This window comes from Sceloporus undulatus, chromosome 2 (assembly GCF_019175285.1).
Source record: "Sceloporus undulatus isolate JIND9_A2432 ecotype Alabama chromosome 2, SceUnd_v1.1, whole genome shotgun sequence".
Taxonomy (NCBI): domain Eukaryota; kingdom Metazoa; phylum Chordata; class Lepidosauria; order Squamata; family Phrynosomatidae; genus Sceloporus; species Sceloporus undulatus.
The window spans coordinates 291,086,852-291,158,940 of record NC_056523.1 but is presented as its reverse complement, the minus strand read 5'-3'; the positions used below and the strand labels follow the sequence as shown (position 1 = coordinate 291,158,940).

At 41.7% G+C, this 72,089-nt stretch overlaps 1 protein-coding gene, 1 long non-coding RNA gene and 1 other non-coding gene across 5 annotated transcripts; 2 read left to right on the top strand and 1 right to left on the bottom strand.

The window, feature by feature from the left end:
- The first annotated feature begins 27,646 nt into the window (after positions 1 to 27,646).
- LOC121920763 lies at positions 27,647 to 31,652 on the top strand. The gene is made up of 2 exons (XR_006101761.1): positions 27,647 to 27,869; positions 31,205 to 31,652. It is a non-coding gene; the product is annotated as an uncharacterized LOC121920763 (long non-coding RNA).
- On the top strand, positions 30,921 to 31,052 carry LOC121924587. The gene has a single exon (XR_006102690.1). It is a non-coding gene; the product is annotated as a small nucleolar RNA SNORA47 (small nucleolar RNA).
- A 1,675-nt stretch (positions 31,653 to 33,327) lies between the features above and the next one.
- AGGF1 (angiogenic factor with G-patch and FHA domains 1) lies at positions 33,328 to 64,482 on the bottom strand. Of its 3 annotated transcripts, none has more exons than XM_042451553.1 (14): positions 64,089 to 64,482; positions 63,632 to 63,734; positions 62,734 to 62,924; positions 61,908 to 62,045; positions 60,467 to 60,655; positions 52,433 to 52,502; positions 45,576 to 45,687; positions 44,711 to 44,762; positions 44,471 to 44,572; positions 44,096 to 44,258; positions 41,814 to 41,896; positions 39,708 to 39,835; positions 37,837 to 37,936; positions 33,328 to 34,911 (listed from the first exon to the last, which is right to left on the bottom strand). In XM_042451553.1, exons 1-14 carry the CDS (start codon positions 64,233 to 64,235, stop codon positions 34,711 to 34,713), a joined length of 1,779 nt encoding a protein of 592 aa, XP_042307487.1. In that variant the 5' UTR covers positions 64,236 to 64,482; the 3' UTR covers positions 33,328 to 34,710. The 3 variants fall into 3 exon arrangements, with proteins under 3 accessions (XP_042307487.1, XP_042307486.1, XP_042307488.1); XM_042451552.1 differs by lacking the exon at positions 52,433 to 52,502 and adding an exon at positions 47,552 to 47,894; XM_042451554.1 differs by lacking the exons at positions 33,328 to 34,911; positions 37,837 to 37,936; positions 39,708 to 39,835; positions 52,433 to 52,502 and adding exons at positions 39,842 to 40,050; positions 47,552 to 47,894.
- Between the last annotated feature and the right edge of the window lie 7,607 nt (positions 64,483 to 72,089).

Sequence of the window (72,089 nt, the reverse complement as noted above, 5' to 3'; positions counted from 1 at the left end):
TGTGGAGGGGCTGGGGCTTTATCTCTGAGCTATTTTTTATTGTGCAGAAATGAACTAGACCAGACATCCTAACCACAAAGGAGGACAAGGCACCACAATAATGGAGGGCATTCTCCAGAATAATGTGGGGTCATGACCAAAGATATGCTCAAAGCATGAATACCAATTTATTCCATATGGTTAAGTTGTTGTTGTTGTTGTGTGCCTTCAAGTTGTTTCCAACTTATAGCAACCCTAATATGAACCTCTCATGGGGTTTTCTTGGCAAGATTTGTTCAGAGGAGGTTTGCCATTGCCTTCCTCTGAGGCTGAGAAAGTGTGACTTACCCAAGGTCACCCAATGGATTTTGTAACTGAGCGGGGAATTGAATCCTGGTCTCCAACAGTCAAACCATTATGCCACACTGGCTCTGAAGACAAACACTTAAAATGTACAGTACTTTACTACCAACAAACCCCTCAACTGAATCTACTTTAAAACTATGGCGGGTTACAGACGGGCAAAAAGGGATGTACTCATGACGTCATGAAGGTAGAGCCTTCAGACGGGCTTTACCTGAATGCCGCCATGAACACGCCCCCCGCACGCCCCAAGCGGGAAGAAGTGGCATTAAAAAGGTGCTGCTTTTTTCCGCTTCTTTTTGATTTGCGGCGTACCTGCGCAGCTCCGTCTGTAAGCCCCTGCACCGATACGTCAGAATTGCTACGCCGCAAATATAAGTTGCCGGTTTAAAAGCTCCGTGTCAGCTGCGTCGTATAATGGGTCGGGTTCCCGGGACATGCGTGGTTTGCAGTCAAGCTTTAATTGCAACGTCCGCTGCCATGCAGCTGTGGAAGCTGCGGCACAGCTGCGGCGCATTTTAAGCGTCGTAACCCTAACCCTAGAGCCACTTGTGCGCATGCGTTGCTAGAATCGCGGGAAGTTGTAAATTTTGCCGGCGGATGTTTTGGTTGTAGAAAGTGATAAGGGAAAGTTTGGAATTTAAAGTGACCCCCTACACACATTCCTGCGCCATTCTCACCTGGGAAAGGGCACAGTTCGGCTGCTCCTGGCACAGCTGTGTGGCGGCTCCCCTTTGCCACCAGGCAGGATGGCACAGCCATCCACCAGCACCCCGAAAAAAGGCAGGGGGACGTCTTGGTCTCATACTGAGACGGCTGACCTCATAGCTATATGGTCCCAGAAACTGGAGTAACTGCAGAAACTGGAGCAGTCCTACCTGAATGCTGACACATATCGAGAAGGGGAAGAAGCCATGAGAGCTGCTGCACCGGCATACCAGAATTGCTACGCCGCTAATTTAAGTTGCCCATTTAAAAGCTCCGTCGCATAGTGAGCTGGGGTCTTGGAACATGCGCAGTTTGCAGTCAGGCTTTAATTGTAACGTCCGCTGCCATGCAGCTGTGGAAGCTGCGGCACAGCTGCGGCGCATTTTAAGCCTCCTAACCCTAACCCTAACCCTAACCCTAGAGCAACATGTACGCATGCGCTGCTTGGAAAGTTTGGACTTTAAAGTGCACCCCTACACACATTCCTCTGCCATTTTCACCTAACAATAAAAAACGCTAAAACTGTAAATATTGACATATGTACAAAGGAGGTGAGGGGAGATGGCAGCAGAGACAGCTGTGGCTGCGCATTGCAGATTCAGCAGGAGCACGGGGACCAAAGGAGAGGAGGCATCTATGATGCTGCTGACACTGGCAAAGTGCAAGAGGACAAGGATGCCAACACCAGCTGATCACCAGCTGGCAGGAGACCACCATTGTTTTAAAGGGGCTTGGGCACTTTAAATGTGCCCATAGGCTTTCTGCCGCCGCTGCTTAGCGCTGTGCAGCTGCGCATTCGCCAGCCGGCAAAGAAAAAAAAAAAAGAGACCCCGGAGCTTGAATGTGCCCAAGACCTTTTGATGCCCTCTAAACTTGCCCCCAAAGGCAAAGGGCAACTAGAGAGGGCCTGGGATCAAGGGGCAGGGAGCACTGACAAGGCACTAGGTCCCATGATGTCCCATAAAGACATCATTTCGCCTCCCAGGGCATGTGTTCCCTCCCAGCCCTATCTACTCTATTCTACCCTTCCTGTTCTCTCCTCCCACCATGCCTGGCTCACTGGTCCCCAAACCAGCAATGTCCAAACTCTGTCCTTCCAGACGTTTGGACTTCATCTCCCAGAATCCACAGCCACCTTGCCCTGTGGTCTGGGATTCTGGGAGATGAAGTCCAAACGCCTGGAAGGACAGAGTTTGGACATTGCTACCTCACAGCACTCCTGCCTAAGCTGTCCCATTCACACTCACAGCCACACCCCCGCAGTTGCGCATAATTAACCACACAAATTTTTTTTAAAAATAAAGTTTTTTATTAACAACAATAACAACAATAAAAATCTTATTTACAACTATTTACAAAGGGAAGGGGGAGGGTGAAGGGGGGATGGCAGAGGGGGCAGGGGAGGGAAGCAGCTTCAGGGAGGGGGAGGAGGCGGTGGGGCGGGCAGCCGGCGGAGGAGTTCCTGGAGGGTCTCTTCCATGGAGGACACTCTCTCCGCCAGCTTGTCCACCTTGTCCTCTAAGGCTGCGAACCTCCTCTCCGTCCGGTTCTCTGTGGGGGGAAAGAAAGAGGATGGTTAGAATCAGCCTGTGCAGACCATCACCCACTCCCACAGGCAGGGTTTCTGGGTGCCCCCACTCCCTTCCTTGGGTTCACCTCTACACTTACCTTGCTGCCGGGCTTGGAGGACACGATCCAGGGCACTGGCATTGAGGGCCAAGTGCCCTGGGTCCCCTGGCAGGCGGCGGCTCAGCCCAGGCTCCTCTTCCTGCGAGACGGCGGCAGCAGCAAGGACATGAAGCCCTGCAAAAGGGGAAGGAAAGGCCCAAGTTACCATGCTGGCATGGCAGATGAGGGCACAAGTGTTGTGGGGGCTGCAGGCAGGCAACCCCCACCCCTCACCCTCTGGCTGCGGAGGGGCCACAGCAGCTGGTCTTGGCTGTGGCCCACCCTCGGGGACATCCTCGTCCCCCGAGGATGGTGGAGAGGGCGACCTGGCAGGGTGCCCTCCCTCCCTCCGCCTCGGCCGCACGCCTGCAGAAGGGAAGAGGAGGGATGGCATTGGCACCATGCAGGAAGGAGGGGAGGGCAAGGGAAGGGTCAAGGAGGGTAGGACAGGGCATGGCAAGAGCTCTGCCTTACCTGGAGGACGGCGATCTTCTGGTCTGGGCCGATCTCCCCTGATCCACAGGTCCTTCAGCCGCGAGAAGAATGGTGGCGGGCGCTTTTTCAAAATCCTCCAGGGTTTCAAAGAATGCTGCCTTGAGAGTTTTAAACTTCACTCTACATTGGTGCAGCGTTCTTTGAAACCCTAAAGCACAGAATGAACTCAGGCTTGCTAGAGAGGTTAAGAACAATAAAAAGGGCTTTTTTGGATATGTCCGCAGCAAAAGGAAGAAGAAGGAAACGGTAGGGCCACTGCGTGGAGAAGATGGCAAAATGCTAACAGAAGACAGAGAAAAGGCAGAATTACTCAACACCTTCTTTGCCTCAGTCTTCTCAGAAAAGGCAAAGGGTGCTCAACCTGAGGATAATGGAGGACAGGATAGGGGCATTTCAGTACAGAATAAGTAAAGAGATAGTAGAGGAACACCTTATTAATCTAAATGAATTTAAGTCTCCGGGACCAGATGAACTCCATCCAAGGGTATTAAAAGAACTGACAAATGTAATATCGGAGCCATTGGCAATAATCTTTGAAAACTCCTGGAAAACAGGAGAGATCCCAGCAGACTGGCGGAGGGCAAACGTTGTCCCCATCTTCAAAAAGGGGAAAAAAGAGGATCCCAACAATTATCGTCCAGTTAGTCTGACATCAGTACTAGGAAAGATTCTGGAGCAGATCATTAAACAGAGAGTCTGTGAACATCTAGAAAGCAATGCCATAATCACAAAAAGTCAACATGGGTTTCAGAGAAACAAGTCATGCCAGACAAACCTGATCTCTTTCTTTGATAAAATTACCAGCTTGGTAGATGAAGGGAATGCTGTGGATATAGTATATCTTGATTTCAGTAAGGCCTTTGACAAAGTTCCCCATGACATTCTTGCAAACAAGCTTGTAAAATGTGGGCTAGACAAAGGAACTGTTAAATGGATCTGTAATTGGTTGACCGGCCGAAGCCAAAGGGTGCTCAACAATGGCTCCTTTTCATCCTGGAGAAAAGTGACCAGTGGGGTCCCACAGGGCTCTGTCCTGGGCCCAGTGCTATTCAACATCTTTATCAATGACCTGGATGACAGAATTGGGAGCATACTTATCAAATTTGCAGATGACACCAAATTAGGGGGAATAGCTAATACCCCAGAGGACAGGATCAAGATTCAAAATGACCTGAATAGACTAGAAAGCTGGGCCAAAGCTAACAAAATGAAATTCAACACGGAGAAATGTAAGGTATTGCACTTAGGGCGGAAAAATAAAATGCACAGATATAGGATGGGTGACACCTGGCTGAATGAAACTACGTGTGAAAGGGATCTAGGAGTCCAAGTAGACCACAAGTTGAACATGAGTCAACAGTGTGATGCGGCAGCTAAAAAGGCCAATGCTATTTTAGGCTGCATCAATAGAAGTATAGTGTCTAGATCAAGAGAAGTAATAGTGCCACTGTATTCTGCTCTGGTCAGGCCCCACCTAGAATATTGTGTCCAGTTCTGGGCGCCACAATTCAGAAAGGACATTGAGAAACTGGAGCGTGTCCAAAGGAGGGCGACTAAAATGGTGAAAGGTTTGGAAACCATGCCCTATGAGGAACGACTTAGGGAGCTGGGGATGTTTAGCCTGGAGAAAAGAAGGTTAAGAGGTGATATGATCGCCCTGTTTAAATATTTGAAGGGATGTCATATTGAAGAGGGAGCAAGCTTGTTTTCTGCTGCTCCAGAGAACAGGACCCGGAACAATGGATGCAAGCTGCAGGAAAAGAGATTCCACCTGAACATTAGGAGGAACTTCCTGACAGTTAGGGCTGTTCGACAATGGAATGCACTCCTTCGGAGGGTGATAGAGTCTCCTTCCTTGGAGGTCTTCAAGCAGAGGCTGGATGGCCATCTGTTGGGGATGCTTTGATTTGGATTTCCTGCATGGCAGGGGGTTGGACTGGATGGCCCTAGTGGTCTCTTCCAACTCTACGATTCTATGATTCTATGAGATGCCTTGAGAAAATGCCCCCCGGTTGGGCTTGTTGGTGCTAGCCATCACCCTTCTCGCAGCTGCCTGTGGCATCAGGGAGTCCAGGAGGATCCCGACCTCCTCATCGGTCCAGTAGGCGATTCGGACCGGGACCCTCCTGCGTGGCTCTGCCATGTTGATCGCCGTCCTGGGGTCTTTCACAGTTGCGCACGGGTATATATGGGCACCTGCGGCTCTGGGCCGTTAGGCCATGGTGGTCCTAGGCCAATGAAAGCTTTCAGAGGGGCAGTTTGAATCTTTCCCCCAATAGATGTCCTCTGGGTGCCCCATTGATACATTCAAATGGGCCATTAGGAAAGCTTGAATTTGAGGGGGATTGATACATTGTCAAAGGGGCAATTGGCAGTTGGAGCTGATGTATCTTTTTGCCCCAGGAAAACAGACGCCAGGAGACCTTTTGTGTGTGTGTGTTTGTGTGTGTTCCCCTCAGGCACGTGGCAAAACATGCCCACAGCACAGATCAGGAATGATAGGCAGACTCAAACTGTGGATAATGGGATACATTTATTCATGTGCTTATGCTATTACAGAACAATGCACTCTGACATCACAGATGATGGCACAGGAGCCATCCTTCAGATTCTCCTTGTCAGGAAAAAATCTGCCAGGGCATTCCTCACAGTCTCCCCTGCTTTCTTCTTCTCTTTCTCTTCAAGGGGGTCATGAGCCACTTCCGAATGGGGTAGGCACAGTCAGCCAGTATCAGGGGCCCGATCTGCTGGCCTGTGATGTTGATGCTGGGGTTCCCTGGCACATAGATGCTAGCCTCCATGGCCTCGTAGATGAGAGAAAGTTTAAAGGGGCTTGGGCCCTTTAAATGCGCACAGAGGCTTTCTGCCGCTGCTTAGCGATGGCAAAAGAAAAAAAAGCCGCGGTTTGGGCCGCCCGTGCGGAAGCTGCCTCTCTTTTTGCGGCGTCCTCCGAGGCGGCGGTTTGGAAACTCCGGGTCCGAAACGGACCCAGGTGAGGCGTCTTCACTGCCCCCCGTGTGGAAGCTCCAACACCTGAAGCACGCCCCCGGGGCGGGCCGTCTGGAGGCTCCGCATTCAGCTGAATACACCTCCAAGACGTCTTCTCCTGCCCGTCTGTAACCCGCCTATGTAAATAATCCGTGATCATTATTTTTATTTTCTTAGTATTCAGATGTCTGTGTGTCTTCTCCTTTAACAGTCATTCCAAATCTTTGCTATTTTCTGTTGGTAATATGGCTTCATCTGCCTATCTTAAGTTGTTAATGTTCCTTCTGACAGTTTTCACCCTTTCTTCTTTTGAGTCTAATCTTGTCTTCCATCTGATATTTTGTACATATAAATTAAGCATATTTTGTACATATAAATTCCAATAACCTTACAACGTCTTGCTTCAACTCTCTTCTAGCTTCTTTTGGCCTCTAACCACACTCCAAATCTCCAACTCATTCTCTTGGTCACTGTCTTGACTGGTTCTTGCTGCAAACTGTGCCATTTCTGACTACCTGGCACTCGACTTTCCACTATCTGACCATCACTTAATCTCCTTTGCTCTCACTTATACTCCACCTCCTCATCACACTGTTCAACGCTATTTTCGTGATCTTCAATCTGTTGACACTAACCATCTTAGTCAGACTCTGGATTCATCTCTCTCTTCCCTAAATCTTGGGGATTCTGCTGACTCAGCAATGTCTTTATTTAACTCCACTCTTTCCTTGACTCTTGACCGCTTTGCCCCTGTCTCTGTACGCACTTCTTCCTCTAAGACTAGGCCTCAGCCCTGGCTTACCCCCCTCATTAAGTTTCTCCGGTCCTGCTCCAGAGCGGCCGAACGTCTTTGGAGAAAGTCCAAACAGTGGGCTGATTTTATCCATTACAAATTTGTTCTTTCGTCCTTCTCCCGTGCCCTGTCTATGGCAAAACAGAATTATTACAAATCATTGATCTCCGCCAATGAGAGGCACCCACAGCGTTTATTCTCCACCTTCAACACTTTGCTTAAACCTCCCTCTCCTGCTGTCTCTTCATCATTCTCTCCTAATGACTTTGCTAACTATTTCATCTCTAAGATTACCACTATTCGCTCTGAGATAGTCCCTCCTGATTCTTCTTCTGCTCACAATCTTCTATCGCCCTCGCTTAAAAAATTTTCTGGGTTTCCTCCTGCTTCTTTGGATGAACTCTCTACACTTCTGAACTCTTGCAAACCTGCAAGCTGTTCCCTTGATCCAATTCCTACCCATCTTCTAATTTCTATAGCTCTCTCTTTTCTGCCCTCGCTTCTCCATATCTTCAATATCTCTCAATAATAATAATAATTATTATTATTATTATTATTATTATTATTTCTATACCGCCCGGTGGCAAAGCCAATCTGGGTGGTGAACAACATAAAAATTTACAGAATAAAATATACATAAATATTTATACTCCCTTCCCCCCCTTAAAAAATATTAAACACTTAAATGTATTAAAATGGGACTATAACAATGTATAATTATACTATCTCTCTACAGGCTTCTTCCCGTCGGACTTCAAACATGCTCTCATTTCCCCAATTCTGAAAAAACCTTCTCTCGACCCCTCCCCCCTCCTCTTTGTCTAGCTATCATCTGATTTCTCTTCTTCCCTTTCTTTCTAAAGTTTTGGAACGGGTTGTTTATTCTCGCTGTCTTGAGTTTTTTGAAGCCAACTCCATCCTCAATCCCTTTCAGTCTGGTTTCCGCCCATGGCATTCTACAGAGATAGCTCTCACTAAGATCTCGAATGACCTTTTACGGGCCAAGACTAATGGCCTTTACTCTGTTCTCATCCTTCATGATTTGTCTGCAGCCTTTGACACTGTTGATCATTCTCTTCTAGTTGATATACTTTCTGATCTTGGGTTCTCAGACTCCGTTCTCGACTGGTTTAGATCTTATTTGTCAGACAGATCTTTTGCAGTGGTTGCAGGTGGTCAGACTTCATCTTCTGTTCCCTTATCTGTTGGAGTTCCCCAGGGCTCTGTTCTGGGTCCCCTTCTGTTTTCTCGCTACACACTGTCCTTAGGTAAACTCATTAGCTCTTTTGGTTTTTCCTACCAGCTGTATGACGATGACACCCAGTTGTATCTTTCCACCCCTGACCTTTCTCCAAGGCTTGAACAGCAAGTTTCGTCTTGTCTCACAGCTGTCTCCCAGTGGATGCGTCATCGGCGTTTGAAGCTCAACATGTCCAAGACAGAGCTTCTTGTCTTTCCTCCTAAGCCTACCCTTCAACACTCCTTTTTCTGTCTCTGTGGACAACATTTCTGTTCAACCAGTCCAGCAAGCCCGCAGTCTTGGTTTTATCTTTGATTCTTCTCTGTCGTGCATCCCTCAGATCCAGACCACAGCCTAGGCTTGTAGATTCTTTTTGTACAACATTGCCAAAATCCGACCATATCTCTCCACCTCTACTGCCAAGATCCTGGTCCATGCCCTAGTGGTCTCACGACTGGATTGTACTGTAACATCCTCCTGGCTGGGCTTCCTCTTTCTCACCTCCGTCCTTTAATCTCTGTCCAGCATTCAGCTGCACTCATTATCACATCCACCCACTGCTCTGACCACATCTCTCCTGTGTTGGCATCCCTTCACTGGCTCCCCCTTCCTTTCAGCATTCAGTATAAACTCCTGCTGTCAACATTTAAAGCCCTCCATGGGCTGGCCCCTCCTTATTTATCAGACCTTATTTCTCCTCACCTTCCCACTCAGGCCCTCTGCTCTGGTAGTCAAGGTCTGCTGTCACAGCCCAGGATTTCCTCTGCCCCATCTCAGATTCGCCCCTTTTCACTTGCTGCCCCTCACGCCTGGAACCTTCTTCCCCCGCGAGCAAGAGCCATCACTTCTTTAACCAGCTTCAAAACGGAGTTGAATACCATCCTGTTCAGGGAAGCGTTCCCAGGCATTGCATAATTGTCACTTGCTATTTCATGTTCTTTTGTTGCCTGTTTTATTGAATCATTTCCTGTATTGCTATGTATTTTATATGTATTATCCTACTATAGAGGCCCCTTCCCCTCCACCACTCCCTTCTCCTCTTGTGTTGTGTCTATTTAGATTGTAAGCCTGAGGGCAGGGAACCGTCCAATTAAAATGACTGTATGTACAGCGCTGCACAAATTTACAGTGCTTTATAAATAAAGGTTAATAATAATAATAATAATAATAATAATAAGCAGCAGCAGACTGGGCAGTAAAATAGACCCTTGTCTGTCCTCCTTGACAGTTGAAAACCATCACCCAGAACAAAAAAGAAGCACAATCAAAACACTGGTAGACCAAGCAAAACGCATCTGCGAACCCCACTTCTTGGAAGATGAACTGAAGCACTTGGACCAGGCTCTACAGGCCAATGGTTATTCCAGCTCAGACATCAGAAAGGCTGCCAGGCCCAGGAAAACCCAGAAAAGTGAAGACAAGCAGCCACCCAAAGGGAAGGTATTTTTACCATACATCAAAGGAGTCACAGACAGAATAGGCAAAGTGGTGAGGAAGCACAACCTTCAAATGGTTTACAAACCGACGAAAAAAATCCAGCAAATGCTTCACTCAGTCAAGGACCAGAGAGACCCTCTCACAGCCGCAGGAGTTTACTGCATACAAGTCTACATAGGGACCACCAAATGCAGCGTGTAAACCAGAATCAAGGAACACGAGAGGCACTGCAGACTGGGCCAGCCAGAAAAATCAGCAGTAGCAGAACATGTCACAAACCATCCTGGGCATAAAATACTGTTTGAAAACACTGAAGTTCTGGACCATGCCAACCACTACCATGTCAGGATGCACAGGGAAGCCATTGAAATCCACAAACACCTGGACAATTTCAACAGAAAAGAGGAAACCCTTAAAGTAAACAAGGTTTGGCTACCAGTCCTGAAAGACAGCAAGACAAAGACTCAACAAATGCAAATTAGAAATCTCCCAGCAGACAATGAGCACTGTCAAGCAGACATCAATTCTCTTTTGCAGACCCTCCACCCTGAGGCCTGCCATTAGCAACAAAAACAATATACATGCAAATTCACTCCTGCCTTTCCAGGTCACACATTATATATACCCAAGTCCTTTCCGGGAAAACATTCTCTGAAGATGCCAGCCACAGATGCTGGCGAAATGTCAGGAAGAAACTTTTCTGGAACATGGCCACATAGCCCGAAAAACCCACAAAAAACTAAGAATAATTTGCTGTTACTCCAACTTCTATTTCTAGTGTGTGCGCGCACACACACACACACACACACACAGAGACGTAATGGCGGGGTACAGACCGCCGCCGCCAGTAGGTCCGCGGGGGAGCCGGAGCCTTCAGACGGCCCAACTCCCGCGCGGACCGAAAAAGAAGCTCCAAAATGGAGCTTCTTTTTCCGTCGCGTTTGCAACGTAGCGAGGCGCCAGGGGCGCGCTCGCTACGTCAGAAGCAGCGCGACGCGTACGGACGCTCAGCGTCTGATACGCAAAGATGGCGCCGGCCATGTAGAAGGGCTGGCGCCATCTTGTACGGACGGAGTCCGTACTAGGCCCAGGGGCGTCTATAAGAGACGCCCCTTTTTTAAAATGGGACGTCCGGAGGACGTCCCAAATGGCGGTGCAGAAAGCACCAATGTTTTAATTATCTTTAGGTTTTGTCTTCAAATGATGCCTGGTTATAATCCAAGATTAGACAAAAGAGTCTAATATTGAGAAATATTACAGTGATGGAATTTGCGAGAGCTCTACTTGGATACTTTACTTCTGTGTGAGAAATGCACCTTCATTCATCATGAACTCCTAATAAAAATCTGGTATTCCCTTTCAAAATTTATAACAAATTTTAGTGCTACATGCCACATTTTTTATATGTTGAATACAAAACCCATCATCCTTTATGACTGACCATGCTGTCTGGGGGGATGGGATTTTCAGGCTGACAACACTTGAGGACCAAAAACTGAGAAAGGCTGTTTAGTGTATTCCTAAATGCTGAAAAATATTTAATCTGTGTTTTAAAATTCAGAGACAGTGAGAGAGAAGAACTGGAGTAGCTGTGAGTTGGACGAAGACAAAGTGCAGGGTCTGTGTATCTTCCTGGGATGTGAAAGCAGGAAATAGTATCTGCTATCTTCTTTAGAATACTTGTCTGTTTCCACATACTCTGCCGGCATACTTGCAAATAAAGCAAATAGGGCAAAAGTTGCAGAGGTGCTATAAGTATCCTTTTCTCCTTCGATACCATTGACCACGGTATCCTTCTGGAGCACCTGAGAGAGTTAGGTATCGGAGGCACTGCATTGAAGTGGCCCTGATCCTACTTCTCGGGTAGATTCCAGATGGTGATGCTGGGGGACAGCTGCTCTTGTAAAAGAGAGCTGACAACTGGCATCCCCCAGGGTGCCATCCTGTCCCCCATGCTGTTTAACATTTACACGAAGCCACTGGGAGAGATCATCCAGAAACAGTATGCTGATGACCCCCAAATCCATTTCTCTATGTCTCTGACTGTTGCAGTAACTAAGGAAGGCATCTCTCATCTGAACGCCTGTCTCGAGGGAAAACAAACTGAAGTTGAATCCAGAGAAAAAGGAGGTACTTGTGATAGGTACCCCAGGCCCAGGGAAGGAGATTTGTCAACCAGTCCTGGACGGGGTCACACTTCCCCTAAAGGATGAAGTTTGCAGTCTGGGAGTGCTCCTGGACTCGTCTCTACAGTTGACATCTTATGTGGAGGCGACGGCCAGGAGCCCCTGGTACCAACTTCGGTTGATACGTCAGCTGTGTCCCTACCTGGCCCAGAAGGAGCTTGAAACAGTGGTATATGCACTGGTAACCTCTAGCTTAGATTTCTGTAGTGCGCTCTGCAAGGGGTTAACTTTGTACCAAGTTCGGAAGCTTCAATTAATCCAAAATGCAGCAGCCAGACTGATCACAAGAACACCCAGATCAGATCATATTACACCAGTACTAAGATCTTTACATTGGCTGCCTATCAGCTTCCGGGTGCAATACAAAGTGTTGGTCATTACTTTTAAAGCCCTACATGGCTTGGGCCTGAGTTACTTAAGGGAATGTCTCTCCCTACACAATCCGCCCCGCACTCTCAGAACATCAGGGAAGAGCTTACTAGAATACTCAAAAACAAGATTAATAACAACTTCCTATAAGGCATTCATGGCCACAGCTCCCAATTTATGGAACAATCTGCTGGAAGAGATCCATCTTATTACCACCTTAGATACGTTCAAGAAAGCACTTAAGACGGATCTCTTCCGGCAGGCCTACCCACCCAATTCCTATGAATAATTTTAGAATGATCCCTACTCTTGACAAAAACAGAATGGTAAACAGAAGGCAAATCAGTTTTTTATTAATGATGTAATAATTGTCATAATTTTATTGAATGATTGTATTTGTATTGTTGTTTTAACTGCTGTAATCCTGCCTCGATCTGAAGGGAGAGGTGGGAAATATAAATTAATTATTATTATTATTATTATTATTATTATTATTATTATTATTATTGAAAGGAAACAACTTGGGGAGTTTTGAGGGCATACAACAGTAGTTTCTACAAGTGTTTTGCATATGATGAGATAAGTCTGAATACAAACAGTGGGAGAGAGCCATCAACTGATGGATTTACATGGGCGAAAGCCCAACATTGTGCAGTAAACAAAGTCCGTAGCAAGAGAAGCATAAAACAGTGTCTTTGTTGTTTTTAAGAGGCTTTATTGATTGGTAGTTTTGCAGTCTGAAGCTGCAACTGGAGCACGTGGGTTGGACTGGGGAGATAAATTGACAGAAGCAAAATAATAGCAACCACAGGAGCAACAACAATAATAGGTTGAATTTACTGTCTTTGTATGACTGGGAAGGGCTTTGTGGTTGTGAAAACGGAGGTACTGTATCAACATTTCACCAATCCCTCTCCCTACTGTTATCTCATACTGCTCTAGAAGGTCCACCAGCTCTTGGAAAGAGCAGGGTTGCGGGGTGAAATGGGAAGATTCATTGAACATGGGTTTCCCTCATGAAAACCACTTTCCTCAAGCTGCTATTGCATGCAGATTATTATTACCATGAACATTAATTCTAATAACAATCTTCAGCATTATTGTTATTGCAGCACACACACAGACAGGTTTGGTGAAGTACCTTATCACCTGACTAGTGTTATTGCTGGGCATTTTCTTTTCAACAATTGACAAATCTTAATTGGCTCAACATACAGACAGATGCCCGTCTGGGTAATTCTCATACATAAAGAATATAATGCAACCTGAAATTTTGAGCAATTAAAAAAAATCAACACTGAATCCAACACTTGAAACTCTTTGATCCCATTCCTTACTTGTCACTTCAATGGAATTACATGGCAAATTAAAAAGCATTAAGATTAATATAATTACCATCAGAATTCTGGACCTGAAGGTGTTTTATTAACTTCTCCTTGCCAATCTAGTGAATCACTGGTCCCTTTGGCTTCTTTTCCTGCTTTCCTGCAGCAGCTGCTTGTGGCTACTCCCATTCACTTTAAATGGGTTTGTTGTGATGTCACACTGCAAGCAAAATTACACAAATGATGTAAATGTTTCGTTTCAAGTCAAAGGGGTTCTGCTTCTACCTCTGCCTCTGCTCTGAAGGTGATTTATGGTCAAGTTGGTATGAACAATGTGATCCAGCTCAAGGAGCGGAACTTCGTCTCAGGTAACAGAATAGAAACTTTGATTATATGTTTCTACCTTTAGGGTTTGGTATCTCTATTCCTCCTCCTACCGACCTTCCAGTGCTTGCCTCCACTTACTGACCTACTGGCTCTCAGAGTCCTTCCTATTTATGCCAAAGCTATGTAGAAGACCCAGTGTCCTTTCATGCGATCACTGTTTCCTAGTGATTCACATCCACACAACAACTGTTTTATTAAGCAACAATACAGGCCAGTTCCACATTACTGTCTGCAAGCAAGCAAAATTTACAGATTCGCCCATTCAGCCCACAGGGCTCTGAGTGACTGCCTTTTTAAAGTCTTTGTTGGAATGCGTTCATCCTTGGTTTGTAGTGCTTTTTCCCCCTAGCAGGTTCCTCTTCTGTAGGTGTATCTGTACTGCATGGTTGCATCAGTTTTATGCTATGTTAACTATGTTGTAATTCAATTCTAAAACGGGTAGGCAACCTTTTTGAGCCGGGGGCCGGGTTGCTGTCCCTCACACAACTGGGGGGCCGAAGCCAAAAAATAAATAATTAAAATTTTAAAACAATTAAATAAATAATTAAACCAGGACAAATGGAGGACAACATTTTCAAATGGTGGACACTTTTTTTAAAAAGTGGAGGAAACACAAAAAAATTACTGATTTTTTAAAAAATGTTAATATAAATGCATGTTTCTGAGGCGTCTATAGACAATTGCCCCCCTTGCCCCTGCGCACGAGAGGCCAAAAGCCCCGGCGGCACTCAGCGGCAGGACCAGGCTGGGGCCGGTCCCAAGGCCTCACCGGGCCGCATCCGGCCCGCGGGCCACAGGTTGCCTACCCCTGGTGTATATATATATACACACACACACACCACACACACAACACACACAAAGATGTGTGTGCAAGCATATACATGCAGCATTACACTTTCAGCTGCTCCACAGTTTGTGTGTGTATATATATTGTGTGTGTGTGTGTGTGTGTGTATGTTATATATATACACACACACACGCACGCACACACACAAAGATGTATGTGCAAGCATATACATGCAGCATTACACTTTCAGCTGCTCCACAGTTTGTGTGTGTGTGTGTGTTTATATATATATATATAATATGCGTGAGTGTGCATATGTATGTGTATACACACACACACACACCACCAGAACAGCTGTGTATGTACACATATAAATACGGCTTCACACTTTGGCAGTAACACTATAAGTGTGTGTGTGTGTGTATACATATATATAACACACACACCACACATATATATAACACTCAAGCAGACAGCTGTGTGTGTACACATATAATAAGGCATCACACTTTGGCTGTGGCACAGTGTGTTTTTGTATATGTGTGTGTGTGTGTGTGTATATATATTATTAACCTTTATTTATAAAGCGCTGTAAATTTACACAGCGCTGTACATACAGTCTTTTAATTGGACGGTTCCTGCCCCAGGCTTACAATCTAAAGACACAACAACACAAAAACTATATATATATATATATAACACTCTCTCATACAGACAATGTGTGTGTACACATAAAAAAGGCATCACATTTTTGGCTGTACACTGTGTGTGTGTGTGTGTGTGTGTATGTATTTATGTGTGTGCATATATATATATACATACACACACACACATATACAAATGGTGCATACTCCTTTCGTAAGTGGCTAAAGGCAGCAAATCTCCGATATATTGCCTAAACAGTGACCTTATTCTTCACCCCCGGAAGTTAAAAATGTTGCGCCCCGTTCAGAGCCCCACAGAGCATGCACAAAGCTGCCAATGCGCATTGGTGAACACACATTGTATTGGGCTGGTGTGGTGATCCAATCTGCACTGGCCTCGCTTTGCGTGAATACGCACTGGCCGATGCACAAGACCTTGATCCGGAAGGCCGCCCAGGTGTGGATGAACGATGCAATATGACGCGAATACGAATCGGCAAAGCGTATTCAGAGAGCGCGAGTGTGGATGAACGATGCGATATGACGCGAATACGAATCGGCCAATGCGAACTGACGCTCAAAAAGCCCCCGTGTGTTAAGGTCCAAAGACTCCTTTAAAGTCCAGATTGAAACCTGAAGTGGATGCACTAGCACATTGGCCTACGTCTATGTTGCCATTGTGCTCTTTGCCTGATCTCTCCCTTAACCCTGCCTGCTGCTTTATGCCCTACCCAGCATGTCTTTAGGGTGTTATTTTGCTCTTCCTTTTTTTTCTGTGCAAATCAAAGCTCTGTTGCAACAAAGTGTTTAAAAGGAAGGAAGGAAGGAAGGAAGGAAGGAAGGAAGGAAGGGGAAAAAATTAAGTAATTAGGGCACTTCGGAATAGCAAGGGGGAGGGGGCAGAGAGGAGGAGGGAACATTGACATCACTGGCAGTTGCATGACAGCCTTGGGAGTGACATTTCACACCTAAGGATTTGTGCAATTGTAGGCTCTTTCACAGGTTTCCCCTATTAATGAAAAGGGACAGGTCAGGGGCTGCACAGCTATGGGTCAGAGGCGACAGTGTGCAATGACTATGGCCAAAGCTGCTTGATGAGTTTCAGCACTATAGTTTAAAAAGCCACATATAGTAATGTCTCTAAACTGTAGAGCTCTCTAGCAGAGAATACTAAGCCCTTCTCCAAATGACAGATGATAATAATAATAATAATAATAATAATAATATATTTCTATTCTGCCTTTCCCATAGGGTCATCAATCTGCTCTAACTGTACAGTGTGGGTGCCACCCAAGACTCAAATCTGCTTGACTGAACATACAGGATCTGTTACTTGAAACCTCTGTCCTATCACCATTACTGTTCTTGCAACTATCTCTAGGAAGGGGAAGAGCAACAGAGCTTTTGAAGCTAGAAAAAACAACAACAACAAATGGAAGCAAATAAGAAACAATTTTTGACCATGGAGCAATGTTAGGCAGTCAGAATTTTTGGCCATGGAACAATGTTAGGCAGTCAGAAGATTCTGTAAACTAAAGATGAGATCATCTGAGGAGTGCCAGTTGGTGACAGAATGGTCTGGCAGCAGGTGTAGATGTAAATGGGCCAACAAGCAGCATCCATGTGCAACTCCAGTAAAAAAAAAAAAAAAAAAAAGACAAGACAATAAAGCTGGATAAAGTGGTGTTAGTTCCAGGGGTTTGTTTGGGGTTTGCAAATAGCAGCCGCCCCCTGACATCTCACAAACTTCTTGTGAGACAGAAGGGATTCAAAAAGAGTTTTTGAAATTGCATGAAAGTCTGTTGCCTGTTGGGACAGGGATCACACACACACACGCACACGATTTTGTGGAAGTCCTTTGGATCCTTACCCAAATATCTTAAATATGGACGTGGTGAAAGAAAATCAGCCTATTACCATTGGCTTCACACATTCAAAAATGTCTCCGGGAGCTGGGAATAAAAAAAAAGCCTTACAAGTTGGGTTGCCCTTTTCCAGAATTCTGAAATCCAAAATATTCCAAAATCCAAAACTTTTTTCATGAGTGGCTGAGATAGTGACACTTTCTTTCTTTGAATTGCAATGTTTTATTAACCACATTAAAACATAAAAGGTACAACACTCATAAGAAGAATTTTACAAATAATAGATTAATATTATTTAATATGTTCTTTTTCATGAGTGGCTGAGATAGTGAAACTTTGCTTTCTGGTAGTTCGGGTTTTGTAATGGTCATTGTGCCACAAATAGATAAACTTGATCATAGTTCAGCGTACACAACTTTTGTTTCATGCTCAAAATTATTTAAAATATTATGTATAAAATTACCTTTGGGCTATATGTGTATAAGGTGTTTATAAAACACAAATTGATGTTTTGCTAAGACTTGAGTTCCACCTCCAAGAAATTTCATTAAGTATATGCAGATATTTCAAAATCTGGGGAAAAAATTGAAATCCAAAACATTCCTGATCCCAAGCATAAGGGAGATTCAACTTGTAGTATTTTGTTGTTTTCTTTGTCATTCCTAACATTCATCATACAAAGGGGAACGTGGAGCAAGGGTGCCACTTACTCACAGTGTGGAACATCTATTATTTACAAAACAGAACAGGGGGTTCTTGTGCATATGAATAACCAAGATGCTGCAGAGTGGTGGGTGACAAAATAGTCAAGATAGTTTATTTTATGTTGTTATGTTATTTGCTTGTTTGTTCTACCTTCCTCCTAGAACTGGAGCCCAGAACAGAGATCAGGTTCAAGAAAGAGGAACATGAAAGCAGAAGCATGGTGAGAAAACTGGCCTAAGAGAGAACCTATGCAGCACTTGCTTAATTGGATTCCCCTAACATTGCAGCACGGGTGCCCTCTAGCGGTCGAGGTGTCTCAATGGAAGTAGTCCCCCTACAATATGGATCAGAATCAGGAATTTGTGACATGAGTTAAAACTGAACTTATCACTCCATCACCATATGTACAAGTTTTGTATTTCTATTACTGTTCACACTGACAAACTGCCTATTTATTGGTATGTTTCATCTGTGCTTGACGAGGTAGACCCAGTCTACAAAGCTTATGCTTACAAACTTCTTTCAGGACTTTATTGCACAGTTTAAAAATCCAAATTACCGCTGCTGAATTTAGTTCAAATTTGGGTTACATCCAGAATTTATCACATGCCTTTTTAGCTGCTGCTGCCGCCACCAAATAAGTACATCCCAGGTAATATCCAGCTAGAATCCGAGTTCAGCCAGCCAATTTGTAAAGCCAGGAAGCTTCCAGCTATGAAAAGAAATTTTAGCCGGATGTTACCTGGGATGCACCCGCCCAGTGGCGCCTGCAGCAAAAACATGTGCGATAAAATCTGGACGTATCCCGAATTCAAATTGAATTTGGCAGCAGTAATTCGGATTTTTAAACTGTGTGCTAAAGTCCTCAGTCTCAAACGTGCAACAAGATCCCTTTATAGCAATAGCATTTACATGTCTATACCACTTATCAGTGAACTCAGCACTTTCTAAGCAGTTTACAATCTGTAAGCCAATTGCCCCCAACAAGCTGGGTACTTATTTTATCGACTTATGAAAGGATGGAAGGCTAAGCCAACCTTGGAGCCTTGGGATCGAATTCACAAATTTGCGGCTGCAGTACCAGTATTTTAATCACTGTGCCACCAGGGTTCCCTCTGCATGCTAGTACAGACTAACATGGCTATTTCTTTGAATACAAGGCGGGTTACAGACCGTCATTAGGGATGTCCTGAGGACGTCCCAGTTTGAAAAAGGGGCGTCTCTTCCAGACGCCCCTAACCCTATCACGGACAGAGTCCGTGACAAATGGCGGCAGCCGTTCCACACGGCCGCTGCCATATTGATGTAGCAGACGCTGTGTGTCTGCACGTCGTGCCCCAGAAGTGATGCCGCGAGTGCGCGACTAGCACCTCGCGGCGTCTCTTCCGGGACCCAGGAAGGAGTGCAATTTCCGCACTCCTTCCTCGGAGCGTCTGGGAGCCGTGCAGTTTGGCCGCTGCAAGCGGAGGCGGAGCCAGACCGCCGCAATCCGGCGGTCTGTAACACGCCTAAATTAGGATCAGTAAAATTCATTTGAAAAGTGGTGCTGGAGAAGAATTCTGTTGATACCACTGACTGTCAAAAAACAACAACTAATAAATGGGTCAGAGAGAAAATCAAACCTGACCTCTTATTAGAAACAAAGATGACTAAACTGAGGCTGTTGTACTTTGGACATATCATGATATGACACAACTCATAGGAGCTGACAGTAATGCTTGGTAAAATAAAAGGTACTAGCAAAAGAGGGAGACAGCACTACAAGGTGGATTGATCCAGTCAGGCAAGCCAAGGCGCTGAGTTTGTAAGACCTGAGCAGTGCAGCTGACAACCTGGGATCTTAGAAGTCTCTTATTTATAAGGTCACCAAAAGTTGAAATCAACTTGACAGCACATAACAGCAAAAACTCCAGGAAGGTAAGAATCCAGACAAAACTATTTATTTAGAAAATAATACAAACTCCAGGGAGGTAATAATTCAAACTTAAGTATAGTAAAATGTGTTATAGTCTTTTTCATCCTTCTCCCATTGGACAAAAAAATTAAAGAGTGTAACTCCATTTGTGTCGACACAGAAAGAATCCTTAATCTCAAAAGAATTTACTCCCATTGGGCATAGGATTGCAACATAAATATTTGCATTTTACCCAGCCAGTGAGTTCATGACTAAACACAGATTTGCCGAGATCTACAAGCCAATTTGCATTTTAATTACAGTTTATGCAAATTATGTTTGTTGCATGTTGCCAGTTTTGTAGTGAAGCCAGAGCTCAGAACGCTGAAATGCAGGCAATCTTTCGATAGCCAGAAACACTGGCATCCTGGACTGTCCTTCTCAGCCTTCTCTATTCCTGCAGAATTTAGCTGCATTCCTCATTGTAATTTGGGCATTCTGGAATGATTCCTATTGTATTGGAAAATATTTGGAGCATGGCTTAGTCATGGATCAGCAGTCATTATCCATTTGCTTTACAAAAAGCCTGCTCTTGGATGAGAAGAAAAAAGCGAGATATGGTCCAGCACATTTATCCAAATATTTGGACTTTCCTTGCCATTGTACCACTGGGGACATAATGCTGAGCCCTACATTTCAAAATGTATTGTCCCATCAATGGTTGCAGCTGCACCACCCCCACCCCCTTTACTACTGTACAGAAGTCCATCCTTATCCTTGTTTTCACTTTTCATGGTTTCAATTTCCCATAGTCAGCCATGGTCCAAAAATATTACTGGTATAAGGTTCAGTACTATTCATGGTTTCAGGCATCCACTACGGGTAATTTTCCTGAATCATCTGCACAGCTGGGAAAACCCAGTAACTATGCTGCTTGGGCTATTCCAGAAGGTGCAGTCTGAAAAGTAATTTTTTTCAAGCTCTGCTTAACTGTATGTTTACAGACCCAAATTTGTCTTTCACACAAAAGAGCCAAGATCTTCACCAATATGTACTGTATCATAAATATACACCTATGTATGGGTATAAAAGATGGACAGTAAAGAAAATTAACGGGGAAAATAAGTTTGTTTGAAATGTGGTGCAGGAGGAGAGTTCTACCATCGACTGCCAGAAAGGCAAATCAGCATGTCTTAGATACATTGAGAAGCAGTGGTTCTCAAATCGTGGTCTTCCAAATGTTGGGGACTTCAAGTCCCAGAATTCTCGATCATTGGCCATACTGACCATCCCTTGGGGGAGTTGAAGTCTAAAGCATCTGGAGGACTAGAATTATGGGATCAACTGTCCTAGATCAAATTAAGCCAAAATTACTAAACTGAGGCCTTGGACATATCACAAGACAATATAACTTATTGGAAAAGTTGATAATGCTCAGTAAAGCTGAAGGCAGTAGGAAAAGAGGAAGACCACAGTATGTACAGATTTGACTCAGTAAAGAAAGCCACATCTCTTGAGTTTGCAAGTCGTGGACTGTTGGCAAGGTCTCTTGTACACAGAGTCACCATGACCACATAACAATGGCAAGTATATACCAGCAGCATATCAATATTGGATCTCACAGTTTGTAACTATTACACAGTGAATGCCATGGCCTTGAGCTATTTCACTGCGCACCCACAAAGTGAAAAGAGAGGGAGATGCTCTGTGTGTGCTTGCAAAAGGACTGGCTTCAATGGAATTATATTTACACAGTCTCAGAAAATGGGTAGCTACTGTACCTGCACCATCTGTTGGCAGATAATACTGATGTAATACAAGTGTATCCATGACAAATGCAATTGCCAACTAATATCTCTAAATCCGATGCATTGGTAGCATAGATTTTTGGCCCTGCTCAATTTCTGCAAGTGATCTATGATGCAGTTATGATATACATGTGAATTAGGCTGACCACATTTAAAAAACAGGAGCTTTTCTTTTTCCTGCTTAGGCTGTCTCAGTTTAATCTAACATTGCAGGTACATGGAATAATATACATGTTTACTATTCTTGCTATTTTCTCCAGGAGAAACATGGCAGTGTGGAGCAGTTAGCAATGCTCAGTGGGGGGGAAAGTGAAAATCAAGAGCATGGAGAGACGTGAAATTGGAAAGGAATTGGAAAACATGATCAGAGAGGCTAAATTAGAAAAAATATCGTCTTTTAAAAAAATTCAATTTCATAGCAAGTTGTCTTTAGTTTCGCAGAACGCACCAAAGTGTAGTGGAAAATAGGGAGTCTGAATCAATCTGGACACAAGTACTACCTAGTGTGGAAGTTGCTGAAGTTGGACTAATGTATTTAATTACAAAATGCTAAGGAATTGGTGTGCGTTCTCTAAACTATTTGGCTGTATCAAGGACGGAAGTGAGATCGCAAAACAACAGGAACAGTCTAGAGAAAAGAAAATTTATTTGCATATCTTGCCCATGATATCAATGAAGAAGCAAAGAATGCACTCCACAACTGGATATGCATGAAGTAGCTTACAAAAATTGAAACTCTTGATCTTTGTTGATATATGTTCGCAAACCCTCCACAAACAGTGCGAGTCTCTTATGTAGTGCTGCAAAACTATTTTATTCTGAAACACAAAGTAGGTTGTATAAGAAAAAAAATCATTTCCAAAATCCATAATGGGGCAATACTACTGGAAATAACACAATAATTAGGATTTACAACTTGAAACCTTTGACAAACTGTGGTCTTCCATCCTGTTACCATCTTGATTCTTAGGTCCAAAACACACTGCAGAAATAACCCAGTTTACTTTAACTACCCTGACTCAATGCTAGGGAATTCTGGGAACTGTAGTTTTGTGGGTCATTTAGCCTTTTCTGTCAGAGAGTTCTGGTGCCACAATAAACAACAATTCCCAGGATTCCCTAGCACTGAGCCAGGGCAGTTAAAGCGGTCTCAAACCGGATTATTTCTGCAGTGTGTTTTGGACTTTAGCTTTTCTTTCTCCTCCCTCCAGCCTGTAGTTTGTTTTTATTTTATTTATTTAATATCCCAATGCCCGATTTTTATGTACAGTACTTCAGACAGAATCACTCAAGGCAGTGCCATCACAAAACTACAAAACCATAAGCACCTATGCAGAAAATGTTATGAATACACAGCAGAGAAGTAGCAGATAAAAATAACCAAAAGCCATGGCAAAAAAGGAGGGATGGGAGCAGTCAGCGGAAGAAAACTAGGGACAGAGATGGTTTGCAAGTGTGCTTCCTTTGAACAGCACTCCAAAGTATTCTACACTATCAGTTATACGTGGATTTTTGTTTACTGTGCTAGTTGCCAGGTTTCCGCAGCTTTTATTAGTAAAGGTACATGTTGGCATCTCAACCCATGGCAACCCTATAATGAGACATTGCCAATATTTTCTATCCTTCACTGCTCTGATTAGTTTCTGCAAATTTATATTCATGACCTCCTAAAAGAGTCCATCCATCTAGCATGCGGTCTTCCTCTCTTTCTGCTTCCCTCCACCTTTCCTGGCATTATGGTTTTCTCCAATGAGCCGGGCCTTCTCATGATGTGGCAAAAGTATGAAGGCCTTAGTCTAGTCATCTTGGCTTCCAGAAAGATTTCTGGTTTGATCTGTTCTAGCACCCATTTGTTGGATTTCTTGGCAGTCCTCAGCAGTCTTCTCCAGCACCACATTTCAAATGAATTGATTGTCTCCTTATCTGCTTTCTTAACTGTCCAGCTCTCACATCCATACATGGTAACAGGGAATACAATGGCTTATACAATTCTAATGTTTGTGCTCAGTTGTATATCTTTACATTTTAGGAATTTTTCCAGTTCATTCTTAGTCTTCTTATGATTTCTTGACTGCAGTCCCTGCTCCAATCAATGTTTGATCCTATTTGTTTGCGCATTGTCTAGGCTGAATTTGTGTAAATTCTCCATGGTCATTATCTTTGGCCGAACAGACCAGCATAAAAAGCTGGCTTCCACCTGACTTGAGGGTGTGACATGCAGACAATGTATGCCCCCAAGACTCCTGGAAGCTCGCTTCAAGCTGCCTGGCCGGTTACATGTTGGCCAGCTTCTGGGCACTCCAGCAGAGTGGCGTTTATTCATTGTACACTGCTGGAGCACTAATAATAATAATAATAATAATAATAATAATAATAATAATAATATTTATTTGTATACCGTCCTCTGGCAAACCAATCCGGGCAGTTAACAACAGTAAAATATAAAATATGACAATTAAAAACACTTTATCCCTCCCCCCCTTAAGACAGTATTAAACAGTATAACATATTAAAACACAATATCAATGCATAAAACAACAATTAAAAACTAAAAACCCTGATATCCCTCTGTTGATCCTCAACCATCACTAAGATGGGGCCACGGGAGGAATGAGGGAATCAGGGAACCTGGGCCGGGATGGTTAATCTGGAAAGGCCTGCCGGAAGAGATCCGTCTTGACCGCTTTTTTAAAGCTGTCTAATGATGTTATCTGACGGATCTCATTCGGCAGGTCATTCCAGAGTTTGGGGGCGACAGCAGAGAACGCCTTCTGGGAGGTCGCCGCAAGCCTAGATTTTAGAGGCTGTAGTAAGTTCCTCCCAGAGGACCGGAGAGCGCGGGGAGGATTGTATGGGAGGAGGCGGTCCCTGAGATAGCTTGGACCCAAGCCATTTAGGGCTTTAAAGGTGATAACCAACACCTTGTACTGGGCCCAGAAGCTGATAGGCAGCCAGTGGAGGGACCTCAAAACTGGAGTAATGTGGTCCCTCCTAGATGTTCCTGAGACAAGCCTGGCTGCCATGTTTTGAACCAGCTGTAATTTCCGAGTCAAGCACAGGGGTAGCCCCATGTAGAGTGCATTACAGAAGTCAAGGCGTGAGGTTACCAGCGCGTGCACAACCGTCTCGAGATCCCTTACTTCCAGAAAAGGGCACAGCTGGCATCCTTTAAAGTTGCCTTCCCACCACAGTGGGGCAGAAAAGCTGACTTTTTGCCAGTGCTAAAAGGAGCGGCTGTTTGTCACTCCTTTTCTGGCTAGCAAAAAGGTGGATTAGGTCGCGGTGTGTGGTTGCCAGACTTGCTATGTCACAATGGCATCGCGACGTGCAGACGCCAAGCGTCCATTGCGTCAAAATGGCAGCAACCATCTGTACAGGGCACCGCCATTTTGACGTATGGAATACATGCTAGGGTTGCGGTGCGTCTGTAAGTGACGCCCTGAGGCAACCCTAGCACGTATTCCTTCCATGCTAAAAGGCCCATCTGTACTGGGCCTTAGAAATTTCCATGATTCTAATACAGCATGTGGATGTAGATGTTGAAGTAAGAATTGCTGAGCCCCCAAATAAGCTGTTTCTTTAAACAAGCAAAGAAACTAACTGCACTTCTGTAATTTGTACATATAGTTGTCAACAGAAGGTGACTATTAAATCATGACAATTATGCCAGACGTTTAACGTCCTACCGCTAAAGACTGAAGCAGCTGACACATGTTTCCAGGACAAGACCCAAATGATTCATGGTCTTTAAGCATGACAGAATAAAATGTCCTTCCTCAGTTAATTGCTATGATGTAGACAATGCAAATGAAGGGTTGTTGGACGGAGAAGGCAAGATTAAATTTGTCTTAAATGAAAAGAAAAGCTTGCAATTATATTCTTTAGAATATGAAACAAAAACAGACACTTTAGTGTGCCCATGCATATAAAACAAGGAAATTGCAGTCTCTTTGCTTCCACACTGTAACTGTCAGTCTATGGGAACGCAGACTTTCTTGCTGGAACTTCCCTTCCAGAGATAACATTGGTAAAGTAAAATATATTTTTAAAAGCTAGGGATCCATGGAGTCTAAAGGGGTATACTGTATTTCCTGATGAGTTGATATAGATGTAAAGCCTTAAAATATTATGCATTTTGGGAAAAGAAAATATTTAGCCTAGGAAATGTGTCAAAGGGTGATGCTGATTGTCATATTGGACAATTGCAAAAGTCCCTGTTTTTCTCTATGTGTATTGATGGTGGTTGAATTCTATGTCAGTGGGGTGATGAATCTGTTCTGGAGTCCAGTCTGAACATCCAAGATGATGAACTAATTTTGGTGGCAGAGTTCAGCTTCATTAAAGGTCAGGTTAAAACCCAGAGGAGATCCATCTCTGGACTGACATGGAAGCCACCAACCACCACTATGGAGTTTATCACATGGGATGGATCCCGTGCAGAAACTTGATTTAAAGTGAAAACAACCCCACAAAAGCGCCTTGTTTTTCATACAATGTTTGGGGTTAACCCGAACAGAAATTAGAAATGATCTGTAAAAGCGTAGAGTTTTTCAGACGTTGGCATTAATGAGAAATAATGCTACATTAATCCGAATGCAAAGTCGACAAAACCCATTCCTTTTTACCTTCGGGAACTTCCTGAAACCAAAAAGGAATGTGTTTTGTCAACTTTGCGTCCGGATTAATGTTGTGTTATTTCTCATTGATGCCAACATGTCTGAAAAACAACCTGCAAAAGCAGATTTTAAAATCCCATTTGTGCATGGGATTTACCAAGTTGCCTCCAAGATGCCTCTGTGTCATAAAGTTCTTTGTGTCTACACTTTGCTTGTGACCTCCAGTTGTTTAGATGTCTATGTGTAAGTGGCTTCAAGGCACCTGTCGACTTATGGCAACCCCATGAATCTCATAGGGTTTTCTTAGGCAAGAAATACTCAGAGGTGAATTTGCCAGATTCTTCATCTCAAATACATCCTACTACAGTAGCATCTGGTATTTGTTGGTGGTCTCCTATACAAATACTAACTTGGGCTGACCTTGCTTAGCTTCCAAGATCAGACAGGATCTGGTGCCTTTAAGGTATTGATTGTTTGGAGGCCTTGCAACTTTTCTGTATACATTTAATTTAAATATTTAATTATTATTTTAAAACACTTTTGTAATCCATTTTTTTACTTCTGCCTTTTAAAATGATTGTAACATGCCTTAAATCCCATTGTGGGAGAAAGGTGAGATATAAATCCCTAAAATAAATAAAAATAAATAAAATATATCAAAACCAACATACAAATATTATACGTAACCATCCATATATGAGGTTGAGAGACTTTTCATTATCGAGAAGGTATACAGACACGTACCCTCCAACATTTAGATGAAAAGCTAGGACACATTTCCCAAGCAACCTCAGAGTGTGGTCAAGAGGGCAAAAGTTATGAATGAGAAAGAACAGACAAGCGAAGGGAGGCTGCACCAGCTTGCTTTTGCCTGGGCTTCCTGGGAAGGGCAAGGCTCTGTCTTCTCCTCTCATCTCCATCCTTAAATGATGCAAACTACTTTTCCACTTTCAGTTTGAGACTGCTTTAACTGCCCTGGCTCAGTGCTAGGGAATCCTGGGAACTGTAGTTTATTGTGGTCCAGAGAGCTCTCTGACAGAAAAGGCTAAATGACTCACAAAACTACACTTCCCAGAATTCCAAAGCTTTGAGCCAGGGCAGTTAAAGCAGTCTCAAACTGGATTATATCTGCAGTGTGTTTTGGACCATAGATGAGGACCAAGAGAGGAGGAAAGAGAAACTGATGCATTTTTAAAAAGCATCTGAAAAAGTAGGGCCTTTTTTTTTTTTTTTTGCCCAGGCCTGCCTCTGCACTGCAGAAATAATGCTGCTTTTTAAATATTATTATTATTATTATTATTATTATTATTATTATTATTATTATTATTTCTGCAGTGTGGATGCAGCCCAACTGACCTCTTATTGCTGCCTAGAAGAGCAAACCAAAACCAGGCACTGTTTCTTTAAGGAAAAGCATGTGATCATAGCTTGCATTTGGAGGAAGACAAAATGGCTCTGGATGGTTTTTGAGTCTTGCCTGCAAAGGCCCGACTTTGCTGGAAAGAAAATGAATCCTTCCAAAAAACAAACAAATGCTGCTTTTAGGTGAGGAGGAAACCCACAGTGGAAGGAGAAGTTGTTTGCAAGTACATAGCAAAGTATAGCAAGCAAGGTAAGGCTGCAAAAGGGGGAAGAGGAGAGAGGGTGAGGGCTTTGTGTGTTTTTGTTAAACTCCAAACCAGAGTTTTATTGGTTTAAAACTATGGTTTAAACTAGTTTTGGGTGTTTTCTGTTTGTTTATTTGTTTGTTTGTATTGCATTAATGTGTAAGACTACAGCCCTATAGGGCCAAATTAAGCAGCAAAATGAAATTTAAAAAGTAGCCAGTGAAGTAGCCAAGTGAAGTCCAGATGTTATGGCCACTAGGTTTAAATATGGTTGTTTTTAAAAAGTGCTCTTTTCAAGCAAGTGGTTGTGGTTGAGGTTGTGTTAGTTGCAGGGTTTGTTTCTGAATGGCATTTCTTGCCCTACAAACGACTGTAAAGTGATTTTAAAAAGAAGCAACAGGGGACGACTGGCCAGGAGCTGTTAAAAAGTGAACAGGTCTCCATTCAAACAGCCTTTGTGGTTCCAGAAAATAGAAATAATAACCACATGCACACAGATTAGTAACAATAGCCAGACATATACATGCATACATCAATAATAATAGCAGGACATATCTTTCTTTCTTTCTAATCTAATCTGTTCTAATCTAAAATAATCTAATCTATTTGATCTATGTTACCTAATTTATCTTTGTATGATTGTGTGTGTGTGTTTATTTATGTGTTTGGCTATTATTACCATATATATGTGTGTGTGTATAGTATTATATTATGTATATAATATAATATAATTTAATATATGTATGTCTGTGTCTATAGATGGATGGATGAATAATATATGCCTGGCTATTATTACTATATATGTGTATGTGTAAAAAAAATCAATTAATAAAACCAGAAGTGTTTTTTTAAAGTCATTTTAAAAAACCAACCTGGCTTAAACCAGGCAACCCTCCAACGTAGTATTAAGTGTGGCTACTTGGACTGCATCTGCACTTCAGAAATAATGCAGTCTTGGACACCACTTTAGCTGCCACAGCTCAATGCAATGGAATTCAGGGATTTGTAGTTTGTTGTGGCATCAGAATGCTCTGAGAGAAGGCTAAATGTCTCACAAAACCATAATCCCCAGAATTCCATAGCACTGAGCCAGTGCAGTTAAAGTGGTGTCAAACTGGAATATTTCTGCAGTGCAGATGCAGCCTTAGAAGTGTTGTTGTTGTTGTTACTGCACTCAATGGGACTTGTTCCCCCAGAAGCACATATTGCAGTGTCGCAAAAACCCATGAGTCAGATTTGCAGATAGAAATCAAATCCTGGGTTTTTTGGAGGTTTTTTTTTTTTTTTAAACTGTACTTAATTCCTTAATAGTATTGACCCAAGAGCTCATAGGCCTCTGCAGAATGTCTCTGACCATGGACAAAGTTCACTCTAGAATAGAGCAGAGCTATTGCATGTTAGAGTAACTGCTTCAGTTTGAACCCATTATTGTCACTTTAGTGGTTACTGGAGAAAGAAGCGGCATGATATTGGAGCTCTATCAAAGGCCTAATTAGTGTATTTGAACATGGAGGGTTTGGACTGTATTTGTAAATGCTGGTCAAAGAAAGAATTATTTTTATTCACGTATGATTCATACCAAGCCAGCCTTCCTGCTACTGCTCAGGTTTGTTTTTAAACCCATGGGAGCTTTCTAAAATGCCATTTCCCCACCTGTGTTCTGTGGCCCTTCCACACTATACAGATATAACTATGGTGGTTCAATTGCTTTTAATTAACTTTTATATTTAAAAAGTGTTAATAGCCCCATTGAGCCCCTTTATTGGGAGAAAGATGGTATGGTGTTAATAATGTTGTTGTGTGCTTTCAGGTCCTTTCAGACTTATTGTGACCCTAAGGCAAAACTATCATGAGGTGTTCTGGGCAAGATTTGTTCAGAGCGGGTTTGCCTTTGCCATCCTGAGGCTGAGAGCGTGTGACTTGCCCAAGGTCACCCAGTGGGTTTCTGCGGCCAAGTGAGGATTCAAACCCTGGTCTCCAGTGTCCAAGGCTCTCTGGCAAAGAATTCTAGAAGTCCGTCCCCACAACAGGCAACTTGGAAGGCATATACACACATACAAATTCCTGCACATTCCAGGATTTGCAGGCCTCATGGAATAATAGTCTCCATTCCAGGTTTGTTCAACTGTACATGTGGTGCATCTACACTAAAGAATGCAGTTCGACACTACTTTAAGTGCTATAGCTAGAATCTACAAAGCTTTTAGCCTTGACCCCCAGAGTGCTGGTGCCTTACAAAACTACAAATCCCAGGATGAGCCCAGCTTCTTTGTAATTTGTCTAAAGAAGTGGTTAGGAAATTGGTTTAATGTTGGGAGGAGGAATGGGGGGACTCCTTGCCATTTTAGTGGTACAGTATTAAGTTACCAGGTATCAATATAATTCAGGGCTTTATTGCAAAGAAGCCAGCAGATACGGTAGATTGTTTCTGGATTTGTAATTTAAGGTGTCAAGTATAAGTTAGAGCTGTTCTTTTCATGGAGGCAACTGAACTCATCTATAGCAACTAAGGAAGTCTTAGCAATATAGGAAGGAGTCTTACACTGTGAGTTCATGCAGTATTGTCAATACTGAGCGTCTGTATTTCCATCTGGAAATGCCAAGTTAATGAATCGTGGGCTTTTCTGAGTCTTTCAGTTGTGTTTGTAGTTGTTTTGTATTGTGTTTTTATGCAGTTTTACTGGGATTCCACTGCAGGGAAAGGTGAGCTATAATTCCAGTAAATTAAAATCTTTTTACCCAGTTCCTTGATTATGGCTGTCACCATAAATACTCACAAAAATCTTAATTACATATATGTAAATATTGTTATAGAGAGTGGTTTGAGTGTTGGACTAGGACCAGGGTTTGAATCTCCGCTTGGCCATGAAAACCCACTGGATGACCTTGGGTAAGTCACACACTCACAGCCTCAGAGGAAGGCAAAGATAAATCCCTAACAAATTCTGTGAAGAAAACCTCCATGGTAGGTTCACTTTAGGGTTGTCATAAATCAGAAATTACTTGACACAACAAACACCGTTATATGCATCTTTTCTTCAGTCTCAAGTGTCACATGGAGGACTGAGAAAATAAGGCAGTTGAATGTACTGCATTTATTGGTTATAACCTCCAAAATCAAAGTGGTGCAAAAGCAAATCATGTTCCTTTGACCATGTAGGAATATGGCTGCTGGTTGCATACATGCTTTTCCAAATCTATTGACATAAGAGTCAATAGGTTTCTAAGAATTCTTAATTATTTAAAGGCATTGCTTTTGCAGAATTGCTTCTGCATAAGAAGAAATGGGCTATTTCTATTTCTAGTCAGATATTTTTTTAAAAAATATTTCTTTCAGCAGGTGACTAAGACATATGTGAAGTTGGACCCAAGAGCCTTGCATCAGTGAAATTCTCACGTCATGTGTACAAAAGAAAGACATGGGAACACCATCTTGTTAAAAAAAATGCTATGCTAGCATGCCTTTAGAAGGAGCAGAGATTTTCTAAGATATATGTATCTCTATTTTCTAGAAGAACTATTAACAGTTAAGTCAGTATAGCAAATAAATAAAATTCTGCTATCTCTAATAAGCCACCCTAAATATTTGGTACGTTTAGGGTAAACATCTGTGTGTATGCTTTCATTCTACTTTATACTTACAATGCTAACTTTAAAAATGTTTTATGTATGCATGACACTTTGTTTTGAGAGCTGTATTTCCAGATTTTCATCATGAAACTGTGTAGTCTGAACCTTACCTGAAATGTTACAGAATGATCACAACTATAATAAAATTATGAAAAACATTCTTGATTGCAGGCACTTTCAATAATGTTGTGTTTAAAGTGAAAGTTAATATTTATAAGCTGACTGCAACCGAAACACTGGAGTTCTGGGCTGGTAACAATTAGACTAAAAGCTATGGTTGGCTCAGCTCTTATTTAAGGCTTCCCCACTTTTTGACACCTCACTTTCCAACACCTTTCTCTTTCAACACTTGCAAATTACAGGCAGATTCCATTAATTGTACAGGGTTTCCATTCTTTTATCAGTTCTTGCTTATGGTACTCACTTGGGACCAATTCCAATTTATATAGTGTATTAATTTAGCTTTTGCAGACATTCAAAAGTGATATATAGTGTGTTACTTACATTTCCAGTGGCCAAAATGCATTTGTAAGCTAAAAAACGTGGGTTCCACTTTTCAACCAATTCCACTGACAGTCCTCCGGTCCTTAAACAGTCGAATTAGCAAGGGCTTCCTGTACTATGAATTGTAGTTCACTTCATATGAAGTGTCATACATAAAGTGTAATCTGCTTTAATATGCGGTCCAGTAATTTCGAGGTGGTGATTCTTCCAGTTGTAAAAAAATAATGATGTGACAACAGCTTGATCCAAGTGGACTTATTCCTTGAATTCCTGACTTGGGAAAGGTCAGTGGCAGGAATTGTCAGAGCCAAGCAATCTGCAAATGCTGGCTTTAACAATCTCCTGTGTCACAGAAAAAAGCAGTTGTCCATGTCAGCCCTCCCTGGAGTTGGTTAGCATTCCCAAAGCCCGGCATTCAAGGAATAAAGGGCACACTGCTGCATGAAATATGGTAAACCACTTAGCTGTTAAGAAACAACCAGAGGGTTGTTTAAGCAATAACTGGTGCTTGAGATATTTCTGAACAGCTAAATGTAAGTTGTTAGGGCAGAGTGGAAAACTGCAGCACTTCAGCCTTCAATTGACTACAAATTAGATTTAAACATGTTTAGGATTAGGGTTGAATAATAGTCTTCTCCCAGGTGTAAATAAAAACAATAGAATGTGAGATCCAGGAGCACTTCATTTAAACATTTAAAGGAATGGGAAGTGAGTGCTCTTTTCGCATCTCTCAATCTCTTCATACTCTGCAGACCACCATTTTTCTGGCCAGAAAAGAGAGAACTGACATTTTTTAAATAGACTGCAGAGTTCTTTTCCGTGGTATTTAACATGAAGTCCCAATTTTCCTAGAAGTGCTGCTAGTTTCCTACCTCTGCTTTAACTCAATAAGGTGGTACATATGACTGCCCCTCACATCATCTATTAGCCCACCGCTCTGTTCTCGTTATATTTTTTTATTGTGTTTTTAATAGATATTTTAATTGTAACATGTTTAATCCTGTTTTAAGGGAGAGAATTTGGGAATGTGGATATTTTAATATGTTGTAAGCCGCTTTGGTTGTCTCATCACTGAAAAGCGGGATAAAAATAAGATTTATTTATTTATTTATTTAAAGAAGAGGAAAAGAAATCCTAGCAGTAATTAGGTTTAAGCAATTTAGCATCTTTAAATAAGCAAACTTGTAACTTTATCCTTTTAGAAACTATCATAATTTTAACAAATCAGATGGGTCTACTCACAAAGACTTGCTAACAGATTATTAAAATGAAGCATGAGGTAAACCACTTCTACCCTGGAAATGCATGAATGTACACACACACGGTAAGTTGAAAGCATTATTTTATTGATGTTTCAATAAATAAGTATTGTGTTCTGAAACAGAAAGAAAAACAATATTGGGCTAAACTCCATTGCCAGCAATGGATTAAGAACAGGCCCCAGAAAGTAATAATGCTGGTCAGCAGAAAAGTTCAAGCCACTCCACTGATTTCAAAAAGATCTTCTGCCACATGACTTGAAGGTACAGGTAACAGTCTGCTTCCTACAGCTAGTCTATACGCTGTCTAGGATGCTAACGGCATTGCTCTCATGGCCTCACTTTTTGTACACTTACACAGGGAAGTGATGATAGAAGAATACGTTGCTGGCATTCCATTTCCTTCTTGAATGCCCAAATTATGGAGCTATCACCAGGGACAGGAAGTACAGAAAGGAGTAGCTTGGTAAATTCCAAGCCACATTCTGCTACAATATGGTCTTGTCAGTCGAAAAACAAGTGGCAGCCTCCTTACACCCTTTTCTTTTCACCATCTGTATTAGCATACATAAACCACCAGGGTAGCCAATAGGATCCTGGACTATAAGCATAATGCAGTAGAGAACTTAGGAAGGACTGCTTCTAAATGCATAACTGAATGCTTCTACCTCAGAATTCTCTGCATATAAGAAAGTCAGCAGATATTGAAAAGATCAGGCTACAGTTGTGCTTGCATGTTAGGTTTTCGAAGAGAACTCTTGAGTACAGGAAGCACATTATCCTGCATGTGGCTTCTGCAACAGTGCAACTCTAGGGCTGTACTTTCAACCCTGAATGTTTAGAACAGTTTTGGTTATCACAGCAGTTTCAAAATATGCTGCCTTGGTGAACTAAAACCTTTATACAGAACATCCAGATTCTTCACAGAAGAAAACAGCATCTTTCCAGAAAACTTTTTTGTACATTATTTTTTCACCCCAAAGAATGATGATACGGTTAAAACAGGATGTTTGGTGAACTTCTAGAAAGTCTAGTAATTTCATATTGTAGGAAGTTAAGTGGCTCACTGCTGAATCTTTCTTGCTAAAGATACCAAATTTGAACATATAGAAGGCATTCTTTTTGCATCAGTTCACAAAATCTATGAAGAGTCTAAAAACAGACTAAAATATTCTCTATTTAAGTGAGCAAATAACATCTCTCCTAAATTTCCCAGTTGTTCCACAATGTTAATCTTAAATCCCTTTAACCAAATTCTGCACCATTTTAATTCATGAATATCTTATGCTTAGAAGTAAAACAAAAACAGTAAATAAACCAATTAAATTTCAGATAAGCTTCCTATACAGTGTAAGAAAACTACTACAAGTTATCCAACTTACACTTTAGCAAAAACAGAAAAAAACAACAATAACCCTGTCTTAACTTTTTAAACAAGGTAATAAACTGAACTTCATTCTGCAGTTTCTCTAACCCAAGTCTGATCCTTTGGTACATTCTTCTGGGATTTAGAGTCTTGGAAATTTTCTGCAAATCTTTCTCTTGCTTTTTCCCAATTCCTTTTGTTCTTGGTGTTGGTGGTCTGAACTTCTTCAGTAGAGACAGGAATACTTGATCCTAGGCCTGCATGTTTTTTATGCAGCTGAAGCTTGATCTGTCAAATATTGAATTTTTATAAATATATGTTCAGTAAGTAAGTATGCATTGAATAAACCTAAGATCATGTCAGGTCTGAGAGAGATGAACATATGGAAAAACCTGAGAACTACTTTGCTATTGGTAATATATTTGTTACTAATTTTACCCTGCCATTTTGGTTTGGGGAACTGAAGGCAGCTGGTAGCAAAGTAATGCAAAACAATGCAATTCTAAATTATTTTTTAAAGCTCAAAATGTTACATGAAGATATATATTAACCAAAAAAAACACCTATGTATCAGGCAATGCTATTTCTTTGTACTGTAGTTCTAAATGTCCACTTAAGACTGGACATATCAAATATCCTTTCATTTTTAACAGTTAAGTATGTAGGAAAGGCCTGAACTTAATGGGCCACTGTCAAATCTCAGTCATGTGAGCCATAACTGGTGAGAACAGCTTTAACCTTCTTTACTAATGTGCCCTGTTTGTGGCTTGCTCTCCCCTTTGAAGTCTAATTGGCATAGAAGGGGTAGGCAACCTTTTTGAGCCGGGGGCCGGGTTGCTATCCCTCAGACAACTGGGGGGCCGAAGCCAAAAAAAAAATAAATAAATAATTTATAAAAAATTAATTAAATAAATAAACTGGGACAAATGTAGGACAAAAAATTCAAATGGAGGACACTTTTTTTTTTACAAAATGAATGACACGCAAAAATTTTTGCTGATTTTTTAAAAAAAGTTAATATAAATGCATGTTTCGGAGGCTTCTATAGACAATTGCCCCCGCCGCCTGCCCCCCCTTGCCCGCCTCCTCCTGATAGGCCAAAGGCCCCACGCCCTCACGCGAGAGGCCAAAGGCTCCAGCGGCAATCGGCGGCAGGACCGGGCGGGGGCCGGTCCCAAGGCCTTGCCGGGCCGCATCCGGCCCGCGGGCCGCAGGTTGCCTACCCCTGGCATAGACATTGTTTTCATTCTGGTGCCAGGTGAAATCAAGTCTTTTTATTCAAGCTTTGAGGTTTAATTGCTTTTTTACAACGTGTAAAGGATTGCAAGCTGTTAACCTTTCAAACTGCTTTAACCTGTTAAACTGTCCAACATATTTTAGTCCATTTAAATGATTTTTTTTTCAACTTCTGAATTGCACTAAATGATTTAATTTTTTCTTGTTTACTACCATGACATCTCATGATACACAGTAGGATGTAAAAAAAGGAGCCCTGGTGGAGCAGTGGTTAAATGCCTGTACAGCAGCCATTCACTCAAAACCACAAGGTTGCGATTTCAAGACCAGCAAAAGGGCCCAAGCTCGACTCAGGCTTGCATCCTTCCGAGGTCGCTAAAATGAGTACCCAGACTGTTGGGGACAAATTAGCTTACTTGCTGTCCACCGCTATGATCTTTGGAATAGCGGTATATAAATAAAACAAATTATTATTAATTATTAAATAATTTAACAAAATAAATAGTACATCTAGTTCAAACAGCTGCCTCAGCTTACCCATACCATACATGACAAATGCTTCCCCAACCTCTTTTAGGTTTCCAGTAATTTTCCTAGATGGCTTAGTCCACTGCTGAACAGCTGGGAAGACCTTTCATATGTACTTTCCTGTAAGTTACACTAGCTGTAAATCTTACAACTCAATCAGTGAGTAGTAAATCTAATGACAGCGAATGTTTAGTGATTTGCTTTACCAATTCAAAGAAGTTTAGTAGGTTAGACTCAGAAATACAGTTTTAAACAGTATTTGTCTTAGAACTATTGAGAAAGCAGAATAAATCCATTATTCAAATTTTAAGCCTTGATCTGCCTAAATTGTAATCATGAGTGCTGTCCACCTGAGTTGAAATAAAGCTGCTTCTCTCAGGTCTCCAATTCCCAATGCAATCATTTATTAGCCTGTTAAGTATAAAAAGCTAAACCTACTGGAATAAGTAGCAACAATCCTTGGACACTGGAAGGATTCACAGCAGGCTAGACTGCCCCCTTTCTTATCTCATTCTACTGTCAGATAAATCCCTATTTATTCTTATAGGCTTTTGGTAACTAATTCCCTGCTGTGGAATGGGATTTTATTGTAGATGTTGCTCTCCCAACCCCATCCCAACCCACCCCCATTATGTTTAAAATACTTTTAAACTGTTTTAATTCATTGCTTTAATTTAATATGACCACTTATTTGTGTTTAAATTGTTCAAAGTTTTTAAATTATTCATTTTTACTATCTACTGGCTCTAGCTGTACAGATTTCATTTTATTCATAATGAAAGTTGCCTTAAGTCATTCACTTGGAGGAAGGTAGGATGTAAAATAATTAATCTACTTCGTGTTTTCAACAAGGTAGATGTCACAATCTATGATTCTAGTTGTTGCAATAAAACCAGAGCTGAAACTGATTAGTTTTCCTCAGTCTGCATGAAATAAACTATAATGTGTTCAAAACAGGAAGTAAGTGCTTCACTTCCTCTTCATAGCTATGCTAGAGAAGAACCCAAGGTTCTTTTACACAGTGTAAGGTATGTAATGTTATATCTGAAATAGCTAGTGGCCTTTTGTTTTCTTACATCCATCAGTTCTACTGAACACTTCATACAATTAATAAAACAGGTTTGTCAATCAACTCTTTTACATTCAGTAAAACAAATTTTCTAAAAGGCCACAAAAGGTAGCATAAAACATTGTTCTAACAGTACAAGGCAGAATTGGTACAAGAAGTCCCAGTAAATTCAGTGATAGTTACTTAGGCACAGAAAAGCAGTCTAAACATACTCTAAAGTGATATCTCCACCTCTTTCTATATGTGTTTGTATGAGTGTGAGTGTGTGCACACACATGTGTGCACCTTATATGTCTTTTCAAAATAAATTGTGATTTCAGTGGGACTTGCTCTGAGTACAGGACAATTTCTGTGGAATTGGTATACTGAAAAAGACCTACCGGATCCTTTATTCCGCCACCATTCTTTCCAAGCCCTTCTCCTTTCTTCCATCCCATCTTCTCCAACATCTTATGACCTCTGTTGCTATCATTAATTTCACTTAGAAACAAAATTAAGAACAGTGTATTATTCATCAAAAATGGGGCAAAAGTGTTTCTCAAACAACCCCAATAAGTAAACTAGATCATTATTTCTCAGCATGTTATCCATGTTTGTTGTGTACCTTCTTAACTAGGGAAATACAACAACTTCAACATTTAAGGAGCTATAGAGTATTCACCTGGAAAAGATTTTATCATTCTATTAATCAAGTTTAATTTGCACTAGAGGGCCCCATTTACAACAAAATCCACAAAACAGTGATGTCTTTATTGAGCCAATTAAAACCACAAGATACTTCATGCAAACTTCTGAAGCTTCACTGGCTTCGTCATCAGGTAAAGAGGTGAAAAACAATACAAGAGATGAAAAGTGACAATATTAGAATCACAGACCTATATTTTGTCTCAGATGTTAGGTCTGTTGTCAGGTAAGATGGTCTAAAGCAGTAGTTCCCAACCCTGGTCCTCCAGATGTTTTGGCCTTCACCACACATAATTCCCGACTTGTTGGCCCAGGCTTCTGGAGGACCAAACGTTGAGAACTATTGGTCAAGGGGTATCAATGCAGGCAGAGGCCAGACTCTATTTAGTCATGTGCCATGAGCAAAGGGCAGTAAAAGTCAAAGGTGGGATACAGAGTGCCCAAAAAGGACGGTCTGCTGCCGCCTCCATTTCCGCCGGCGGGAAGCCTCAGCTGCCAAACGGCAAGGCTTCCTGGCGGCAGAAAAAGAATCTGCAAAAAGTGGGTTCTTTTTGCATCGTGCTTGCGACACCCGAGTGTGCAAATGGCACACTCATGATGTCGCCAGTGAGATGGGACATGTGGACGCTATACGTTCGTCACATCAAAATGGCGGCACCCGTGTGTACAGGGCGCTGCCATTTTGACGCCCCTGTCATGTGCTAGGGATGAGGCTGGTATGGACGCTGCGTCCTCGGCCAACCCCTAGCACGTGATGGGGGCGGCGCAAAGACCCGTTTAAATTGGGCTAAAATTTCAACTCCCTTAGCAACTGAAAAATAATGTCCCTTGAGAGCCAGGTGTGAACCTAACTGCCAATTTCTTAGGAAATTCTCAATCCCAAAATGGAGGCTACAAACCAAATCAGCAAGGCATACTGGAGTGGGATCTTGTAGCACCTTTGAAGCTAACTGAGAATGTAGCTGGTAGCATAAGCTTTCGTAGATGTAAGTATACAAAAACGTATGTTACCAATTTTCTTCTCTCAGTCTCAAAGGTGCTGTAAGATTCACTTGCATACTGATCCAGACTAATACGGCTATGTCTTTGGAGTCTACTACTGCAATGGATAGGCAACTGTCAACTTTTATTTCATAACACAAGCAATTAAACTGGTGTAACTACAGCTCTTAGCACTACAGCCCTCCCTTCCTTTTCTGTCCCGGACCCCCCACGTAAGGGAAAAAACGCGGATGCTCAAGTCCCATTCAAATGAATGGGGCTTGTGCCCAGGGTGGCGTGCGCCATTGTTTCCTTTTGGTGGCACCTCCCTTCCTTCCGGCGTGGCTTCCAGCATATGCTGGAAGCTGTATAAAACACGTCCGCATATAATGCGAGTGCACTGTATTAAGCTGCTTTGCACACTACTGATACCTGTTGATCTCTTTTCATTATTACCTAAAGATTTTTTCCTGTATTTTAGGATCATTTGATTTGTGCTTTGGAAAACTGTATATACGCTTAGTGAATTGCCATGACGTGTAAATGTGTAAGAATAACACCCATAATAGAAAACATGATGACTTACACATGTACAGAGGCTGGAGCATCATCTCTGTGAAAATTTCCTTCACTTCCAACTGTCTCGCGGCGCTTTTCTGCTCTGTCTTTGTAATTTGGATTTTTCAGAACTTTATCATTTTCATATTCTGTGTTCTTTTCAAATACAAATCATCCTCATGTTTGTATGTGTATGTATATATTCCCACAGAAAACATTCAGCAACACAAGCATGCACTTTTAGAGACTGTAAACTAATTCACTGGAAATGGTGCCATATTTTGACTGTAATTGCAGAAATGTCAGTTTTCTTAAAACCTTAAGCCTATGAAAAGGGGCAGGGAAGACAATGGGAGCTTGGAATACCTTCCCTATGGGGAAAAGTTAATGGTGAGTAAAAGATGATTAATGGAGAAGGAGACATGGTAGGTTTATAAAACATGTATCAGTTTTTCCATACCAGGCATGTTATATTGTTATGAATCCACCACCAATTGAAAAAAGCATGTTTTTCACATAGTGCATAATTAATCTACAGGCTGCATGGGGTACACTAGGCATGGAGACAACCTCCTACTTTAGATGACTTTACAAAGGGTGGAGATCTAGCACCTTCTGTTTAACCATTATCCTGCCTTACCATCTTTGACACAAAACCCACTATGAGATACTGATACTGTGGCAGATCACACAATGGTATTAGCTAAAGAAAATCATAAGGGAGCTTTACATTGGTAGTATGGACAACTTTACTGTTCTTTGTTCAACGTTAAAGATGGGAAAGCAAGGTAAGTAACTGACTTGTGATTCACAGCCAGAAAATGCTGAGAGACGAACCACTTTGTTCAGTATCAAGAAATGTATGACTTTGTCAAAAATAGAGATTAATATTTTTTATCGTTTGCTGCTAACTCTTAAAGATGGTGTTATACAATTTCAGCCTACCTGAAGCAAAGCCCAGAGCAATGTCCTGTGATTGTGTGACATACAGTAGTCTGCATTCAGAATATAAATTAATCTTTACTTAAAGCTCACATCTTTTCAAAGACCAAAATTCTGCTCCAGTTGCTTTACTGTTTACCCATGTACCAAGTTAACTCCTGGTAGAGAAGGGAATGAAGCTCAGAGAAACTTTGGAGTAACATTCCATTCTCCCAGTAAATAGAGAGAGGAATTGAAAAGAATCCTATGGCAGGGTAAGTTTCAGACTACTGAGGGGGTGGGGATGAGATAAGAAAGTGGTGATAACGCTACTGACAAGTCAATCAAGTCTGAGGATTCAGGGCTATGGAATGGATTTAAATGAGCTCCCACTTTCCACTTTATGTGGAACCCAAGAACTGCTCTGAGACAAGTGGATTAGATAAATTCATGAAAAGCAAGTCTATCAATGGCTTTGAGTAATGATGGTTTTAAGAAACTCTCAGATTCCCATAGCCTTATCTAAAAAACACAAAGTAAGGATAAAGAGGAGAAATAAAATTTATTTGAGGTCATATGGAAACCATTTATCAGTTAATGTGTATGACCAATAGCAGATTTAAATCACCATCAGGTGAGGTTTTAGATAAATGACTAATGAAAGACATGATTAATGTTAATGAAAATAAATAATTAAATAGAGGTAATTTTTAAGATGATTGACAGGGAAGTGTCTTGTACAGGTTTATGATTAGAGGAGGAAGGGTGAATGAAATTTAAGGAAGCATAGATTATGATTTGTTACTGTATTATTATACTGTATATATTATAATTTTAATAAAATAATAATGATAATAAACTTCCAGATTCAGAGGTTACTTTTTTAAAACCAGAGTATCTGTGGCTGACAAAAGCAACACAGGAAACAATTGCCATATTTTATTCTCATTTGTAATGCTTGTAACTGACACCAAGGGCAAAATACAGTGCAACTACAGTACTAAATAATAATGATAATGAAGATGATGATGATGATGATGATGATGATAATAATAATAATAATATATTTATATTTTATTATTAATTTAGTTCATTGCTATGCCATCTTTCTCCCAGAAAGACACCCAAGGCAACTCACAAATAAAAATATTTCAAAAAAGAAGTCATCAAATCTACTTATGTATAAACGATTTTTTTAAAAAAAGAAACTTACCTGTAAGCCATATTTAACACGTATTTGTTTTAATTCTTTTCTTCTAACTAATTCCTTTTCTTCCTTTGTCAGTGAAAGGCCAACTAAAAGAATACAAAATTAAAATGTCCATCCACAGAACAAAGAAACAGGCAGCTGGCTATCCAGGAACTAAAATACAAACATCTAACCATTCTATGACCAAATTGTAGCTTGGTTGGAACATTCACTACTGGAATGGGAGACCAATAACAAATACCAGGTACTGTTAGGTTATATTTCAGAGAAAGGAACTGGCAAAACTGCCTCTAAGCATTCCTTGCCTAAGAAAACCCTTTGAAATCCATGGGGTTGCCATAACCCTAGTTGAAGGTACATACACAAACAAGAAAGATACTGCCTGAGTGGGGATTCTGGAGTTTTACTATAGTCCAACACACTTTACTTTGCTTTATGTTTATTTAGGCCTGAACAAACGCTAAATAAAGTGGCTTCCAGCTGCTTTGGGGGTGTGGTATTCAAATGACACATGCCCCCAAAATGGCCAGAAACTGCTCCTGTGCCACCAGGAGTCCACTGCTACAAAAAAGGAGAGGAAAAAATCCAGCTCCTGGCAGCCCACTTTGGAAGAAGGCCATGCAGTCGCTGCGGTCCTAGCACGATTGCAGCCAGAAGCTGCTCCTATGGGGCTGTCTACTTTGCTCTTCAGTGAATTATTTATATTACTATGGGCCCGTACAGACAGGCCAAAATAAAGCTGCTTTGGGTCACTCTGGAGGTATGCAATTTAAATGATGCATGCGTCCTAAGAGGTCAGAGGCTGTGCCAAAGCTGTGATCCAGTCCTCAGTACTGGAGTGTGGCTTTGGCGTGGCTTCTGGTCTCTTAGGACGCATGCATCATTTAAGCAGCATACCTCCAAAGTGACCTGAAGCAGCTTTATTTTAGCCTGTCTGTATGGGCCCTAAGATACCTTATTAAGCACACAGCAGTATTACACAATGCTTTCATTGCGCTCCAGTGATTCCGCTCCTACCTCTCCGGGAGGTTCTAGATGGTGCAGCTGGGAGACGTGTGCTCCGATAAGAGGGCCCTCACAACTGGGGTCCCTCAAGGAGCCATTCTGTCTCCCATGCTATTTAACATTTACATGAAACCGCTGGGAGAGATCATCTGGAGACATGGGGCGCGGGGTTATCAGTACGCTGATGACACCCAAATAGTCTTCTCTATGTCTCCGACTGATGCAGTGACTGAGGATGGCGTCTCTCCTCTCGTGGCCTGTTTGGAGTCGGTAATGGGCTGGATGAGGGAAAACCGACTCAGTCTGAATCCAGAGAAAACGGAGGTACTTGTGATAGGTTCCCCTGGTCCAGGAATGGCGGTGTTTCCACCTGTCCTGAACGGGATCACGCTTCCTGTGAAGGACTCCGTGCGCAGTCTGGGGGTGCTTCTTGATTCGTCGCTTCACCTTACAGCTCAGGTGAATGCGACGATCAAGAGCACCTGTTATCAGCTTCGGCTTATTCACCAGCTGCGCCCATACCTGGCCCAGAGAGACCTTGAAACGGTGGTACACGCTCTGGTAACCTCTCGATTGGATTTCTGCAATGCGCTCTACATGGGGCAACCCTTATACCATACCCAGAAGCTACAGATGGTACAGAATATGGCAGCCAGACTGGTCACTGGTACTTCCAGGGCCAGCCATATTACACCTATACTTAAAGATCTGCATTGGCTGCCCATCCACTTCCGGGCACAGTACAAGGTGTTGGTGATAACCTATAAAGCCCTATATGGCTTGGGCCCAGGATACCTGAAGGACCGCCTCTCTCCATACATTCCGCCCCGCACCCTCAGAACCTCTGGGCAGCAACTACTGAGGGTCCCAGGGGCTAGACTAACCTCCACAACGAGGAGGTCATATTCCATCGTTGCCCCGGCCCTCTGGAATACGCTGCCCATAGAGCTCCGCTTGGCCACCTCCCTGATCCAGTTTAAGAAGGAGCTAAAAACCTCCTTATTTCAATCTGCATTCCCCAAATAAAGTTCCAGCTGGTCTTCCTCCCCGACGACAATGTTGATTGGCTGACGGTGTTTTAATTTTGTTTTTAATATACATGTATTGTATTTTTTGTATTATGGTGTTTTTGTATTGTTATTGATAATATGTTGTTCACCGCCCTGATCAATGGAAGGGCGGTATACAAATAAAATTTTTATTATTTATTTATTTATTATTTATTGTGATTTTTTGGAGATTGCCAATGAGATTTTTATAACCAACAAATTATCACTTACTCGATTTGTTTTTCTTATCAAGGCGAAGATGGGCTCTCACTTGCCCTGGCTCACATCCATCACAGGTTTCACTACCAGGGTGTATGTGAAAGGATAATACAGTTTCCCCAATCTTCACTTCATCACCGTGTTCCAGAACCTGGGGCTCACTTTTTGTTTTAGGCTACAGCAAAAAAGAAAGAGTAAAAAAGCAAGGCTACTGGAAGTAAGTGCTCATATAAAGACTATGGGACTATTGCTTCAAAATAGGAAGATCAAGGGGTATGGAATATCATAAACCAAGCAGTAAAATTACCACAAGGACACAGAGGAATGTTCAAACTATAAAGTGGGCAACCACAGAAGAGTCAACAATACTTTTAACTTTATGCTCACCTGCAGAATTTGATTTCCATTAACCACAGTACCATTCTGACTCCCTTGATCCACAAGAACATAACTCTGCAATTCATGATCAAAATATATTTCTGCGTGAAACTAACAGAAAACAAAAATGCTTAGTCATAAACTGTTTCTTTAAGAATATATGATGTTTAAAATGCAGAAATACAATCATTTTTGGTATTTCTTTAATAATTTTTAAATTAGACAGGATTCTAACAAGAATTAAATTACCTTACTAACACCCACTTCTGGTATCTGGAGTGTGTGTTCCATACTTTTCTCTCTGTAAAAAGAAACAATTAAGAAAGAGGAGGAAATGTATCATGTAGGGACTGCCTTGAATAATCAACAGTGCAATTCCAAGAATGGAGTTAGAACTCTTATGAAGAGGACAGGAATCTCTGGTAAATAATCTTTCCAAGCTTCAAATCCTTCCCAAAATAAAAATTACAAAGAGCATTGCTGGAATGCTGTATGTAGTTTTAGTATGAAAGGTAATGATGGCTTTGTATAAAAACTTACTGCTGAATGGTCTACTGCAATTATATAAAACACTATTTACTGTACTGTACTGTTTTCAAAGAAAACATAGGGTGTTATATCCAGATAGTGAACTGATCCCTATGCCATATTCCAACACAATCAACAAGGTCCTCCAGCCCTTAGCGTGGTATCTTGCATGGACTAGGGATAGGTTGGAAACATGGGGGGGGAGCCCTTTCCAGCTTCCTTTTGCTGATGCACTTCTAGATAAACCCATATACTTTTGTTTTTGTCTAGCATTACCTACCTACCATTCAAACAAAATCTCATCCCACCACACAATAATTTGTTGAACAGGTCAGCACCTACTCCTCCTATACAGCTACAAGAATCAGAAAAATGGACAAATACTTTTTAATTTTAATGGGGGAACATGTTAAATGAAAAGTAACCAAACCACTGAATTTATTATAACCAATACATATGTCGTGTGTACTAGACATTAGAATCTTGGGCATTTGAAATAAAATGAAAAAAACAGGAAGCAAAAAGTTAATCATCACCCACTACCCAGTATCAGTTCTGTTTTCTCTTGTACACTTGCTTGCATTACCTTCCAATTGTGGCAGGTTTGACAGCTGTGATGATATACAGAGATCCCATCTGCAGTACAGGTGATCTAACTACAATCACTCTAATACAAGGTGGCCAGATTTTGTCTGCATCTAAATTAAAAAAAACCAAAAGCAAAATAAAGATTCTTGTGTGAAACTTTTAATGTTTAAGCTAGCAATGTCACTAAATCAGTTAAAATCATGTCTCACCCAACTGGGAGCCTTCCAGATGTTTTAGACTACAGCTTCCATCATGCCTAGCTGCTGCTCTTGATGGTTGGAACGAATGGCACTGTAGTCTAAAACATGGGCCAAAATCCTGTTGGCTCTTCTAGCAGAGCTTTGAGCTAGTAGAGGTAGCAACAAGATTGGAAAGGCTGGGGGCTCAGTGGTGGCAAGAAAAAGTGAGAAAAATATTGTCATCAGTCAAGAGAGGAGGCAGCTGCTTGCTGTGATGTTTAGTTCTAAATGTTTGCCTTTGGTAGAGTTTCATGAAACTGAAGCACTCTGGGAGACATGACATGAACAATCATACATGCTAAGTGACAGCTATTTGTCCAAACCATCCCTCCTGGACTAATTTAGTTCCAAGGTCCCTTCCCAGAAGTCACACATTCAGATACAGGTGGCTCATAGCTGACTGACATCATCCCATGTCACCACAGCTTCCCTGTGCAAGTACAGAGAAAATGTAACCACTAGAATAATGGAACAGTAAGGAAGCACAATATACCAACAGGATTCCAACCAAGGAGAGCACAAGACTGAGGAAAGCAGAGTTAAAGCAGATGGTCCAATGTACCATGAATTGTACAAGCATATCCATTTGAAAAACTTTGACAGGCATATTTCCAAAAGTTTGTACATCAAGCAACCCAACTAACTGACCAGCTGAACTATGCTGCTGGACTAGAGAAAAACATCTTGGTTTCTGAATTAAATATGTAAAAAAGCAGATAAAATCATTAATTAACAATTGTTTCTGGTAGCAACCAAGGCCAACAGATAGAATTTTCACTACTTCTCAAAGCAGAAAGAAAATCAGTGCTGAATTCTCCAAGTGATGCAGTGACACTATTGTGAGAGTAGGTGTACAAACACTTGAAAAAAGCTGCTACACCTGAGAAGACAGAGCTTTTGTGAGGAATGCTATGGATTATTTTCAGAATCTAGAAAATCTGAAAATTCTACTAAAAGACAGCATCTAGAAACATGGAAGAGGTAGACGTTTCATATTACCTACCACTGTAGGTAACATGGTCCTTGCTAACAAGCAATATGCCTCCTAACACTGGTTACAGAAAGTGGGGCAGGTTTACAAAAAGAAGAGGGTACTGTTGTCATATCCCCAAGGATATCTGAGTGGCCATTGTAGGAACAGAAAGCTGGCTTAAATGGTCTTCTTGTGTGACCTAGGATGGCTATGCTTATGTTCTTATGAACAATAGTTAATGGCACTAACACTAGGATGAACCACCTTTAGGAATTCTATATTCAAAAAAGCAGGTAGCAGAAGAAACATTGTATTGTTCACAGTGTGAACAAAAGAGCACCTGTATTTTTCTTAGCAGCAAGTACAGTATGAAAGTAACATTTTTTAAAAGCCTATTTCAGAAGGCTTGGCATCAAAACATCATAATTAATTATCTATGAAGATGTGTGTTTTATACATGACACATAATAAAAATGGTAGGTCTCTGTGCCATGTGCAGAACATAGAAAACAAACTTTTCTACTAACAAGTCATCCTCTGAAAATTCAGCTAAACAGAAACATAAAAAAATCTTTATTTGACAGTTTTTTTACAATGGTATAATCCACATTTAGTTCAATACACTGGAAAGACTGCATTGGGCAAGTTTTGCAATTTCAGTGAAGACAATGATTTTGACAGCTATAGCAAACTTGTAGATTTCAATTTTTCTTCCCCAAACTGCAATTACTTAAAAATACTTGTAAAAACCAATTAATTCACCTTCGCTGTCAGTATCTTCTGAATGTATAGTGTCTTTGCTTGATACTTCATCTTCACTGCTATACTCTTCCTGTTCAGAGTCTGTAATTTCACCTTCTTCTGGTTCACTCTCTGTTTCTGTTTTACTGTCATCTGTAATAGCAGTACATTGTGTGTTCTTAAGATATAAATTTGTACTATTTGGAGTACTTGATTCTTTGACTGTTTGGGTGTTTCTTGTATCAGTGTCCACTTTCGCTTTTTTCACATTTGGATATTCTTCCTCTTCAAGAGAACATATTTCATCTGTGGTAGAAAGGCAACTCAGATTGTTGGAAGATTTTTGTTCATCTGTGTTCAAGTCCTGAAGAAGATTTATAAAGAATGAAACTTGAGGAACATTGAAAGAAAAAGTGACTGGATTTTGTAAACCACTGAAGACAAATATGTGAATAAGCTGGTATATTCAGATACCTCTTGTAGTTGAAGGAAATAGTAGTATCAACTGATATGTGATCATCAGTCCAATCTATTCTAAGGCATTATGGTAAAAGGTCCTCTTCAGTGATTGACTATTAAGTCAATTTACCATCAATCTTCAGATCCCTTCATTGACATTTTAGTGACACTGCCTTTTTAAAAGCAAATGGTCCTATCCATTCTAGACATGCATTTCTAGAGATATCTATATTATCTTTTCTTCTCTCCCCCTGTCCCAACTGCAGTTCCTATGCCTAGCTGATATTCTTCAGCAGTTAAGCCACTGAACTGGCCAGTATGCCAACCAACCATTATTTTCACGTTGTCGGGCAGCATAAGCGAAACAGTCACAATATTTTTCCCAACAGTCTTCAGGTTCCCTCCCTAAAAAAGACTGTAACCAGGCACGGAGCTCCAGCAGCCAGGCAAAAAGTAGGCAAACTTTCTACAGTACTTGGTTGACCCACCTAGACTAAGATTTGCTGGGAGGAAGAAGAGGCTGCCAGCCAAGCAGGTTCATCCCTGGTTAGTATTTGGATGGTAGACCACCAATGTTTACCAAGTGCTGTAGGCTATATTTCAGAGGAAGGAACTGAAAAACCACCTTGGAGTATTTCTTGTGTAAGAAAACTCTATGAAATTCATAAGGTCACCATTAGTTGACAGGCAACTTGAAGGCACATGCATATAGAGTCCACTCTGTGCACTCAAGGAGACGTTACAGCCTATCAGGTTTTCTTATCTGAAAATAAAAGTGTACTTCATTAGTGTGCAAGACCCTCATCATGTCAGTTTTGGAAGCTAAATATCTATCCAGCACTCAGTACTAAATCCTCATCCAAGACATTTTTCTATGAAGGCCACCTCACTACCAGGCACAGTTCTTCAGTTCTTCATCGCAGTGCAGTGTTCCATACAGAACTGTTAGTAAACTCTCATCCAACGATGCACAATGGAGCAAACAGTAAACACAGCTATCAACTAAATACAGTCAGCCCTTCATTTTCGAGGGGGATCTCTTCCGGACCCACCTGCAAAAATGGAAACTCGCAGATATTCAAGCCCCATAGGTTTAAATGGGGGTGCGTGCCCGTGAGCAGCTGTGGATGTGTGCCTTGGGCATGCCCCCCCATTTTAACCCCCTGTTTACTCCTCGCGAGTAAGCAAGGGTCGCGGATCTGAAGTCCGTGCAAATGGAGAGGCAACTGTATATTTCTTCTCAATTTCTGAAGACATCAGCTGTCATATATGTACAATGCAGCCATCTTATATTACATTAAGACAGGATCAAAATTCAAAATGACCTGAATAGATTAGAAAGCTGGGCCAAAGCTAACAAAATGAAATTCAACACGGAGAAATGTAAGGTACTGCACTTAGGGTGGAAAAATAAAATGCACAGATATAGGATGGGGGACACCTGGCTGAATGAAACTCCGTGTGAAAGGGATCTAGGAGTCCAAGTAGACTGCAAGTTGAACATGAGTCAACAGTGTGATGCGGCAGCTAAAAAGGTCAATGCAATTTTAGGCTGCATCAATAAAAGTATAGTGTCTAGATCAAGAGGAGTAATAGTGCCACTATATTCTGCTTTGGTCAGGCCCCACCTGGAATATTGTGTCCAGTTCTGGGCACCACAATTCAAAAAGGACACTGAAAAACGAGTGTGTCCAAAGGAGGGCGACTAAAATGGTGAAGGGTCTGGAAACCATGTCCTATGAGGAACGGCTTAGGGAGCTGGGGATGTTTAGCCTGGAGAAAAGAAGGTTAAGAGGTGATATGATAGCCCTGTTTAAAAATTTGAAGGGATGTCATATTGAGGAGGGAGCAAGCTTGTTTTCTGCTTCTCCAGAGAACAGGACCCTGAACAATCGATGCAAGCTACAAGAAAAGAGATTTCACCTCAACATTAGGAGGAACTTCCTGACAATAAGGGCTGTTCAACAGTGGAACACATTCCCTTGGAATGTAGTGGAGTCTCCTTCTTTGGAGGTCTTTAAGCAGAGGCTGGATGGCCATCTGTTGGGGATGCTTTGATTGAGAGTTCCTGCATGGCAGAATGGGGTTGGACTGGATGGCCCTTGTGGTGTCTTCCAACTCTATGATTCTATGTGACAGTTGCTATAGTAATTCGCAGTTGTACTGCACTGCTTAAAGCTAGCTACCAATTTCATATATTTTTTTCCATTTCAGTCCAAAGGTGTGCTGATAACTCTCCAAATTTCCAATACCCCAACCTGTGTTTAAGATCTGACAGGTTCTTACCATTTGTAGAAGGCATGCAAGTGTTTCATCTCTCCAAGTATGACCACAAGCTCTAATTAGGAATCAACATCTCTTTGGATAAACATATATTCTAATATCCGTTTTCTTAATCTCACCAAAATCCAATTTACTGTAATTATCTTTTATCATGTCATTCAAGAAGCACAGAAGTTACCACTAAACACAGTAACTCTCCCTGCTCAATGCAGGGGAAAAAAACCCATAGCTGTAAATTCAGAAGTTTCCCTCATATTCTCACAAAATGTACCAGTATGAAATATTTTAACAAAAACAGATATCCCAGTATAGTTTAACAGTGTCCTATGGTACACATTAAATATTTCCTAAAATACAAAGTGGGACTTTTGGCTTCATATGTGAAAAGCTGTTAAGAAATAGCATTCTGTCTATATATAAGGTGGTGTAAGAGATTAACTACCAAGAGTTTCATTTGAGTGAATATCCTACAAATAATTCATGTTAACAAACGTTACTTTCTGAAATCACATTCACCAGTTATCCAATAATCCATCTTCCAACTTAGGCAAAGGCCTGAATTTCTAGTGGAAATATACATAAAAAGTGGGAAAATTCAACCCACAAAGCCCACTTGTACTCTTTTAATATAAACACAACACTGCTTGGAGAATGGAAATTCAACATAATCACTGATTTGAATACATCCTAAGGGGAAAAAAAGACATGTTTTGTTCGGGGAAAAAACCAAATTACCTAGAAAGATAAATGAAGCCTTAAGGATTCATATATCTATCATCTTCTGGCAACTGCAAGAACTGCAAGAACTACTGTTAGCCTGTTCTGCTACTTTAGCTAGAATTCCACCACCCCCCTCCAAAAAAAAGCCTGCCAAAGTACCGTAATTATCAGAGATGGACTTGTATAGCTTTTATGGAGAGCACAGCTAATATATCTAGAACAGTTTTTTACTTCATGGAGATTACGAATAATATATCTAGAACAGTTTGCAACTGGTTTTCTCTTCATGGTAAGTACAGTACACAGATGTGGCAAACTACATTGGATGCCTGCATCCCTCTCCTGTCTGTTTTGCTTGCTGTTGTTGTGCCATTTCCTTTCATCATTTCTACTGTAGGCACCATGACTGGTCAAAAAAGAGAGAGAGAGAGAGAGAGAGAGAGAGAGAGAGAAAGTGCTGATGCAGCAGCATTGCATTTAGAAACAACAAGAATATAGAGAAAAAGTGCACATAACTGGGAAGAGAGAAGTTGGAAAAGTGTAGCAGTTGGAGAAAGAAAAATGGTAAGAGTGGCATGTGCAAACAGAAAGGAGAGGGGCAGCATTTCCCACAGTGTTATTTCAAGTAGAAGGGAATGATATAAATCAAATTAATTTATAATCAAGGGATCAGATTAAAACATTGATCTAAGACAAGTTTACTATTTTAAAATTTACTTATTTCCTGAGCAAGCAGATTCTGACCAAGTGTTCTACCAGTAACATATTAGGCTGCATCTAAAGAGAGCCTTTGTGTACCTTACAGGAACAATTCCATGCTGCTGTATTTTGCACTTGAAAATTATGTTCACTTCTAGACAAGGCATATAATATGAAACCTGCATGTTTTAATCCGACACACTTTACTGAGAAACAGATGCTACTGAACAAAAGAAAATGCACTTAAATTGTAACAAGCAATGGGTAATGTTTCTTTGTGAGAGAGAAAGTGAATGTCTGTGCAAAGCACAGGCATTTGGATATAAAATGGAGAGTACAAATAGGAAAAATTGTTTCCAAAATACAGGATGGCATCCCCAGACTTATCTCCTCCCTGTCAAGAGATAATATAAACATATGAACTATTGTTCTGTTTGACAAGTGAAGATGTGTTCTTCCAGTTCTTTTTACACATATGAAAAAGCAGCTCTTCATAAGAGAGTCATACATTCATATTTAGAAACCAAATTTCAGAATAATCTCAGGTTTCACTTTAAACCAAGTTAACATAGCTGAAACTACTTTACAAAACCTATCACTTTTTAGAACTGTTCTTAATTAAAGCAAATAGATGTAAATTAGAATTTATCCAGAGTTATAACTAGAAATAATTAATTTTAATGCCTCTCAAGACCAGTGTTAAATGTCCACAGACTAACATCTTCAGCACCACAACTCTACCTTTACCAGAAGCTGCCAATCCAGAAGATGAAATCTTCAGATTAGCCATGGTTTCTGTCAAATGATGTACCTAAAGATGAACAGCAGCAAACAGTAAACAACACAATGTAAAAATGAAGTCTGTATCAAGCATTAAGGAAACATCATGCTTCTAGACTACATAAAGATTTGTATTTCCAAGTCTTAAGAAACAAAGGGGGGAAATCCAGTGCTAACACATGCTTCCTTTTCCTATGCACTAAACATGCATGACCACAGACACAATATTTCTTTGCAGCCAAGCAAAAGGAGCCCTGGTGGCGCAGTGGGTAAATGCCTGTACTGCAGCCATTCACTCGAAACCACAAGGTTGCGAGTTCAAGACCAGCAAAAGGGCCCAAGCTCGACTCAGGCTTGCATCCTTCCGAGGTCGCTAAAATGAGTACCCAGACTGTTGGGGGGCATATTAGCTTACTTGCTAATTAGCTTACTTGCTGTTCACCGCTATGATCTTTGGAATAGCGGTATATAAATAAAATAAAAAAAACCAAGATAGATCACAATGTTATGCATTTTCTGCAAATGATCAGGACCATAAGTCATACATCATGAGGATATCACAGAGTCAGTTCATGTACCAGCCTAGTACCTGTCCCCTCGCTCAAAACACAGCAGCCACTGACTGTACTGATTTATGTTTAAGCCGTGTATGGTCAACACCAACAGAGAGGATGTCTCCTTGCAATGCACTGTAACATCACAGAGTGACACTGACTTCACCAGGCAAAGGTTGGTTCTCCCAAATTACTAGGCACTATCTCAGTTACTGGCTTTAGCAGAACAAGTTTCTACCTGTAGCCCTGCACCTAAACCATTAATCTATGCTACTGAGTTTATAATCTATTTTAAAACAACCTGTAGAGTTGCTAGAGATCACTAAATAGTAAATGTTCAGATTCTGTGATCTCATGACATTTATAGATGTGGAGAACCAGACTACCCATCTTGACTCCTGTGACAGTCAGAGAAACATCTTACTCTGTTTGCCTACCCAAACTATTAAGGATAATAGTTTGTAGTATAGTGTGCTGGAATTCTAATTTGCACAAAAACAGTTCCAGTAATGTTACACAAATGCATGTGCATTTCAAACTGATAGCCAATTCTCATACTTCTGCTCATGAGTACACACAAAGAGAAAACTTCAACTTTAATTTCAGTGTTCTCATGGATAAGGTTTAAAACAGAAGACCCCATCTGCACACAGAAATGCACTTTTGGATGCAAATTCCTCTTCCATAGAACTCTTTATCAAGCAAACCACTAGTGTTAGCATCTACTTTTGTACTGCTTTTGGCTCTTCATCTTGAACAGTGACATGACATATATCAATGATATACAGATATTTAAGAAAAACCTAGGAGCTTTTTATTCAATGTTTACTTAAAACATCTGAATACCTTGTTCATCTAATAGATACTAATGAGACAAACAGCAAATATATAATAGAACACTAACATCTAGAACAGGGGTAGGCAATCTTTTTGAGCCGGGGGCCGGGTTGCTGTCCCTCAGACAACTGGGGGGCCGAAGCCAAAAAATAAATAATTAAATAATTATAAAAAACTAAATATATAAATAAACCAGGACAAATGTAGGACAAAATTTTCAAATGGAAGACACTTTTTTTAAAAAAAATGGAGGACACATGAAAAAAATTTGCTGATTTTTTAAAAAATGTTAATATAAATGCATGTTTCTGAGGCTTCTATAGACAATTGCCACCCAAAGGCCACGGCGGCAATCGGCGGCAGGACCGGGCTGGGGCCGGTCCCAAGGCCTTGCCGGGCCGCATCCGGCCCGCGGGCCGCAGGTTGCCTACCCCTGATCTAGAATAAAACCATACCATTACAAATACAATAAGGAGGCAACTATTAATATAAAGCAGTCTAAGTAATCCCTCAGATTGAAACTGGTTTAATCTGGCAACAAAAAGAATATAATGCACAGACATTATCTTTAGAGAGCACATTGCATAATTGGGTATCATAACCAAAAATATATTCTCCAATTGTTTACTGAATTTTATTTATTTATTTAATATCCCCCCTTTCTCCTGGGACAGAACCTGGATTCTGACAAGGAAAGCATTTTAAAAGCTTTAGCATACAGCATTCAAGGTAGAAAGCTGAAAGAATATGCTTCTAATTCAGACAAATCCCAGACGCAGAACCAAATCAGGCTCATTTGGACAGTTACAGGAGATGTAAAAGGCTCCAGAATTTTGAACTGGAGGGACATTGAAATACAGATAGCCTGTCTTGTAATAATGATAGGTTACTATATTGTCTCTTCTAGTCCTCCATAATGTCAAGCAGGCAAAAAGGCCTCGATGCCACAAACAGATATAAGGAATGGCAATGATTATACAAATTCCTTCTATTACAAAGATTGTAGAAATATTTTTTGGGGAATAATATACAAGCATCTTGTCTTAAATATTTGATTTATTATTTACAAAACATTTATTCAAGGAAAGACGGGCTTCAAAAAATGAGAAGAATTTTTTCCCAAATTTTTTCTGGTTATACTTTTATGTAAGTCTAACAGCATCAGGTTCTGTCTGATCTTGGAAGCTAAGCAGTCAACCCTGGTTATTACTTGGATGGGAGACTGCCTATGATGCACCGGGTGTTGTATGCTATATTTCAGAGGAAGGAACTGGCAAAACCACCTCTTAAGTATTCCTTGCCTAAGAAAACCCTATGAAATTCATGCAGTCAGCACAGGTCAACAGGTGACTTGAAAGGTCATGCACACACACATTCAGCAGTGCTACTCAGTGGTCCACAGAATGGTGCTGGTTCACAAAAAACTGGCTGCCAGTCCATGGTGCTTTTACACAAAAGAAACAGCTGCAGCAAATTTGGTACAAATTTGGCATTGGCTCCTGACACAATAAAAAAAAGTGCCAGGCTCCCACATTAGACAGAACGAGAATCACTGATGTACAGAATCTAACCACTGTATTCCTTGATTATCATTTCCATTTTACATCTCTATCCTTGAATGCTATCAAGAATAAACAGAAAGAAATGCAATCCAAAAATGGATAATTGGGCTTAGAAATTGTTCATCTATCTGTGATGTCTCTATACTAATGCACAGAGCATGGGAAATAAGCAAGATGAACTAAAACTCCTAGTACAACAAAGAAAATATGATACGATAGGCATCACTGAAACCTGATGGGATGAGTTTCGTAAGTGGAATGTAGAAATAGAGGGGTATAATCTTTTTAAGAGAAATAGGCCAAACAGGAAAGGAGCAGGAATAGCACTATATGTCAGAGATATTTACACCAGTGAAGAGATCCAGGACATCAATACTGGCAGCCAGGTAGAGAGCATCTGGATAAAAATTAAAGGGCAGGGAAACAACAAGGATGTTATTGTGGGAGTCTACTACAGACCCCCCCCCCAGTCAGATGGAGGAATTGGATGATGCCTTTCTAGAACAGATGACTACACACTCAGAAAGGAGAGATGTAGTAGTGATGGATGACTTCAACTATCCTGATATTTGCTGGAATTCAAACTCAGTAAAATCCTCAAGGTCTAGCAAATTCCTTACTTGCCTCGAAGACAATTTCATTGTCCAAAAGGTGGAAGAGGCAACAAGGGGGTCAGCTAACCAACAAGGATGACTTGGTTAATGGGGTGTAAGTGGTGGGATCATTAGGTGGAAGTGACCATGTTCTCCTGAAGTTTGTTATATAGTGGAAAGGAGAAGCCAGACATAGTCAGACACACATTCTAGACTTTAGGAGAGCAGATTTCAGTAAACTTAGAGAAGTATTGAGGGTCAGAAATACTAAAAGAGAAGGGAGTTCAGGACGGATGGGAGTTTCTCAAAAGGGAGATACTGAAGACACAATTTCAAATAGTTCCAGTGAGAAAGAAAAATGGGAGGTGTCTCAAGAAACCAGGTTGGATGACTAAGGAACTTTCCACTGAGCTAAGTTTGAAACGGAACATGTATAAGAAATGGAAAAAGGGGGAAATCACAAAAAAGGAATTCAAAGAAATAGCAGGCATGTGTAGGCGTAAAGTCAGAAAAGCTAAAGTGTAGAATGAATTCAGGCTTGCTAGAGAGGTTAAGAACAATAAAAAGGGCTTTTTTGGATATGTCCGCAGCAAAAGGAAGAAGAAGGAAATGGTAGGGCCATTGCATGGGGAAGATGGCAAAATGCTGACAGGGGACAGAGAAAAGGCAGAATTACTCAACACTTTCTTTGCCTCAGTCTTCTCAGAAAAGGAAAAGGGTGCTCAACCTGAGGATAATGGAGCAGAGCACAGAATAGGGGAATTTCAGCACAGAATAAGTAAAGAGATAGTACAGGAATATCTTGTTAATCTAAATGAATTTAAGTCTCCAGGACCAGATGAACTACCAAGGGTATTAAAAGGACTGGCAAATGTAATATCGGAACCATTGGCAATAATCTTTGAAAATTCCTGGAGAACAGGAGAAGTCCCAGCAGACTGGAGGAGGGCAAACATTGTCCCCATCTTCAAAAAGGGGGGAAATGAGGATCCCAACAATTATCGTCCAGTTAGTCTGACATCAATACCAGGAAAGATTCTAGAGCAGATCATTAAACAGAGAGTCTGTGAACATTTAGAAGGCAATTCCATAATCACAAAGAGTCAACATGGGTTTCAGAGAAACAAGTCATGTCAGACAAATCTTATCTCTTTCTTTGATAAAATTACCAGCTTGGTAGATGAAGGGAATGCTGTGGATATAGTATATCTTGATTTCAGTAAGGCCTTTGACAAAGTTTCCCATGACATTCCTGCAAACAAGCTTGTAAAATGTGGGCTAGACAAAGTAACTGTTACATGGATTTGTAATTGGTTGACCGGCCGAACCCAAAGGGTGCTCAACAATGGCTCCTTTTCATCCTGGAGAGAAGTGACCAGTGGGGTCCCCCACAGGGCTCTGTCCTAGGGCCAGTGTTATTCAACATCTTTATCAATGACTTGGATGACAGAATCGGGGGTATACTTATCTAATTTGCAGATGACACGAAATTAGGAGGAATAGCTAATATCCCGGAGGACAGGATCAAAATTCAAAATCACCTGAATAGATTAGAAAGCTGGGCCAAAGCTAACAAAATGAAATTTAACATGGAGAAATGTAAGGTACTACACTTAGGGCAGAAAAATAAAATGCATAGGTATAGGATGGGGGACACCTGGTTGAATGAAACTACACGTGAAAGGGATCTAGGAGTCCAAGTAGACCACAAATTGAACATGAGTCAACAGTGTGATGCGGCAGCCAAAAAGGCCAATGCAATTTTAGGCTGCATCAATAAAAGTATAGTGTCTAGATCTAGGGAAGTAATAGTGCCACTATATTCTGCTTTGGTCAGGCCCCACCTGGAATATTGTGTCCAGTTCTGGGCACCACAATTCAAAAAGGACATTGAGAAACTGGAGCATGTCCAAAGGAGGGCGACTAAAATGGTGAAGGGTCTGGAAACCATGTCCTATGAGGAACAACTTAGGGAGCTAGGGATGTTTAGCCTGGAGAAAAGAAAGTTAAGAAGTGATATGATAGCCCTGTTTAAATATTTGAAGGGATGTCATATTGAGGAAGGAGCAAGCTTGTTTTCTGCTGCTCCAGAGACTAGGACATGGAGCAATGGATGCAAGCTGCAGGAAAAGAGATTCCACCTCAACATTAGGAGGAACTTCCTGACAATAAGGGCTGTTCAACAGTGGAACATATGGAGTGTGGTGGAATCTCCTTCTTTGGAGTTCTTTAAGCAGAGGCTGGATGGCCATCTGTTGGGGGTGCTTTGATTTGGATTTCCTGCATGGCAGGGGATTGGACTGGATGGCCCTTGTGGTCTCTTTCAACTCTATGATTCTATGTTTTTCAGCTGATTTTTTTTCTACCAAGTAATGCACCCTTTCTTTTAAAATCAGTTTTCCCTCTACCCTCTTTCTGCTTGTTTATTTGATACACAAAAATGCCACTTAATGATTTTGTACAGAATTAAGCAATTATCTTCTTAAGAACCAGACATTTGACCAAGACATAGAAATATAGCAAGACCTATCCATCACTGTGCTTTGAGTTGTGTAGAACTGCAAGTCACATCCACCCTAAGATAGCAGATAATTATATTCATTAGGGAGAGGATACAATCAAACAAAAACAGCAAACAGGGCTAATACTAGAAAACATGAACTAGATTTCGCCAAGTCACATCAGCGATAGCCAAGTACTAATACAGCTTTGATGGCCCTGCCACCCACATGTTTTCTGCTGACCCCTGGACAAAAGACAGTTTATTGCCATAATAATTTATAAACCATCTCTAATGATACTTGATAGTGGAAGCAAACTCCATCCTATGGCATCCTGGAATGTATCGTTTGATGAGATATTCCAAATTCTCTGCTAGAGCTTTAACTCTGTTCCTTGAGCTACAGAACAGAATTCCAAATACTTTATGAAACAATAAATTTGAGGATTTCACAGGATGGAGCTGTGGCAGTTCCCATGATATCAAACTACTATAAATGTCTACTGGAGCCACTTTCAAATCTTTCCAGTTAAATCACATTTCCAAAATAGATAAATCTTGAATTCTCATTTTCCTTTCTCACATCAGAAATATCTCAAAGCAGGATAATTCATTTCCTCTATAATTAAGGACAGAGTATGATACATATCAAGAAAAGAAAGTAACATGTATATTGCACCAAATGCAGTTAGATAGTTCTGGATGACTCAAAGTTAAACGAACTAAACTCGTCTACAAGGAAAAGGGCAAACGTGCAATGGTCTGGAGTAGACAGGTGTGAAAGAGTGGCCCGAGTGTACCCCAGCTGCAAGCGGGTCACGGACCACTTCGACCGCATGGCCCACTCCCAAAGTGGACCGCAACCGCAGGACCCAACCTGTGCTGCCAGGAGCCAGATTATTCTGGCTCCTGTTTGCTCTGGTCCAAAGGACTGGAGTGCAGCAGCTGGAAGCTGCTTCATTTGGCTCGCCTATTCCAGGCCAATGTTGCTAATTCCCAATGTTTTTTTTTTTAAAAAGCCACCAAAAACAAACAAACAGATTGACAAAATTATTCTTCCACATTCCCTGATCCAAGGCAACTAGCTTCAATTGTCAGTCTCAATGCTTATGAGAAAAGGAAAATCCTTGCTTATCAGAATAAAATATCACATACCTTTTATCATTTTATGCAGGTTAAAAAAGTAAAGCTAATTGCTCCTCAAGTCCTTCTCCTCTTTACACCTATATTAGATTTGACCCATTTATATAGTACAAATGAGCACGTTTGAGATTTTTCATTGTCAGTATATTAAAAAAACTAAGGCCCGTTACATACGGGCACTTCAGTACGTGCGGAGCGCGTACTAGAGTTAGAAAGGGGCGGTGCTTCTGCACCCCCTAACCCTAGTGCGTGCTCTGCGCGCACAAAATGGCGGCGGCCGTTCCACATGGCCGCTGCCATGAGGACGTCCTGGCCGCGCTGCCTCTATATGGGGCAGTGCGGACGTGACATCCTCGCTCCACGCAAGGGCGCATGGTGCACCCTTAGCATGGAGCAGGAAGGAGCTCCATTTCGGAGCTCCTTCCTGGTTTGGTCTGCTGGGCGCAGCCTTCACACGGCTGCACCCAGCGGACCAAAGGAGAAAGGGGCCAAGTGGCTTGAAGCCCCAGGGACACCCCTTTTCAGGCTGCGGGGAAGCGGCGTTTTGCCGCTTCCCCACAGCCTGAAAAGCGGTGGATCGGGGCCTCAGCGGCTGCCGTTCTCACCCCTGAGGCCCCGATACACCAGGGAAACGGGCGGGTACAGCCCGCCTCAAATGGGCGGTCTGTAACCCGCCAAAGACTGCTACATATTTTTTTTATTTTAAATAAGATTCTTGCCATCCAAGTCATAAAATATTTAATATAAATACACCACAATCCATATTATACGTTTACTAAAAGAAAACAGCTTTTTGAGAATGTTACCTTCTGCTCAGTTGCCCTAGGCCACTCTGCATCTTTTCTCTTCTTTTTGCCTTTTCTGTCTTTGCTGTGCTGAGCAGTTCCACTTCCATAAGACTGCAGATCTACCCGTGAATGGAACTGATACCGACCAGTTTCAACATCACAGTAGTAATAAATTCCAGTGGCTGGATCATAATACAGTTGTGATTCCTTTTCAGAAAATTATTAAAAAATAAAATACTGTACATCTCTTTAAACTTCATAAAGAAATTATATACTATAATACTAAGATCAAAAGTGAAGTATGAACAAGTTTAGAAAGGAAATAGAAAGTAAGCAAGAATCAAGAATCGAAACAAATTTTAATCAATAAAAGCTCCAAAGGTTTCAGTATACCAAGTATACCAATATATCAGCAAGATGACAAAAAGGTTCTGGTGTAATTTATGTATGGCACAATCTGGATTAGCAGAGACATCTCATGGTCAATGCTTCACACTTCAGTTTAAGAACATCCTTTGCAGAGAAGCGTAATAATAATAATAATAAATAATAATAATAATCTGTCATTCCACAAGTGAAGTAGAGTAGAAAAAAGTAGAAGAATGGCCCCATACAGACAGGCCAAACTAAAGCTGCTTCGGGTCACTTTGGAGGTATGCTGTTTAAATGATGCATGCGTACTAAGAGTCCGGGAGCCATGTCAAAGCCTCAATCTAGTCCTAAGGAAAAGAGCGCAGCTTTGGCGCAGCTTCCAGACTCTTAGTACACATGTGTCATTTAAAAGCATACCTCCAAAGTGACCTGAAGCAGCTTTAGTTTGGCCTGTCTGTATGGGGCCAGAATGACTTTCCTACAGCTCAATTGTTATATGAAATGAAATTGCACCCACCCTCAGGTGTTTTAGATTGCTCTTTTTTGGATCCTATTTAAGAAATCAACTTTTTAGCTAAACCAATGTATCATAATTTTGGCTTCTGGTGAGAGCTCAAGCTCTATTTGCTCTCTGACTCATTTATTAGCAGAGAAGCATCCTGGAACATTACATTTCAAATGAGTTGATTCTCTTACTCTCAGCTTTCTTCACTGTCCAGCTTTCACTTTGTTATTTGGTGATTCTGGTTTTTTATTTAATTATATATCTTTACATGAGGGTCTTATCAAATTCCTTCATAGCTGTCCTTACAAGTCCTAGTTTTCTTCTGATTTCTTCACTATCGTCTCCATTTTAATTGATAACTGAGCCAAGGTATACAAATTTTTTTAACTACAATGTCTTCATCTACTTAAAAGTTATGTTAATCATCTTTAGTCATTTTTCTTAACATTCGCTGTTTCTACAAGAAACAGCCATTCACAAAATATTTCTTATGAGAACTTCCATCAAAAAATCCTATTAGTTTACATTTGTTAGAAAATATGTATCTATTTCACAAAATGGCAAATCAAATACAGTATTTACCGAGTTATAGTAGAATCCAGTGCTATGGTCATAATATAATCCTGTAGTTTCGTCATATATAAATCCTGTTTGTGACACAGCAGCCTCTGCAGCAGCTCTTATACTTTCTGCTAATGTACCTTCTGTTAATTCTGATTTCTAAGATTAAGAAACAACATAAATGACAACAAATGAAGTACAGAACATGTTTTGCAATTTATTTGGTTTCCCTAGTAAAAGAATACTACGAAATACAACTGTCACAGATGGGAAACAGTACACCAGAATTACTGATACTCCAAATGCTGTCCTGTGACACCCTGATGAAGCTGGGATTCAACCTCATGCAGCATCCTACTCACTGTAATAGTCTGGTTTATACAATTTGCAAGTTCCACTTATTTTCTACATGCACAAGAGCCAAATGTTCAACCTACTCATTTGCAGTTTTTAAAATACAGTTCTATATGAAATTAATAATGAATTAATAAAACTCTTTTTTATGAAGAAGGGCTGAGAATGCCTTCATCCTCTAGTGCTGGTGCAGTACAGCTGAAATAAAAGCAAGCTGGAGAGCTCTACCTCTTTCTTCATGTAAAACTATGTTGTTGATTTAAGCAGCATCAAGGAGGAACACACTATATATCAGAACGTGAAGTAACAAGAGCCAGGTAGTTATATAAGTGGCACGGAAGTTTACTTATTCCCACTTAGCTAGCAGTTCATGGATTGTCTTTCAACCTAAATATGTAGGGCTGTCATAAGAATAATACACAATAATCATGTACACCACCAACTACTTGGAGGAAGAACAGGATGGAAATATAATAAAGAAAATGCGGCTCACCGACTCATTGTGGATTGTAGAGTCATGTCCCACATGCTCATCATGCTTTGTGCCATTTACACCCGGATGATCACTTAATTGTAACTCATCTATACAACTGGGGCTTGGTCCTTCATTATCTGGCTGCACTGGTACATTGGGTAAATCAGGTGGATCAGTACTGTTGTAATAATTATGGTAGTAGTAATAATCTGCAAAAAATTAGAAGGCAAAATTAGTCACTCTTTCCTTTACATATTACCTAATATTTTATTTCTATAAAAATACCTTGGTCTTCCAGCACCCAAAAAGCAGTAGAAACAGCTCACAAGAATTTAAAACCACAATAAAAACAAAATAATATGACCCATTAATAAGGGAATAAAAACAGGACCATACCATCCCCACCTCCTGTGGATACCAACATCCGTGGATCCTCAAGTCCCATTAAATACAATGCCATAGTAAAATGGTGTCCCTTGTATAAAACAGCAAAATCATTCCTTCTGAAATTTATATATATATATATATATTTGAAGTATTTTCGCATCCATGGATGGTTGAATCCATGGATAAAAAAAGCTGTGGACATGGAGGGCTTAGTGTACTTTCCAATCCTCAGCGTTTGGCACTGATGAAATACTAATTTAAAGATTGATACCTGAATGCTATGGTAAGAACAGTTCTAAAACTTTTATCTACAGCGCTATATAAATAAAGCATAGTAATAATTTTATAACAAACCACCTAATTTACATTTGACCAAAAAGTGAAAGGAGCTAGTGCAGCCAGACAGTCCAGATCCCCCCAACTCTTAAGACAGAAGTTCAGACATCAAGGAAATAAATGCAATGGACAGCAATCAGTTAACGGTCAGACTATTCTGCTTATTACTGAAGTCACACCATTTGCCAGCTACCTGCATCTGACCAGGTAGAAAACGCTTCCGTTTGCACTTCTGTAGTGGACGTTTCCTTCTCATTTCTTTCACCCTCACTGATTTTCTTACTGAGTTCTTCAACCTACAAAACAGGATATGTACTTAAAGTTAGACACAAGTGCTGATTTTATAATGCATAGAAAATCAGAATGAATGGCAGGAGCATTTCTATAGTGGATGATCAAGAGGAAAGGGCTGACACTAGAAGGGCCACCCAGTCCAACCCCATTCTGCCATGCAGGAACTCTCAGTCAGAGCATCCAGCCTCTGCTTGTGGTCTACTTGGCCTCCTAGATCCCTTAAGCCAGGTGTGCCCCATCCTATATCTGTGGAGTTCGCTTTTCCTAGATCCCTTTCACACACGCTCACAATGGACTGGAGGCTGGAATGTAGGGCGCGTCCGGGAAAAGGACCCCCGCATTCGCCCTTGTTCTACCTGCTTCCTCCACTTGGCGGCGCAGGCCTGGGCCCTGAGGCGCTGCTTCTCCTCCCTGGCCAGGCGGCTCCGACAGGCGCCCAGCTCCTGCTCCAGAGCGGCCACCTTCTCTCGCAGCCCTTCCAACTCGCCGGCAGCCTCCGCCATCTTCTGCTTCCTCCTCAGAGACCGGGGCAGAGGCAGCAGGACGGGGCGCCACAACGGACACTCTTCCGAGCTTCGCGGGGCTGGCTTTTTCCGCCGCCGAGGCCTCCAGGGGTAGCCATGGCAACGGCCGCGCGCAGGGCCAAGCTCGCGCCCCGCTGGCGGGGGAGGGAGAGGCTCAAGGGCCGAAACGGGACACAGCTGTCACCTCTCTGACTAGAAAACTTTCTCCAGAGCCACCAGAAGCCCCGGATGTTATTCCTAGTCAAAGAGGAAGTGACGTCACAAAAGGGCTCTCTAGGTCCTCCAGCAGAACTCTATGGTCAACATCAGCTCGATATTGACTGTAGAATTGAGCTGGGGCCTACAAGGGCCTAGAGAACTAAGAGAAGGGTTCTCTCTAGGAATCTCTTCCAGTACAACTTCTGGTTGATGTTGACCATAGAGTTGTATTGAAGGACCAAGAGATTCCTTTAATCAAATCCATGAATAATAAAAGCCACAAAAGTCAAAGCCACAAATCTCCCATGATCTCCCAGTGTCCAACGGCTTTTCCCCCTGCAATGCAGACAAGGCTATAGAAGACTTATATTTACATACTGTATATTTCATTTACTCTCTCTCTCTAATTACTGTATTACATATCAAAACAAATAAAAATAAAAATGCAAAACACCTGTGGTTTCTACAAGCAAAAAACAAAAACAGCCAGGCATAGCCAGATTATTTCTAAAACTGTACATTTTAAACCATGAATTTTAAATGTAGATTGTTTCAATACGTATGTGTCTTCTTTGTTCCTTTAAACTGACGTATGTTTTAACTGATGCATATTTGTTGGTCTGTTGTTCCCTGCCTTAATCCATGGGGAGAGGTGGATAAGAAATAATAATAATAATAATAATAATAATAATAATAGCTTATCCACCTCTATTATTATTATTATTATTATTATTATTAATTATTATTATTATCATTTCTTTACTAGGAAATGGACTGAAGCTAACAGTTAACAAGTGTGCAGATCAATTTCCTTAAGAATCCTGGATCAAAACCATTGTATGTCACAAAGCTGAGGCAAGCAAAGAGTGTGAGGAGGACATAGAACTGCTTTTAGGTCAAGTGATTCTACAGATGAACACCAGAGGAATCTGGGTAAAGCCCCTTTAATAGAGGCAAGAGGGGAAATTTATTTTGGGTTGTCGTGTGGGTGGCAAAACACACCAAGCAGCTGCAGTGGCTGATGCTATTCCTGATCCTTGCAGTCAAATGGCCTTACCTGTGAGGGATATTTCCGGCTCCTGTGCCACTGTTGGGGTTTGCAGAAGGTTCACTGGCAGCCAGAGGGGCCCAGGCCTATTCAACAAGGAGCCTCACAAGTCAAAGTTCAGCAGGTGCTCTTATCCTCTGCCTTGTGCAAGATAGCATGAAGATGGGACCCAGCACATGTACTCACTAGCACTTTCCCTTCCGTCCCTCCTGCCTTTTGGGTGCAAGCCAACATACATAAAGCATCTTCAGTTATGCCAGTAAGCGTTAACTCAAGCTGGCAATGAATACCAAAGATACGATGCTTCTTTACATATGAAAATCAAAGCTTTTATTTTTCCAGTGCCACTCGTCCTGAGATTTGCATACCCTTCAGCATTTCACAGGTGAAAACCAGGACACCTGTGGCCAAGCAACAACAGAGCATGGTCAAAATGCCAAAAGTTATTAATGAGGAAATGCACATTACCTAGGAGAGTTTTCTTTTACCTGAGTCTATTGGGAAGGACAAGATTACACCCCCTCTCATCTCTTTTCTCCACTGCTCAATAAATTGAATGCAAATTACTTTGCACTTTGAACTCAAGGGCTGAACAGACTGCCCCTAACGGGTGACTTGCAGCCGCCCCTTTCAGCACCAGATTGGGGCTGTGGCAACTACATGCCATGTCCCGATCTGGCCCTTTTGCACCACGGAAAGGGTGCTATAGCCACCGGCGCCATAGCTTTTCAGCACTCCTTTGGCGCTGCCTCATCTGGACACAGCTCCAGAGGAGTGCCTTGATGCCACTCGCCATGTGGTGGGGTGAGTGGCGTCATGCTGGCATGGGGGCGGAGTCAGGACATGCATAGTGCAGATGCCACACCCCCACTCTGCTTCGATGCCAGGTTTGTTGCTGGTCTGTCAAGGCTGTCAGTTTGCACCAACTGAAGTAAGACAAGGAGAAAAGGAGGAGAAAAGAGAAACTGGGAAATTTTTAAAAGTACCTTAAAAAATGGGATGACAGGGGATTAACTGGCACTGTCTGTACCAAATCAGGACAGCTAGAGGGTATGAAGTATATATTTAAAATACATTAATATATGTCAAAAAGGGCAGCTCCAATCCCAGATGTTATTAGGCATCCTCTTAGTCACCATTGGGTAAAGGCTGCATCTACACTACAGAAATAATGTGGGTTGACATCACATTAACTGCCTTGGCTAGGTGCTGTGGAATTCTGGGATTTGTAGTTTTGTGAGATATTTAGCCTCCTCAGTCAGAGCTATGGTGCCACAATAAAGTACAAAGCCCAGGATTCCATAGCATTGAGTCATGTCAGATAAAGCAGTGTCAGACTGCATTATTTCTGCAGTGCAGATGCAGCCCAAAACTTGTTTATATCATAGTTATTATTATTATACATTTATTTATTGTAATTATTATTACATTTATTTATATAGCGCCATAGGCTTTACATAGCGCTTTACAAAGGAGGAAAACAACAATCCAAAAATAAAAACAAAGTCTGCCTACGACATACAATCTAAAACCACAAAGACGGTTATAAAATTAATAAAATATTACTATAACAAGGTTAAAATAATACTATAAGATGTAAATTAATACAAATAATATGAATAGTTGCATTTGGAGAGCCACATGTTCCACATCTTGGGTATGAAGTGGTCTTATAAATAATAATAATTAAAACTTTTATTTGTATCCCGCTTTTCTGTGATGAGACAATCAAAGCGGCTCACAACACATTAAAATCCACATTTACAACATTGTGCCCCAAATTCCCCCCCTTAAAACAGGATTAAACATGTTATAATTAAAATATCTATTAGAATTAAAATATATATACAACGAGGACAGAGCCGGTGGCTAATACATGATGTTGGGGGCAGATTCCATTCTGTGGCCAGGCGCTTTGATTCAGGAAAGGCCCGGCCGGAATAGATCCGTCTTGGCAGCTTTTTTAAACTGTCCTAAGGCGCATTAACAGACCGCCGAGAACGGCAGTCTGCCAGCCGCCACCAGTTGCAAGCGTCCGGGAAACCGCCAGCCAGCCAAACCGACGCGGTTCCCCCGGACCTGTCAACAGAAGGAAGCGCAGAAAATCGCGCTCCTTCTCTGGGCCCCCAAAGAACAAACCGCGAGGCGTCATCGCGCAACATCGCAGGCGTCTAGGGTTGCCCATAACCTAGGCTGCAAACCGGTCTTTTCCCGGTTTTTGGCTGCACCTGCCCGGATCACAAACACAGGTGCACCAAAAACCGGGAAAAGCCCGGTTGCAGTGGGGTTGCGAGGCAACCCTGGGGCCTCGCTGCCACTCCACTCCTCCCTCCACAGCACATTGCCCGCCGGGAGGAAAAGGAGGGCATAGCAGGCCTGGACGGAGGAGCTCTCAGGGAGGTGGCGCCTCTTGGTCGCAGCCCTCGCCAAACCTCCCCGCCTCCCTTGCAGCCCCTGCTCGCCTCCTTCCTGGTCTCCGACGGGGCCCAGGAATGAGGTCGAGCCCCGGCCATGCCGGACGCTCCCTCTCGCCTCCTTCCTGGTCCCGAGGGGCCAGGAAGGAGGCGAGGCCCTTATCCTTGCCATCCGATCGCGGCATCAGGCCCGTGCCCAGGCGGGGAGGGAAAGCCTCCTTAAGTGGAGGCTTTCTCCCCTCGCCGCTTGGCACTCACGCTCCCCTGCCGCCGCATCCGCGAGGGAAAATAGGACAAAAAACAATTTTCAAATGTAGGCACACAGTGTTTTGTGTTCCTACATTTGAAAATTTTTGTCCTACATTTTCTCCCGGTTTGGAGGTCCGGCACTATGGCAACACCTAGCGGCGTCAACTTATCCCGCTGTGTAATGTGCGACTCAGAGCGTCCTGTTTACCACCTCAAGATGCAGCGGCCGTGTGGAATCGGAACGCCGCCATTTGTTATAGACTCAGTCTGTGCTAGGGTTAGGGGCGTCGGAAGAAGACGCCCACTTTCTACACCTAGCACTGACTGAGTCCGTCCTAAGGGTGCCCCGTTTATAACCGGGCCCCCATGCCTGGCAATCTGAATATGTTTCTCTACATTTGCTTTAGATGTTTTCATAGGTGACAGCTAACTAGCTGACAATTGCATTTACAGTTCTCTCATTGACTGATGACGTACTGGCAGTTACTATTCATCTGCAACAACACCATTTCCAAATACTATGATATAGAAGGCATAAACCAGTTTTTTACATACACTCTATTTTAATAGTGTAAACCATAAATGTACAGTATGTTCCAGATTATAGTACAATCCTTTAAATCTCTATGCTTAAGCTTTTGATTTTTATCAGCAATGCTTATCCACTGATTTTAAAGGTATTTAAACTACAGTTTAAAGTACAGTATATTACATATTTTCTCTAGCGCAATGGAAGCATCCCTTCAGGGACGTAGCTAGGATTTTAGGAAGGGGGGGTCCAGACTAAGTGACACCATTATGGGGCTTGAGTGCGGCGGCGCAGCAGCACACACCATTCTTTTTTCTAGGGGGGGGGGGGGGCCTCCCCCCCCCTACCCCCCCCCCCCCCGGCTACGTCCCTGATCCCTTTGTATTTTTGCACAGCACTATTAAAACAATAGCACTAATGGCTTTTCTATTGCACCCATTTTTGTATTTGTGGTTCTAAGTCATTTTAATAGTTTGTTACATCCTAGTTGTTGGAAGCTGTGGAATAGTGATTTTTAGATATCCACTCTACTGTGATGCTAAGTTCGAGCCTGTCATTGGTGGGATACAGACCGCCCAAAAAGGGCGGTCTGCCGCCGCCTCCATTTCTGCCGGCAGGAAGCCTCAGTTGCCAAACGGTGAGGCTTCCTGGTGGCTTCCTGCAAAAAGTGGGTTCTTTTTGTGTCACGCTGGCAACTCCCGAGTGCGCAAATGGCGCACTCGTGATGTCGCCAACGCAATGGGACATGTGGACGCTATGCATCTGTCGCATCAAAATGGCGGCACCCGTGTGTACAGGGCGTAACCATTTTGATGCCCCCATCACGTGCTAGGGGTGACGCTGCGTCCTCGACCAACCCCTAGCACGTGATGGGGCGGTGCAAAGGCCCGTTTAAATCGAGCCACTATCTCTCATACTGGCCCACCACACAAACTTCTTGTCAGGATAAAAATGGAACCACATCACTTCCATAAAAGAAAGGTGGTATATAAATGTAATAAATGAATAAGTTATCTCAAAGTAATTTATTCAAAATAAAGGAGGTTTATATCCCCACTGGGCTCTTGACTGGAGTTCAGGGTTTGATTCCCTACTGGGCCATGAAACCCAGTGGGTGGCCTTTAGGTAAGTCACACTCTCTCAGCCTTAGGGGTAAGGCAATGCAAACCTCCACTGAACAAATCTTGCCAAGAAAATCCCATGATAGGTTCATTTTAGGATTGCCATAATTCATGACTGACTTAAAGGCACACAACAACAGCAACATACTTTAATAATAAACCGGTATTCATCTGCTAGGCTAAGAGACTACAGTTCATTGAGCAATGTACTTACACACCTAAAACATACAGGACTATTGATGAACAATGATAAATTTTTATATGATGGATCTATACCTTACCTTAGAAAAGACATCTTTAAAAGATACAATGTTACTACTAATAAAACAATGATGGATATATAATAAAAATAGTATAGGTAAAAGTATGTGACTATGGGTGCATCACACACTCTCAGCTTCAGAGAAAGGCAAAGGCAACCCCGCTCTGAACAAGTCTTGCCAAGAAAAATCCATGATAGGCTTATGGTATCTTAAGTCAGAAACAACTTGAAGGTACACAACAACTACAACAAAGAAGATCCAGCCACTGCTATATTCAGTTGCCTACAGTTTTGTGTTGTTTCAAAAGTACTTATAAAGCCAGTCAACTTTTTTTTTTAATTATTTTTTTTTAAATCCAGTTGCTGAATGAGGAAAAAAGGGACAGTGAATCCTTGCCTTGTTGAGATGTTCTGGAAATTTTCTTGAACTATCTTGGTGCTTCCATTAGTAACCAATAGATGGTGCTGGGGGACTATTAACCATAATGGTAAATTCTTGATTTGCATAATAGTCTTTCCACTAAGTACATTTCTTTAATGGCAAAGCACAATCAGTTTCACATAATAATAATAATAATAATAATAATAATAATAATAATAGTAAAATTTATTTATATACTGCTATTCCATTCGATCACAGCGGTGTACAACAATTGCAATAACGATACAATACAAGATAAAAATTGCAATAGATAATTAAAACTTACAAAACAGTGCACAGTATACATAAAATCAACATTAAACCAAGCCAGCAATATACTCGAAGTTGTTAATCATATGGGGGGGCCACACATATCACGGAACATCCTCCAAGTACCCTGGGCCCAAGCCATTTAGGTCTTTATAGGTTATAACCAACACCTTGTATTGTGCCCGGAAGCGAACAGGCAGCCAATGGAGATCATCCAAAATTGGTGTTATATGGTCGGCCCTGGAGCATCCAGTGACCAGCCTAGCTGCCATATTCTGTACTAATTGAAGCTTCCGGGTTTTGTACAAGGGTTGCCCCATGTAGAGCGCATTACAGAAATCCAACCGAGAGGTTACCAGGGCATGTACCACTGTTTCAAGGTTCCCCCGGCCTAGGTAGGGTCGCAGCTGGCATATCAGCCAAAGCTGATAGCAGGTGCTTCTGACCATCGCATCCACCTGAGAAGTCAGCTGGAGCAACAGGTCCAAAAGCACCCCCAGAATGCGAACTGAGTCCTTCAGGGGGAGCGTGATCCCGTTCAAGACAGGTGGATAAATATCCACCCCCGGGCCAGGAGAACCTATCACTAGCACTTCCGTTTTCTCTGGATTCAAACTGAGTTTGTTTTTCCTCATTCAGCCCATTACCGACTCCAAGCAGGCATTTAGAGGAGAGAAGCCATCCCTAGTCACTGCATCAGTCGGAGACACAAAGAAACATATTTGGGTGTCATCAGCATACTGATAACACTGCGCCCCATGTCTCCGGATGATCTCTCCCAGCGGTTTCATGTAAATGTTGAATAGCATGGGGGATAGAATGGCTCCTTGTGGGACACCAGATGTAAGCGCCCTCTTATCGGAGCAAACGTCCCCCAGCTGCACCATTTGGAATCTATCCGAGAGGTAGGAACAGAACCACTGGAACGCAGTGCCCCCGATACCTGACTCCCTCAGGCGTTCCAGAAGGATACTATGGTCAATGGTATCGAAAGCCGCTGAAATGTCCAAAAGCACTAACAGGGACACGCTTCCCCCGTCCATGCCCAGATGGAGATCATCGACTAAGGTGACCATGGCAGTCTCAACTCCATAGCCCGCCCAGAAGCCGGTTTGAAATGGGTCTAGAAAATCTGTTTCTTCCAAGATCCCCTGAAGCTGGAAAGCAACCGCTCTCTTGATCACCTTCCCCAGAAAAGGCAGCAGTGAAACAGGCCGATAATTATTCCGAATCAGGGGGTCCAGGTAGGGCTTTTTTAGAAAAGGTTTACTATTGCTGATTTTAAACTTGATGGAAAATGTCCCTCCCTGAAAGATGAATT

Bases quoted from the DNA above. Each gene is read 5' to 3' on its own strand.
- AGGF1 (XM_042451552.1), bottom strand. From the start codon at position 64,235: ATGGCGGAGGCTGCCGGCGAGTTGGAAGGGCTGCGAGAGAAGGTGGCC. The intron at 62,046-62,733 runs GTGAGCCGCATT...TCTTAATCTTAG, and splicing joins CTACAATCCACAATGAGTCG to AAATCAGAATTAACAGAAGG. The intron at 44,573-44,710 runs GTAATTTAATTC...GTTTTCTGTTAG, and splicing joins CAGAAGTGGGTGTTAGTAAG to TTTCACGCAGAAATATATTT.